Source organism: Ruditapes philippinarum, unplaced genomic scaffold (genome assembly GCF_026571515.1).
Source record: "Ruditapes philippinarum isolate M1 unplaced genomic scaffold, ASM2657151v2 ctg4909_1_1_1_1, whole genome shotgun sequence".
NCBI lineage: Eukaryota > Metazoa > Mollusca > Bivalvia > Venerida > Veneridae > Ruditapes > Ruditapes philippinarum.
The window spans coordinates 5,556-77,644 of NW_026866723.1; the positions used below are offsets into that span (position 1 = coordinate 5,556).

Sequence of the window (72,089 nt, forward strand, 5' to 3'; positions counted from 1 at the left end):
ATACATGTCCTTCTCTTGATAAGTTGGTCATTATTTCTATACATCATTATTATATGTATATTAAGTATTCCAGACTTTAATTATTCTATTTCTGTAGTTTGAAGAATTGGGGAGTGTTATGTCAATAGGACTTGTAAGATGTTTGCCAATAAATTTTTAAAAAAAAACGATGAAAGCTATTTTTATTGTTGTTTTGAGATTTCCATTTTTCTCCCCAGTTTTTTTTATCATTTATTATTCAATTGCTGGATGCACATTTAATTAGTATACAACGAGAGAATTTGATGTTTAACCTGTCACCGAGCTGCGCTCACAAAAATCAATGCACAAATTCGAACAGCCCTGATTTCACTGTCTGTTACTTCATAGTTTCCAAACATAAGAGAATCACTCTGCAATAAAAATGATAAACTATCTTGCGCTGTTCTGTGCACAGATTTACGCTATAAATTTAACGATATAAAACATTTAGATAAAACATTTCTTCGATATTACAGATTGATGTAAGACTGACCTTTCAATCATTGCATGAATCAGAGTATGCAAGGAATGGAAGTATCTTGCAACTGTACGTCGCTCGTTCACTAACATCTTTAAAGGGTTTGCAAAGTATTTGATAAAACGACTCAACTACTAAAGGAGATCCAATATTCTTTGAAAAGCTCTAGTTTCCCCGTTGACAAGCGCAAAGAAATTGGTGCAAACATTAAATACTTATGGCTCTGTTCCCTTTCAAAGTGAGTGATGTGAAAATTATGTCATGGAAAGGTTGGCAAAAATGACGTCAAGGTCCCGTGGAAGTGCTACGCTTCACATGTTTTTAAATGATTTTATTATTGAATAGCTGATCTCTATTTATGGATATTATAGTCCATAGTTGATATATGATTTTTTTATTCCTAAAGAGGAGCAACGTGTGAGAATTGTAAACAAGGTAAAGGCTCTTCTCTCTCGATTAGAAAATAGGATAAACGTTTAAAATAGGTACATTGTAACGTGTCACATAAGCAAATATTCCCTTCTAGTTGATGTTTCATTGTACAATAATGATAATAATGCTTATTATTTACTATGACTGTTTATATATTTCACACTTCCTGTTTCATTTCTATTCATAGACCACTTATCTAACCTTAAACATCCCCCACATTGTTATAACATTTCCTGGTCGCAGCATTACGACGGAACACAAGAGCACATATAACTATTTATCCGGAAATGATACAGGAAAATAAATAATGCATATTGCACGATTGAAACGATTTTTGTATGAACATTTACCCGACAATGTATAAGAGTCATTGTATGGATGTTTGTCATTAAATATTTGCTGAATAAAAACGTTCCAAGTTTTGCATTAACACAGTATTTCAATACAACTCTCAAGATATTTATATCATCTTTTTATATCAAGAGTAAAATCTAATCCTCCCTTCCAACTAGTCTGGAATATTCACCATCCCTCGGCACGAATTTTGTACTTTCAGGTCAGATTGGATGCCTGCAAAATAAAGCAGTTTTATTTTTCAATGCTTTTTGCCGACATTAAAAAGTTTAGCTCAAAAGTAAAATGGCTACAAATGCCTTCTAAATATGATACTTGGTATGTTAGGTCGAACTACTCTGTGACACTTGCTTAGAGGTTTATGAAGCTAAACCCGTTGTCATTTTTGTACGGATAATACATATTTTCAAGCATCTGAAACAGTCAAAGTAAGAACATGATGATACAAAGTGTTTTACTAATGGTTTACTTTATTTTACCAACAGTAGTTCTTATTGACGTAAACTTATTCGTCAAAGATGATGTGTATAAAGATATGATGTGTCCGCTGGCTAATCTAGAATACGGATTACATAAAAAGGCGACAAGGTGCGCAGCCATGTGCCAAAGGTCTACAATCTGCAAAAGCTTCTTCTATAACAAGCAAGATATGCATTGCATAGGTACAGAGGAGATACTATCGGATGTTGTTGACTGTTATAGTTTACCCGGAAATGAATATTATCGAAACATAGGTAAATTGTTTTTTCGTGTTTTTTTATTTCATAATATGATATAATATAATATTTGATACTTTAGAATTTTATATGTTTAGTTTTGTCATTTTCACCAGAAAATATAATGAAAAATTTAACTTTGTATTGCTGAAAGCAGTCCTCATAATACCAAATATTGTGTAACTACGTATAATATACTTTGCAACATATATATTGAACTTCGTATAATTATATGGAATATTAAACTTTAAGAGTTGAATAAAAATGATAATTTGACATATTTTGTTGATAAAATCTTCATTAGATTTCTTCTTATGAACTTAACTGTAATTATAATCATACTTTTAAATTCTGTTACAGTGAAAACAGGTATTTGTACAATTTAGTTTTGGCTCAACTTCAATACATGTGCAGTCTATGAAAAAAGTCTATTCGGACTAGTGTTTACAAAACATGTAGTTGAATTATAAAATTGCATGTTACCTTATGTTACTTTATTATTTCCAGTATTTATTTTTCAAAGACTATGCTACTCATTGCATGGCGTATATAGTACAAGCCCTACGAAGCCCGTGACCTTATCTCGTATGGAGTAGGAGTCATACAAAGATCCTTCCTTTTGTTGACACCAGTACAGGTTTGTCTAATGAAATCGACTCGAGATTGTTGCACATTTTCCTCATAATAAAACTTCAGAAAATAATGTTAGAATTAAATCAATTTCAGGTGTAATGACAAGCACTTCTGCCATTACTACATCGTCTACCGCTTCTACCACTCCATCCTCGACGACCTCTGCAAATACCAATAAAGAGAGTCAATATGGTAATGCTTGCTCTTCTAATAGTGAGTGTACAATTAATTACAGCATATGTCTAGGTGGTGTGTGTACATGTGAAGCTGGCTACAGACATGAAACAGCAACCGGGATGTGTGTTGAAAGTAAGTTTATAGATTTAATTATTTTTGCGTCCTATCTGTGATAATCTCTTATTCAATTTCATAATTCCCTGGGCATTAGGTTTAGTTCTTCCCCTTGTTTTCTCGTTTTACGCTGGGGACCATACACCACTTTTATGGAATTTACGAAAGTATATAATTGGAAAGCGCCATATGAACACATCTCTGGATGTTTCTAAATTAATAATTTCACCATTTACATGATTAAATGTTAAATTATGCTAAACCGGTGTAAGTGGGCGTTAAATCGGACCTAAAAAGACTGTCTTGGCATCGTAGGTACCAAGCTGTTTATATTTTTGATTAAAAGCACAAACAATATCAGAAATTTTCTTCTTTAAAAAGTTTATACAAAATTTCTGTTTATTGTACTGTAAGCGATTTCACATCCTATTGTTCGTTCACGAATGTACAAAAAACATCAGTTTGAATTTCATGCGATATTTTAAATTTTCAGCATGCTCAGAATATGGTACTACATTTATTGAATATGTCGGATTTGGCCTGTATACAGCCGACTTGACATCTGATGGAGCTTTGTCCATCACAATATCGGAGTGTATGGATTTATGTACCACAACAACAGACGTTCTTTGTCTCGGTTTTAATTACGCTTATTCCCGTTGTAAACTGAAATCAGGATCACCACTTACGCATTCAAGTTCTTATGACGCAAATTCGGCCTTTAGTTACTTTTCCAGGAATTGCCTCTGAAAATTAACATGCAGTATTTTTTGTTGAATAGAGTTTTACTAATAATAAAAGACTCAATCCAATGTTGTTGTTTTATGTGTGTGTTTTTTTTCTTCAGTTTTGTTTCGTTGAGATGGTCCTGTGGAATAGGCCAAGCATTGTTATTTTTTCAATTTTCATAAAAACAAGAATAAACTGTCAAGTTGGCAAAAAAATCACAGCTCGGATTGTTACATCTAACGTCACAATTTTTTTCTAGTTATAAACGAGAAACAGACTAGTAATCTTAGGATTGCTATCCGCATGGTTCATACCTCGTCAGGGGGCAGCCGGTGATTCCTTAGCAAGAGACTTTACATTCATTGCTCTGTACTGGTTGCTTCTAGGAACAGATTCGAGAGTGTGTTTATAAGCAAAAATCTTCCTACACAATCAAACTAAGATATGTATAGACAAAGTGATATAGACCTTTTTACGACGCGGTCCGTTGCTATGAAAAATCGACCGGAAGTAGTATTTCCCCGCAAATGCGCAAACTGCGTAGGGCAAAAAATGCATAGTCTAACATAGACATATAGAAGAAGTTCCTAGACAATTCCGAGTAAGTTTAAGGTAAAAGGTAGAAAATTATATAAAATAGCCTTAAACAAATATAGAAAAGATTCCTTTATAGCTTTGTGACTAAGACAGATTGCCAAAAAAGGCATGGAAAAGGAAATTGTTTAAGAATTCCCCGCTTACGGTCACAGACCTGACATTGAGATTTTTTAATTATATCTTTTATTCAAATGGGAGTCAACAAAATTGTTGTTGAAATAGTTCATAAAAAAGATAAAAGAAATTGTATAACATATGAAATCGAGGTTAATTAGCATTCTGAAAATAGTCAGAACAGGCCCGGTGATAATGCATTTTTAGTGTTCAGTTTACCTGATTTTATCCTTTATTTGACTGTGATGCAAAACAGATGATTTTTAAGTCACATAAATATAATTTAAATAGTTAATTGTTTTTAAAAAAATCTTTACGGAAAGTGAAATAACACTCATTTTATCCGGTTCCTCGTAACACATGTGAATATTTTTTAATGCAAGTCACGCTAATTGTCACTTCACAAATCAATAAACATTGATGAGATCGGTTTATACAAAAGTTACTTTAATTACGATTTTCATAATTGTACGTGATTAAATATGTCATGGTTCTAAAACGCCCGGTTGAATGATATTTATACAATATCTAGCTTGAAACAAACAACAATGGTCGCCTGACAATCTGTTTGACACCGCCTGGCAAATCCAAAGGAAGTGTACAATACACATTGTGAAATATTATGTAATACAGGGGTAATAAAATTTAATTTTTAACACCCTGCTGTTTAAATTTAAATTACGAATGAAAAAGTCGTCTAATGATACCTTAAACAGACGTCTTTTGTATATTGGATTATTAGTCCTGCATATTTATTATATCTGTTATAAATATCAATTGACGTTTTAAGTACTTACCGCTTTAAGTCATCCCAAATTTACTGTTTTCTGGTTGATATAACATGGATGGCCTTAAAGTATCATACACTGTTGTCAATTTTATGGAGCATTTGCCCTACGCAGAATGCGCATGCGCGAAAGGCAACATTGGTTGTTATGGAAGAATCGTATTGTAAAAAGGTCTATACCATTTCCCTTACTAGTACATATAGGTTATGCGAGGTAACGCATTCAGTTTAATATATTAAAAAACTATGGAAAGCCATGGCTGTCTGATATTGTTCTTTTTCAATTTATTTCACCATTTGGATAATATATAAGTTCACTTCGACTATATATGAATTGAAAACACCTTCTTATCTAACCGGATTCTGGAAACAAAGTGATCCCTCGGAAGCATTAATCACAACAAAATAACATAAGAATTGCAGACTCGGTTTAATTGAGTCTGTACATAAGGGATAATGAATAAGTGCAACATCCCTCACGCCCCCTAGCACCGGCTTGAGCGGTACTCAATTCTCAACACTTTATAGTGCTGGCATCAATGATCCCGAAGGACCAGAAAATATAACAACACTGAAGTGAAGTACGGGGCAACTTTTTACGGCTGCCACACGGCACTTGACACCTGCTGTTGTGAAGTACAAAATTCTGGAAACAAAGTGATCCCCGGAATCCATTATATTAATCCACAGTCACAATATATGAAACCATACCGTCAGTGTATGAAACCGAGTTAGCAATATATAAGTTGATTTTCTCAATATATGATTCCAATTCTTCAATATATTGTACCAAAGTAGCCATTTATGGAACCAGATGTCCTTATATGAAACCGAATTAATAATATATTAATTCATTTTTCAATATATGAAACCAATGTATGACAATAATATTGTAAAGTGAGTTTTAAGGATCTTTAAGTTATATTGTATTAATATGTAATAATTCCATAATTTATACTTTTAATTAGTTAATGCAAAATATTTTTAATGTTCATAATCCTGTTCATTTATATTGTTTTAGACATATATGATTGATGTAAAGCGCCTTTGAACATTTTAATGAAAAGGGCGCTATATAAATGTGGTATTTATTATTATTATTATTAATGTATCAATTTATGAAACCAAAGTAGAAATATATAAGTTGGTTATTACATTATATGATACCAATTATTCAATATATGGTACCAAAGTAGCCATATATGGAATTTTAAGTTCTGCGCGTTACGTAGTATAGCCGCAGAACGTATGTCTCAACGTTATGTCGCACATAAACTAGTGCGCGGATCACTGATGCGTATATCACGTGATCAGTGATTAGTCATGTGGTTTTAGGCGGCAAAAATGCTCGTGGAAATCAGTTCTACGCTCGGTTTCGATTGTGAAGGACAATTTTGAGCAGCCATGAATAGAGCGGAGATGTCGGGGTTTATTGAGGAGAAAGTTAAAGAGGTTGTAAAAGCAAACAACTAGGAGCTTTTGGGAAGCATAAGTAACATGCTTTCGAAGATAAGTGACAAACCTTCTTCTGCTATTTCAATTTTGAACGTGCCAAAATTTAAACGTAAAAGTAATGAAGAATGCAAAGGTTATTGACAAATTAGCAGTCGCTCAAGCAGCCGTAGAAACACAGGATTAATCGTCTGCTAAAGATTCTATTATTCAAGCATGGGAGTTATTGAAAAGACGGCAAAAACTGGTGTTGCTTGCCGACACTTCAGATTTGGGCTGGAAAACGGTGAACAAATACGAAACCAACCCTATCGCTAGTGACAGCGATGATGAGAGGCGGATTTTCAAGGCTGAGGCACGTGCTAGCAGGAAGGCTAAGGCAGACAAAACAAAAAAGGCGAGAAAAAGCAGCTGGCCGTATAGACGTCCGGAGACTCCAGGATCGTCATCACAGACTCAACAGGGCACAAGACAAAGGCCAGGATTGTGTTTCTTGTGTGGCAAAGCCGGTCACTGGAAAAACGAATGTGGACAGAACAGTTCTTATCAGAACAATAAGTTAAGTATTTGTAATTTTGATATTTTAGAGACTTCACAGTCAGTCTTAGGCACAGATGAGCATGTAGATATGGCATGTTTGGGAAGGATGGAAGTAAGTAAAAATGAATCATGTACGGGTGCTCAAGTAAATAATGGAGAAAACGTATCGGGGTCAAAAGGTAAAGATAATCCTATTTCCCCAGTTGGCAGGTTAAAGCAGAATTTTGGTAAGTGGGAAAATGTGTCTAAAAATGTATTTATTTTGGACGTTGTTAAAAATGGCTACAAATTACCGTTTAGTTATATGCCGCAAAAAGTGTATCTGAAAAACAACAAATCGGCAAGGGAAAACGAATGTTTCGTTAAATCTGAGATAAAGTCTCTTTTAGAAAAAAGTGTGATCTCTGAGGTAACAGAGAGGCCCTATGTTATAAACCCATTAACAGTGGCTTACAATAAAGTGGGTAAACCTAGGTTAGTGTTAGATTGCAGGCATATTAATCCTTGCTTACATAAATTTAAGATAAAATTTGAGGATATTAACACTGCAGAAAATATGTTTGACCTCAATACATTTGTTTACTCTTTCGATTTAAAGAGTGCTTACCATCACATAGATATTTTTTCCGGAACATACTAAATATTTAGGTTTTTGTTATATTGAAAATGGGATTGAAAAATATTATGTATATAACTCATTGCCATTCGGAATATCCACCGCCGGGCATATATTTACAAAAACATTTCGGGTTATCATTAAATATTGGAGATCTTTGGGTCATAAAGTTATCATGTTTTTAGATGATGGAGTAGGTGGTCACACTGAATACGAAAAGGAAAAAATATCTAGTCATTTTTTCCAAAGTTCTTTGCTCGAATTCGGGTTTTTGCTTGCTGATAATAAGTGTTGTTGGTCTCCATCAAGATTAGTGTCTTGGTTGGGTCATACAATTGATTATAACACAAATTGTATGTTTATTGCAGAAGAAAGAATTGCTCGTTCAGAATTGTCATTAAGATCAGTCATTTTTCAATTATCAAGAGATGATTTAGATTTGTTACACGTTAAGTGTTTAGCTGCCGTTGTAGGGCAATAATTTCTCTTCAAAGCGTTGTAGGAAAGATAGTCTGTCGGAGAACCAGGTATCTATACAAGTGTATTATAGCACGTGCAAGTTGGAATACTTCTGTTAAGGTAAGTGAGAAAGCTTTAAATGAGCTGCATTTTTGGCTAGATAATGCACGCATTTTGAATACAAAAGGTACGCACATAAAGAAATGTTTTACATCTAGTTTGAGTATGACAACCGATGCAAGCTCCGTCGGATACGGGGGTTATATATCAAAAGAAAATCGGTCAGTTCTTGAAAATGAGAATGCAAAGGGTTCATATAATATATTCCTACTAACCATGAAAGTGTCGCACCTTTTTGTAATAGATATCTGGAAGAAAATCCAGGCTATAGTTTTGAACGCATTTTAAGGTTCCCACCGGATGTGGATGTGATTGAAATGGTAGCTCCCGGATGTGAGCAAGATTATCAGGGTTGTTTACAGAAAAGTACTCCCGGAAGTGAGTCAAGTGCACTGTTGCTCCCGGAAGCGAGCACCGTATTCAATACGGGTGGTTGTTGTAGGTTAAATGGTTCGAATGTTCACGGTTCTTGGACCGAAATTGAAAAGCAAAAAAGTTCAACTTGGCGTGAACTTGAGGCTATTCATAGTGTGTTGAGAAGAAATTTACAAATTTTGCACAAAAATAACGTAGTATTTTACACAGACAATATGAATGTCACATTTATTTTGAATAAGGGCAGCTTCATTGATTATTTACATGAAATTTGTTTAAAAATACACGATGTTTGCGATTCGAATGCCATATTTTTTTACAGTAATATGGATACCAAGAAGTGGCAATGCAGAAGCTGACTATCTTAGCAGATGTTTTGATAGTGATGACTGGTCTGTAAATAAAGATGTATTTAGATATTTAAATGTAAAATGGGGTCCATTTACTATTGATAGGTTTTCTACACATTACAATAACAATTGTAAAAGGTTTAATTCTAGATGGTGGGTACCATGTACGGAAGCAGTTAATTGTTTAACACAAAATTGGTCTAACGACAACAATTGGTTAGTTCCACCGCCTAGTATGGTTATCCAGTGTATAGATAAGTTAGAAAGGGAAAAATGTAAAGGTACTTTAGTTATTCCTCAGTGGAAATCTTCAGCATTTTGGCCATTATTAAAAGACGATAATGGTAGTTTTAAAATGTTTGTGAAAGATTATTTTGTTTTACCGGTGATAGGTGCGGTAACGAAGGGAAAAGGAAACAACGGAGTTTTTAATAATGAACCTTTCAGTTTCAGGATGATGGCATTGAGATGTGACTCGTCATAAGCGACAGTTTAGTTTGTTAATGTTCTTAGTTTTTATGAATTATTAATTCAGAATTATGCTTTCAGGTTCTGGCTTGAGACAAACACTCAAAAGGAAGTTTCATGATGCCTGTGTAAATATAAACGACGAAAAACGTGTAATAGACAGAATGGCTGTACATATATTAGATTCTAGGGCGGATAGCACAGTCGACAAATATACTTATCAAGTAAAAGCGTTTAGAGATTTCTGTACACAGAAGGAATTTTTGTGCAATGTATCTATCAAATTTAATCGATATTGGTAAATCAGACAGTGTAATTACGGCAGCATTTTACGGCATCAAATGGTATCATAATATAAATGACTTCGCAGATCCGACAGAGAACGTTATAGTTAAATCTATGTTAGAGTGTGCAAAGCGTACAAACTCTAGACCCAGGACAAAGAAGGACATTATAAGTTCTGATCACTTAAAGGAGCTGTGTAACATGTTTTCAGATTCATCAGATGTTATTGTGTACCGGGATTTAACTATGTTTTTATTAAGTTATGCAGGTTTTTTGCGTTTTGATGAGATCAGCAATTTACGCCGTAATGATATAAATATTAAGAGTGAATATTTGTCTTTGTCAATTAAGAAAAGTAAAACTGATATATACAGGGGTGGCATAGAAGTTCTTATTTCTAGAGGTCAAACTTCAGCCTGTCCGGTAACTATGTTACAAAGGTATTTAGACTGCATCAATGAGAAGTTTAATTCTGATTCTTACATTTTTAGCCTGCCTGTAGGTCACGTCAAAAATGTTTTTTGATTCATAAAAATAAAAAGTTGAGCTACACTCGTGCAAAAGAGTGTATTGTTTCTAAGTTAAAGCTTGTTGCACCCGATTTGCATTTAGGAACGCATTCACTGAGTGCAAGCGGTGCTACCACCGCTGCTAATGCAGAAGGTATTTCAGATAGGTGTTTAAAGCGACATGGTCGTTGGAAATCTGATTTGGCCAAAGACGGTTATATATATGATTCTTTAGAGAAAAAACTTTTTGTTACTAAACAGTTCAAATTGTAATTGTATGCTGTATTGTTGAGAATAATTCGAATTTGAATATCCTCCTCTAACATTTGTATATGTTCTATCGTAAGCCTTGCCCATTGCAAAACTGTGCTCGTGTTTTGTGCTAGATAAGGTTAAGACTTTTAAGTTCTACGCGTTACGTAGTATAGCCGCAGAACGTATGTCTCAACGTTATGTCGCACATAAACTAGTGCGCGGATCACTGATGCGTATATCACGTGATCAGTGATTGGTCATGGGGTTTTAGGCGGTAAAAATGCTCGTGGAAATCAGTTCTACGCTCGGTTTCGATTGTGAAGGACAATTTCATTCAAATTCGAATATTGTATTTCAGCTAGTTGTTGCATATGGCTTTGCAGTAAATATTTGTGATAATTCGAAAACATAAGACATAAAACAGATTTTATATAAAAAAATATGTAACAGTCATGCAATCATTTATGTTGGTAAAATATTTGTAACAAGCTATATAGGTATACTGTAACTAACCCTGGTATGATAGGAACAGTTTTCCAGAGTATTTTATCATTCCTTATAATGGGCTCTCTGGTTTTTAACCTGACTTATCATACCTTGGTTCATATAATTTGTAAGGATATTCACAAAACGATAATATACAAGTGAAATTGTTTATCTTTTTATATGTATACGGTTTGTCATATCATAATGTATATTTGTATGTATGAAAACGAAGTTTTACAATAACATGTACTTGTACACACTGCTCAAATAATACCTTGCCCATTGCAAAACTGTGTTTGTATTTTGTGCTAAATAAGGTTAAGACCCAGATGTCCTGATATGAAACCGAATTATCAATATATTAATTCATTTTTACAATATATGAAACCAATTTATCAATGTATGGAACCAAAGTAGCAATATATGAGTTGGTTATTACATTAATATTATACCAATTCTTCAATATATGGTACCAAAATAGCCATATATGGAACTAAATATCTTGATATGAAACCGAATTATCAATATATTAATTCATTTTTACAATGTATGAAACCAATTTATCAATGTATGAACCAAAGTAGCAATATATGACTTGATTATAACTTTATATGATACCAGTTCTTCAATATATGGTACCAAAGTAGCCATATATGGAACCAAATATCCTGATATGAAACCGAATTATCAATGTATTATGTCATTTTTACAATATATGAAACCATTGTATTAATGTATGGAACCAAAGTAGCAGTATATAAGTTGATGTTACATTCTATGATAGCAATTTTCATTATATGGAACCAAAATAGCCTATTTTCAAGTCAACAAGTCATAGGCCGAGGTCACTGGATTCAGTTATTACAATGCATACACTTTTTCATGAAATCAATTATTATTTGACTGGTTATTTTTAAAAACTTTGTGAGTAGATTAACCTTGATGTGTCCTACTGGTCATGCCCATTTTTGATCAAACGTAAAGGTCGAGATGAACTTATTTTTTAAATGTTTTTGTTAATGTACGACTCTGTAGCTTAAATTATGACATATATAACGATAAGTTTTGCCTGCCCAGCCAATTTTAAGTGAATGTGACGTTAAATTCAAATATTTCCTTATTGAGAAAATGTGCAGTATGCAATCAGTGAAGCACGCTGGTCTTTTGACAGTTCAACAAGGAATATTGCAATCGTAACAACTCGGCAATCTCCGTCAAGTTCGGAGATTGACCTCGTATGTAAGTGTAGGAATACACCAAATTGTTATACGGCCCGGCGAAGCACCGATTTTAATTATTAATGTAAACAAAGATGGCGGAGATTTCTATGCGTTGAAAGAAATGAAAAAAGATTTAAATTGAACAAGAAAAAGCGCAAGAGAACATGAGTCCGGTATTAAAAACAGGTCTTTAACATGAATTATTCATCAATTATACAATAGATATAGATCTTTATGAGTATTCATTCGATGCTCGGATGCTCCTCTGTGCACCAGAAAAAAATATAAACATGCATGCACCATCACTAGTTCACAGGCACTAGACACAATTAATTTATCCATATCCATATAAGAAAAAACAACATCAAACTGTAAGAAAATGATCGCACAAACAGTGAAGTATAAGTAACACACTTATTAAGGTGCTTATTAACTGATTAATTAACCAGTGTTTATAATGCTTTATAAAAATGCTTTATACAAATTCTTTCACACTTCTAAATATAAAAACATATTTTAATCAATCAATGTCTTTTTATGGTATTTAATTTTTTGATAATAAAAAAATGAATAAATATAGACTTATAGCTGATAATTCTCTCAGAACTCATATAAAATATTATTTTTATTTAATAATTATTTTCCAAGGGAAAATTCACTATTTTTATGACCAAAAAAAATATCTTCTTTATATCATAAATGTAATTGTGTGCAAGTATGTGTTACGTTACATATGATATTATAACTCATAATGGTATTTATTTTATATATTTATCAAATTTAAAAAGGGTGCCGAAAAGACCAGGGTTTTGAGGCTGAAATGTCCAGGAGATGTAAAGTCCTGAAATCGTCAGAATTTTCATAAAGATTGAGAGGATTTCATGAGAGGAACTTTCATGCTAAGTGGTGCATTTTATAATGTAACTTGATACTATAATAAATGCTTAATATCAACTGTGTAATTTAGTTCAATAATCTTTCATTGTAACTAAAGTACCTACATGTATACAGTAATTATCAGTTCCACTTTAGGATATGAAATTTAAAAATGGGTTGAAGTTAGTACATGTGACCTGTAATGTACAGAAAAGGAAAATTAAAGGAAAAAGTAATATATTCATGTAAAAAAATATATATATCATATAAAAATTACAATTACAAGTTAACCAGATAGCTCAGCTGGTAGAGCATCCTAGACTTTGTATAGACAGGGTTATAGGAAGGCCTCAGGTTCAAGTCCTGATCTGGTTGTTACTTGTATAATATAAATTTAGGCTATTTTCATATATAAGTATTAATTATATCTAAATATTTCAGAATGTTTAATAAATTTATGTACTTCACAAAAAATAAATTCATTTTTTACAGCAGTAAGTGATGAGTTTCCAAATAAGTTTTTCTTTATTTTAAGGGTTGAAAAGGTCTTAATAGCTAAAATAAGATGCCATTGTTCCATTATCGGAATACCCAGCCTATTATCATTGAGTTACAGTAAATGTTGTGGCACCCTATTGTAACTGACACTGAAAATTTCATTGATAGAAATTTTTATATATTTTTTAATTGTTTTTTATTTGATTTCCTTTTAAATATAAACGTTTAGTCTATAGATGGACAAGCCAAAGCCCAAAGGCCATTGACTTCCCCATATAAAATAAAATTCTGTGATCATCAATTCCCTATTACTCACTCCACATTCTTGATATATTTTTTAAGATCTTTAACACTATGAACATGTACTAAAACAATATTATATCTTAAATAAATAAATTAATTAATTAATAAATATTCCAAATATGGTAGTTCACATAGCAAAATTTTACTAGCAATTATTTCTGAAGTTTATTAAAACATTGGTCTAAAGGTAATCTGAAAATTTAACATTTATCTATGTTTATCCTTTAACAGATTTGATTTTATAGCCAATATCCTTGCTCCTACTGAGATTTGAACTCAGAACTCCTCTTAGTTTGCATGAGTTATCAATAAATCACAGGTGTTTTACCAATTAAACTATAGGAGACATAGTATCAGCCACAATCTTTATAGAAAACTAATAATGTTTCTGCAAATTTACAAACAAAATAATTTAATTATTAGCATAATAAAATAGATATAATTAAAGTATTTTTGGCTGGTATTTGTTTACTACCTTACTTATGTGCAGTGATTATTTTCCTATATTTTACAGCCAAAAAAACAGACATTTCCCCCCTCAAAAATGATATTTTTCAACTGAAATGCCCTGTGCACATTCTTCACCACAGCAGATAACTTATATGATTGATAAAATTAAATGACTGAAAGGCATTAAGTTGTTGTTATAGATAGCTTATGCTATGTACCACTTATGTTAAATTGAATTAATAATTTAATTAAATGTGTAGGTAAATTCCATTCATAGTTGTTGGAATTTGATTTCAGAATCCCTTTTTCTGATTTAACTTGCAAAATATCTATTTTTCTCTTCAGAAAGCCACAGGTTGTTTTGAAAATAAAACTAAACAAAAAAAACTCTGATGTGATATCAACAAATTGACATTGAGATGATTCATAATTATTAAATGAGTACTTAACTGTGAGAAAAAAGGGAAGATTATGTTAACTGTCAATATGACCATTTTTTGTTGCTTTTCATTATCCTTACATGATGAATACAGTGAAATTGTGAAAAAGATATCCAAATTGTGAATTTTTTTCTAAAAATGAAAATTTTGATATACCCAAATGACCCTTTTTCAGATATTTCACAAAGAATTTACGACTCTTGAGGGAATGTTTCATCCGTTACACTTATAATAGCCGTATGTTTACCTCGAATTTTGTATCGGATATGAGCAATAACTATTAGACATAAGACTTGACTGACATAAACTATAAGAAGCCTGTAACGTCTGATATATTATACTAGGTCCCTGGCCTGTTCAATTTGTGAAAAAAGGTGATAATGCTAACTACCTATAATAGTTGGGTAACGATAATAGTTAAGTAAAAAGAAGTTTTTAAGCAGTATGTGTAAACTAATATTCACCGCCTTTCCTTGTTGATCTTGTTTATCATGTTTTATAACCAGTTTACAAATTTTGATAAGATCAAAAGACACTGTCTGTGATAAAAAAAGTGCCAGTGTGCATGGTTTTGGGAAATAAAATTTAAAAACAACTTAATTATCTAAGTGTCGGGTTTATCTATGTGTGTCGGGGTTATCTCCTAAACCAGTACTGGTTGGGGACCACCAAAACCGGACAACCATCAAACCCGGACGGCCCAGAAAATGCTTAATTTAGTATTTTCTTTGTTCAGTGATTGTCAGTCACTTTTTAATCAACAATAAATGCATGTTTCTTCTAAAATCAAGTAAATAAATTTATTTTAACCTCCATAAATGGTAAAATTTAATATCTATTTAAAGAATGTTGACGTTAAAATTTGAGGGTCAAGAAAGCAATGTCTGGCCTCATATACCAGCTATAATCATTTGCAGAGTAAACAATAGAATATCCAAAACTTTAGCATTTGTTGCTGATATATTGTGTAATATAAATCCGTGGTATCATGTTAAAAATAAAAACACCCAAGCTTTTAGTTTTATCTGAATTAAATCATGTTATGTACATATCTGTCCGGACACATGGTACTGTAGTGTAGACAATTTAGGTAATTTTAATACCATCCTTGTCGAGCCTCAGATATAAGTGTCAATACATTCGGACATAACCTCCAGAAATTATACCTAAAGAATCCAGCTTATGCCAATAGTTGCGGCAAACCAATTTAATCCCCTGCTTATAGACTGGAAACTGCTCTGTCAAAATTTCATCAAAAAATATATATGCTTTCTGCCGATAACGTTAAATACGTCTCGGTTCGGCATCATGCATACGTAAATCAACCATTTTGAATATAGTCCGTCAATATGGCGCATCCCGTATTATTTCCGAGGCGAATTCTTGAAGTCGCCTGGGAATATTGGCGCGAAACTGTAATACCGGTGCAAGGATAGAATACAGCCTTTAAAAAAGTCCCGTCAATATAATGACATTTTGGTTCCATATATTGCTACTTTGGTATCATATATTGAAGAACTGGTATCATATAATGTGAAAATCAACTTATATATTGCTACTTCGGTTACATACATTGATAAACTGGTTTCATATATTGTAAAATTGATTTAATATATTGATAATTCGGTTTCATATCAAGATATTTAGTTCCATATATGGCTATTTTGGTACCATATATTGAAGAATTGGTATCATATTAATGTAATAACCAACTCATATATTGCTTATATATAAATTCGGTTTCATATATGGGCATCTGGTTCCATACATGACTTACTTGGATCCATATATTGAAGATCTGGTATCATATAATGTGATAATCAACTTATACAATGATACTTCGGCTCCATACATTGATAAAATGGTTTTATACATAGTAAAAATGAATTAATATATTGATAATTCGGTTTCATATAAGGACATCTGGTTCCATACATTGCTACTTTGGTACCATATTTTGATGACCTGGTATCATATTATGTGATAATCAACTTGCATATTGATACTTTGGTTCAATGCATGGATGAAATGGTTTCATATATTGTAAAAGTGAATTAATACATTGATAATTTGGTTTCATATAAGGACACCTGGTTCCATACATTGCTACTTTGGTTCCATATTTTGAATAATTGGTATCATATATTGTAATAATCTACTAATATATTGATACTTCGGCTCCATACATTGATAAAATGGTTTCATATATTGTAAAAATGAATTAATATACATTGATAATTCGGTATCATATAAGGATATCTGGTTCAATACATGGCTACTTTGGTACAATATATTGAAGAATTGGAATCATATATTGAGAAAATCAACTTATATATTGCTAACTTGGTTTCATACACTGACGGTATGGTTTCATATATTGTAACTGTGGATTAATATAATAGATTCCGGTTAAATAAGGTGTTTTCAAGTCATATATAGTCGGAGTGAAATTATATATTATCCAAATGGTTAAATAAATTGAAAAAAGAACAATATCACACAGCCATGGCTTTCCATTAAACACGCATAGACCGAAGAGCAAAATAAAGTAAACAGGTTTATTTTTATTTTGTAATAAAAGGAGGAATATATCCTCATTTCGGAATCCCTTTACACTAAAAGATAGATATATAGGTTGTCTACATTTAACGGTACACAAGTAAAGAGCTTTTTGATGGTGCTTATGAAACGTTGCTGCGAAGATATGAGGAAAATATATGAATAATTCATTCTAAATTGTCTTGTCTTATAGTCAATTATTTGACTACTTAAATGTCATGGTTTGTTTTCTCCTTAAGTGCAAGATATAGAGAGACAAAAAGAAGAAGGAAGTTATGCGCCTATATTCAACAACGTAAACATTCTTTATTGGTATTAATAAGAAAGTATTTGTCTATTCGTCAACGTTTTTCAAGCGGTATTTAGCTTCTCCAAAGATTAAATATGTTTTTAGGTTAGCTTTTCAAAAGATTAAATATGTTGTTCTTAGATAAATCGTTTCATATAGTTGTCAAACAAAAAGAATTAAGGTGGAATATGAAACCTGTCGTCGATAAAATACATAAACAATAAAGAAATTTCTCCGGTTCACTCTCCATGATTATGTTAATTAGTAAAGGGAATCACTGACGTTTTGTTTGCCGATCTTTTATCTTTAGAAACGAAAGTCATTGTATACCTCTCTGTTTTGAAGAATGCTTAACAGTGATATGATGCACTTTTCCAAGATACAATTGAGCCACGTCACGACAAAACCAACATAATGGGTTTGCGACCAGCATGGATCCAGATAAGCCTGCGCATCCGCGCAGTTTGATCAGGATCCATGCTGTTCGCTATCAGTTTCTCTACTTGTAAAAGGGTTTGTAAGCGAACAGCATGGAACCTGATCAGACTGCGCGGATGCGCATGCTGGTCTGGATCCATTCTGGTCGCAAACCCATTATGTTGGTTTTGTCATGACGCGGCTCATTTAGTTTGATACAACCCAAAACTGTTTTCCCAACAATTGTCGCTTTAAAGGTCTTTGTGCACCAAAATATGCACAAGACGCATTTTAAATTTTATACATTGACATTGTCATTAAAATCAGTGAAGAAACAAAAAAAGAAATGTTTTCATTTAAAAAAAAACATTGAAATTCGGTATAAAAAACATTGAAATTAGGTATAAACAGTTTTTGCCATGCCCTTTTCTCCTTGAGTTTTGTGTTTTAATTTTTTTAATAGTATTTTTATTTCATTTCTTCAAATATTGCCTATTATTACCCCTCACTTTTTTCGTAATGCTAATTTCCCATAGGCCTCTGGGAGTTACTGTTTTACTGTTTTTTACTGTTAATGCAAGTGTACCACGTGACTAAGAATTTTGTACTGTTACATAGGTAACAGTATTTTTTAAGAGGTCACGTGGTCTATTTCCTAAATAAAATGAAATAAAATGGCCGCCATTTTTTTCTCGATTCATTCTTATTTTCAGCGTTAAACCCCGATAGGACATCAATTTCTCCTCTGGAGTCCCTATGACACTCATAAAATTTAGTTGTTTGCACCCTAGTGTGCTTTTCGCGTATAAAATATCTTTTTGCTGAATAGTCAAAAAGTGAACATCCGTTTTCAACGGAAGTAAATGCAATGTAAATAATTATGTTTCAAACTGGAACATGCAGACGATTTAAGCATGCAACAAAGGATTATTTAACAAATTTAATCAGTGAAACGTTACAGATATGGTGAACATAGGATATCATCGTTATTTTGTCAAAAACCATGCTAAGAATATTCTGGAAACAGAAGGATCAGATTTCACAGATCATAATCATGTAAATGGGTTAGTGTTTTGTTTCTTAAATAAAACCTAGCTTATTGTATGTTTATGATTTGTAGATATCATCACTTGCTTAAAGAATAAAAGAAAAAGAAAAGTTCTCAAGTAGGCCTACAGTAAAGTACACTTAAAACTTAAAAGGTAAGGACAGTTTAGTTATTGTTACTCTTGGTTTATTTTTGTTACAGTTAGATTTAGTTGACAATTTCAGATCATCTCAGTATTTTTGTTCGGGGTAATAAAATAAATAACACATGGGTTTGTGAGTAACAGTAAAAATATCATCCCTTGTAAAATACTGTTACCCTCGGCTACGCCTCGGGTAACAGTATTTTCCTCGGGATGATATTTTTACTGTTACCCACAAACCCATGTGTTATTTATATACTGCATACATGTTATAAATTTAAAATACTGTTTTGTAAAATAGTAACATTTTACTTTTGCAGCAAAGTGGAATTTGATGATGGTGTCTTCCTCATTAAGAAGTTATGACTTATTCTAAGCATTCTGGAAATAATTTCTTAAATAAATTATATTTAGTTAAGCTTAATCAAAAAAGAATTATATGACTGGTGAAATATCTAAACTCTTATATTAGAGTATAAATATACATAGGACAATTCAATGTGGAAGATGATGTGGTATAATATAGTGATTTTATAAACAATACATTATACTTTGTTGAACAAGGTCATAGTTATGAAATCATACTTTCTGGTTGATATTATTTATCAAAAGAGATCAAATAATTCAATTATTGATACAGAAACAACTGCGAGTGTAAGACACGCCTTGGTTTGCACCCTGTGACAAACGGATAGATTCTCATTACCGCGCGCCGTTGTTGCACTTTTTTCTAATAAGCGTGACTCAGGGGGCAATGTTAAAACAGCTTAATACAAAATGACGACCCCGGTTGTTTTATTACCAAAAACATTATTGCCATACAAGTGGAAAGCATGACTCAAGGGATAATTTCTGTATACAAAATACATTTAACAAAAGTTTAGACCGAGAATAACGCTATTGCTCCTTTTTGTCATGCAATAACATCTGAAGAAGCTCTTGCGCTTTAAATGCGACCTGGTGCTTCTGCAGATAAAGTGCTTCTGCAGATAAAGTGTTTTGCAGATATAATGTACTTGGAAAATGTGTATAAACTCTCTACACTACATCAAAAACAAAATCTTTGTAAATTATCAAAATTTATTAACACAATTTGTCCCAACAATGTGTTAATAAATGACAATTTGTGATTTTAATTATTTTCTACTGTTAAAATATGTACATTTTTGTATTATTTAATGTAATTTTGCTAGCTATCTGCTACTGTAATAGCTTATTCAGTAAACTACAGCGAAAAACGATTTTCACGTTTTCACGAAACAAAAGTTGTTTTACGTCACGCCAATTAAGCCTCTTTTCTTCTATTATGTGGACTTTGTCTTTAGTGTTTTGAGATATTTTATTCGAATATCTAAACGATTCACTAAAGTATATGACCAAATATGTTTTGAGATGTCCCCTGAAAGAAAATATACTACATCACACATTTCACATCTAAACATTTGTCTGTGAATATGTTTATCAAATATATCTCCGTCGAAAGACAATTTCTTCTAGCTATTTACCGCATGGGTTACATCTTTACGGGTTTTGTGTTTGTTTTTGCGATTAAGATACGGTCTTGTAATTTTATCTATCACATTTACCCGGTTTTAGCACTTGTGTGTATTTTCATATGTACTTTAACATAACTTTTATCAGCGAACGATTTACCACAAATTTCACAGTGATGCTCCTTTTCACCAGTATGTATTTTCATATGTCTTTTGAGATGTATCTTTTGAACAAATGACTTTTCACAGATTTCACAATGATACTTTCTCTCACCAGTGTGTATTTTCATATGATTATGAAGATTAAATTTTCGAAGAAATGACTTATCACATATTCCACATGCATAGTTTTTCTCACCAGTATGAATTTTCATATGTGCCTTTAAGTTACATTTTAAAGAAAATGACTTATCACACATTTCACATGCATATATCTCACCAGTGTGTATTGTCATATGATTTTTAAGAGCACTTTTAGTCCAAATGAGTTATTACTTATTTTACATGTTTGCGTTCTCACCAGAGTGCATAATCATATGTTTTGTGAGGATTTGCTTCAGCGAAAATGATTTTTCACATATGTCGCACTTATAGTCTTTTTCACCAGTGTGTGTTAACATGTGATAATTCAGATGATGACTACGAGAAAATGATTTTTCGCATATTTCGCATTTAAATCTCTTTTCTCTGTGATGAACTGTTAAAATATGTGTTTTTAGATTAAATTTAGATGCAAATAACTTATTGCAAAGTTCACATCTATAATCCATGTTTTCAGAACAGTTTGTCATGTTTTACATTTTACATTTAACTACTTATTTCCCTTCAATATTTTTTTCTAAATTCTATTCATACCCGAAGTATTCAGTTATGATTTGAACAGACAAGAATAGAGGAAATTAGCGAGTAAGTGAACATGATTATTTACATACAATTTACTCCGAATTGTAGCAATAATGCGTTAATAGACTTACTCCGGAATTAGAAATTTTTGGGTTTTCCTTAGCTAATCCGTAGGTGTACAACAAACTTTTACAGTTATAGCATCGAAAATGAGCGAAACAGGTTGACTTATCTTTTGTGATATTAAGTGCAACGTGAAGCTATAACGGTTAAAGTTAAGTTTGTAAATACATGTTTGCATGATCTGAGAGATAAAATAAATTGCATTGAAATGGATAACGTCTATTGATATCGCGTAGATGTAAAAAGAAGAACTTAGAATATGTCGCCAACAGGGGGATAAAATACATCGATAATATAAACATCTTAACGAATGGTAACTATATTGTCTTTACAATAGAACGTTTTACAGTCTACGGTAAAAGATCTGACTGTACATTACAATAAACAGAACATAACTCATATTTCGTGGGGCGTCCTTGGCCGAGTGGTTAAGGTCGTTGGCTTTAAACCACTTGTCCCTCACCGCTGTGGGTTCAAATCCCTATAAATAAATCAATAAGGGAACTAGATGATTCTGTAAAGTGTGTCGGATCTGCGATTATTTGGTGCCTGTTATATGATGACAATAGATGAATAATTGTTATATTGCAAAATACTATTTATTAATGGCTATATAACCTGTCATGAATCTTTATTACCTATAATATATTATCATATGAAAAACTGAATCTTCTATATAAATTGACAAAAGCAGGGTATACAGTTTATATAAACATTACGATAATGCAATCAAAATTAAATTTATTAACATAACAAAAGAGCAGTATTATAAAACATGATATGCAGCTTTTTTGTTGATGTTCTTTTGAGTTAAACGGTGTACACAATTTGTGAACCATTTGTTCAAAGTAATTTAATGCACCTCCTTCTATATCTCAAGTTCTCAACACTTGACACGAGCATTTTTTTTATCATTCCATCAATACATTTAAACAGTCGATAATAAAGCTGATTAGACTTTAGCAATGCCAGTATGCACATCCGTTTAGTTTGACCAGGCAATGGTAGCTCCATTTTTTGTATTATCAAATTCCCCTACAGTTTAAAAGAACTGTTATAAAAGATTAGTAAGTTTAGGATTATTATGTTGTGTGACTTGCTTGTCATTGTAAAATGTATCAGCTTGGTGGGGCGTCCGTTGCCTAATGGTTAAGGCTATTTACTTCAAACCACTTGCCTCTCATCGCTGAAGGTTCGAGTCGCGCTAGCGTCTTCGGATTTGTTCATGTGAGAAAGTTATCAAGCTAGCTTACGGAACGTCGGTGGTTCTACTCAGGAGTCGTATTTCGCCTGAAATAATGCACATGGTGTCACCTGGAACTTTTTCCACAAGTAAAGTTTGAAAGTTGTCATATGACCTATACTACCTATATAAACCAAGCAAATTCTGCCAAATGTACTCGTAGAAGAACATCTCAAATTTTGTTTAAAGCATAAATGTGGTATGTAGATATATACTTGTTTTCCCAATAGATAGCCACATGCGAACACAACAGTAAGTGGTAACACATGGTAAAATTAATTTAAAAGTACTATGTTTTGGCATGTTTTGTCTTTACAGAAACAATTTTACAATTAGAAAAACAAAACATTTTTTGTCCAATATTATTAATATTACTGTTAATGAGCCACAGACTTTGACTAAAAAAATGGTTGATAACTTGTTACATGCCTAAAACTTTAGTACACTATCCCAATGTTTATATCTCAGTTCAGCTTCTTCTGAGATGCCATCAATTGCATTTTTCCTTCTAAACTTCGTTTTTCATATATCGTATCCCACTCAGAAGGCCAAGTGGGATAAAAAAAGAAATCTAATGCATTCCAATAAGATGCAGACATCGTAAAAACATATGACAAATTTAAAAAAAAAACTTTTTCTGCTCTTGGATTTTTATATATTGAATTTTTATATATTTGACTGTTTGTGACTTAATGTTTTTAAAACCTATTCTACATCATTTAAAAACAAGTTAACAAGCTACAAACAAGTTATTGTCAAATTTACCATATATTTGTATCAAGGTATTATCTTTTAAGACGAAATCTGTGGCTGTTTAAGTGGTCATTGCATAGCCATAATAATGTTATCCAACTTTTTAAATTACTTCTACTTATATAATTGTTTTGAAAGATTAAGTAGAGATACTTTTGCTATTTAAATCATTATATGTTTGAAGTTACCTAACTCCATGCGTGACACTATTGTTTTCGCGTGTTGCTTATTATCTGGTTAAAACGCTCATTTATCTATCATGCAACTATAAAAATCACATTTATACGCTGCACATTTTAGATGGACTTTTACAAGAACATTTGGTATTAGAATCCTTTGTTTGGTAGTTTTAATGAAGAAAGAATATTTTCATTTTATTTTGTTACCAGTTTATTTATGTCTCGTTTTAACTAAGATTGTATTTTTAAATTTGACAAATCGTCGCCTTAGTACAATAACGGAATAAGTCTTTCTCAATTTAATAGCAGTTAATCAGTTATTGCACTAAGGTGACGAAATGTTCTAGCAAAACTTAAAACGTATGTGTTAGTACCGATATTTGAGGAATTGTCTTTGCATAAGATATGCTAGATCTGATCATATTTTGTTATATCTATATAAAAAAAGAAACACAAATTTAATTGTTAAATTTATGATAAATTTTGCATAATAGAGAGCAACACTTTCTATATTTTTTGCAGATTATAGTTTCTAATTGTGTGTGCACAAATGATCTGGATCATAATAAAGAGAACATTATTATCAGAGACTTTGTCTTTGATTCAAACTAACAGATATCTGTTTTCATTAAAAAAAACGGCGACTTAAAATAATCTTCAGTGGACGCCGTAATAGCGAAATTGCACTGAACAAAGCCTAAAGACGCATTTAATGTAGTGTTACACTGTGAGGGGGCAATGAAAAAGTCATTCTTGTCTTTACTGTTTACAGTTCTTACTTGTTAAAAAGAAGACACAAGTTGTGAGCGATTTAGCAAATGAGGTTAATGAAGACACAAGTAAGCTATATGCTATATGTTGAGATCAAAACAAATACTGTAAATACTGTTGAAAAATGCTTGAAATCTTGTTTGACGATTTATGCCTTCAATTTATTCAAAACTAGCATTGTTGTATATTTATATTTATATATGACTTATTAAATGAACATCGCTCTTACATTTTGTTTTTTGAAAGAGCAAATAAAAACATTATAAGTGGATACATCTCATTAAGGAACAGTGTGGCGCATAAGTATACTAACTCTTTACTTCATTCCTTTATGTTATTGCCCTTTGTTTCTTTTTTGTCATATATTGTTTGGTCCATAACTTAAAAATTTTTAGAGATATTAATTTGAAACTTAATTGGATAGACCACAGTAAGAAGGAGTGCACTGTAATGTCAAGTCTCCACATCACATTTTTCGAGTTAACTTTATATTTGTTGGGCAAGGATTTGGAAGTCTGAGATTTCTTCTTAACAATATATCAACGACTACAACATTTATTGCTTGCCGCCATACAATCACATAGTAACATAGTAACTCTTTCTTATTGTGACACTTTTTAAAAATCTTAAACTATGTAGTAATATTCAGTCATGTACGTCCGATGAAAATGCGGCGCAACGCAATGTCATTGAATACTGTGTTCATTTGAAAATGACTCCTACTCAAACTTTACATGAACTGCAAGCTACTGATAAGTACAAGTCTGTGTCAAAGTCTCTTGTCTTTAAATGGCACAAACGATTTGTTGATGGATGGACAGAAGAACAGAGGGGAAATGCAGGGAGACCCAGAGAATTTGACGATCGGCTGATTCAGTCAGTTACGGACGCCATTAAGGAAGATCGGAGACTGACTATCCGGGAAGTTGCATTGATAAGCGGATGTAGTAAATCAACCGTGCATCGCATACTACACGAAAACCTGAACATGTCAAGAGTATGTGCTGGATGGGTACCGCGTTTGCTAAGCAATGAAGAAAAAGAAACGCGTGTACGACTGTCAACCGAATTTCTGCGGCGACATGAAATCGATCAACAATTTCTTAGCAAAATTGTAAGCGTCGATGAAACATGGCTCCATTACTATGACCCGGAAGATAAAAGACAATCAAGTGTGTGGAAAACAGCTGCTTCTCCGCCACCGAAAAAGGCAAAAGTTACAAAATCCATGGGAAAACACATGTTTATCGTGTTTATTGATAGGAAAGGGGTACTTCTCTGCCATGCAGTCCCACTTGGCCAGACCGTGAATTCTGCATACTACTCAAAGGTAGGTCTAAAGTTAAATTCTTTGTAATTATTATGGTAATAAATAATAATAATACATGATTTGATTTCTCCGTTATAAATCAGAATAATATCCTAAAGTTGTAATCACATTTTCAATATGAATTAATCTAACTAAAGTCTATTTTTTAATTTGTGTATTTATCAGGTAATCAGACGTGATCTCTTAAATGCGATAAGAAAGAAGCGTCCAGCGTTTAATTGACAACATGGAGAACATTATATCATCAAGATAATGCACCTTGCCATAGATCTCAGGAGACACAGCTTGAACTTTTGAATCTGATAGGGTTTTCAGAGACTTCCTCATTGCCGCCATACAGTCCGGATTTAGCGCCCTTAGACTTTGCAGTGTTCCTTATTTAAAATCACAATTACCCGAGGTTCAAAGGTTCGAAAAACTTTCAGCGAACTCCGCCAGGAAAACTCTACGAGTGTTGAGTACATTGAAAGCAGGACTATTTTGAAAACGTTTATAATAAATGGGTCGCCCGACACCGGAAGTGCATCGAGAAACACGGAGAATACTTTGAAAAACATTAAAAAATACTTATGACGTCATGACGTTCATGACGGCGTGCTCCGGGTATGTATAGGTATCATTTTTTAAATTTCGATAACTTGGTCAACTTTGGAGGTATTTTGTTTATATTTCGCATAGACATGCATAGAAGGTGTATTGACTTTTCTTTAGCTGGATTATTCTATAGTGTTATAAATGATTGAGTAACAGACTTTGTCTACGATATTTTGGGACAACCCTCGTAAGTGATTAATATTATCATATAAATAAAATCATTTAAACCTCTGACAAATTCAAATATCAAATTTGGAAAAGCGACATTTATAATGATTATTACCAAACACTTGTCGATAAGAAATAAGAAAATGTCTTAAACAGTAGACACAAAGTGTCCACATTGGTCAATGTAGAACGAGATTGATCCACAGATGTACCAATATTATTCACAATTCCGTGAAAAATAACTCATATCAGATCTCTCTAAAAAGCCACTAGCGTGTGTTAATGGGGTCCCATATTCCAGTATACATTTGTTGGAAGATCCCCCAAGGTTGAACCCGAGACAAGTTAGTTCGCCCGAGCATGCATCTTTACAAAACGTGACATCTTTGTTGTCGTATTCATTGATTTTGGTATGCGCAATTAGTCCCATCCCACGGTACTCGATGTATGTACTTCCATACTTCAAGCAATCTACAAAACATTGAAATGGATATTTCTAGTGAGCAATATTCGTTAGAACTGCAATGTAAAAGAGTTTCATATCAATAAGTGAAACTTTGTCTTTATATGCCGCGTAGCAATCCTTACATGTAGCGTTTGTTATACATCGTTTTTGTATACACAAAAAGGTCCATGATAAGCAAAATTAGATCGTTCTATAATTCTATTTATTTAGTTTAACAGTAGAGAAATATGACTAACATTAAACTCACAAGCAAGTGCTAGTCATGTATACTTGATATGCTTGTTTTCAGACAAATGTGTAATATAATCAAACACTCAACTGCAAGTGTCTCTGGTTCGTTCTTCGTGTGAGGCATAATTTCTCGGACAACTCGGAGTCTAATTATCATTTGTCTCTCACCGCTGTTTTTTTTTTTTTTTACTGTTTCTCAAAGAAAGTTGGCAAGGCGGATCGTGTGCCGCGATATCACCAAAAATGGTTTTAAATCGGCGTTAATTCGAGGCAAACAATCAGAAAACCGCTAAACTGGTGTATCATAAATGTAGTTTACAGGTGCATAAGTGACGTATGTCACACAACACACTAGCCAATGATTGACTTGACTATTTCTTAAGCTAATTGTCCGACGTGTATGCATTACCTGCTATACACGGACCAAAACTACACGTTATGTGTCTAGAACTAGACTGGTAATGCTTACACGAGCCAAAACTACACTAGTACATGCGTATCCATACAAACGTATGTAAACTTTTCCGCGATACACGGACCAGGACTAGACTGTATCAAAGATAAACAAGAGCTGTCGGTAGGACAGCAACGCTCGACTATTCTAGTGCTTGATAGTAAAAAATAATGCTTGATAGAGTTACCTACTCCTGTTTACAGGTTGGTGACATGATGGTGAACAAGTATGCAAAGTTTCAAAACCATATGTCAATGGACTTTGAAAATATTTGAGGTATTACAAAAAACTTTAACGTAAATTCTAAGTCGAAAAAGGGGCATAATTCTGTCAAAATGCTTGATACAGTTACCTCCTCCTGTCTACAGGTTGGTGTCATGATGGTGAACAAGTGTGCAAAGTTTCAAAGCCATATGTCAATGGACTTTGAAAATATTTGAACTATTACAAAAACTTTAACGTAAATTCTAAGTCGAAAAAGGGGCATAATTCTGTCAAAATGCTTGATACAGTTACTTCCTCCTGTCTACAGTGGGGGTCATGATGGTGAACAAGTGTGCAAAGTTTCAAAGCCATATGTCAATGGACTTTGAAAATATTTGAACTATTACAAAAACTTTAACGTAAATTCTAAGTCGAAAAAGGGGCATAATTCTGTCAAAATGCTTGATACAGTTACCTCCTCCTGTCTACAGGTGGGGGTCATGATGGTGAACAAGTGTGCAAAGTTTCAAAGCCATATGTCAATGGACTTTGAAAATATTAGAGGTATTACAAAAACTTTAACATAAATTTTAAGTTGAAAAAGGGGCATAATTCTGTCAAAATGCTTGATAGAGTTACCTCCTCCTGTCTACAGGTTGGAGTCATGATGGTGAACAAGTGTGCAAAGTTTCAAAGCCATATGTCAATGGACTTTGAAAATATTTGAACTATTACAAAAACTTTAACATAAATTCTAAGTTGAAAAAGGGGCATAATTCTGTCAAAATGCTTGATAGAGTTACCTCCTCCTGTCTACAGGTTGGAGTCATGATGGTGAACAAGTGTGCAAAGTTTCAAAGCCATATGTCAATGGACTTTGAAAATATTTGAACTATTACAAAAACTTTAACATAAATTCTAAGTTGAAAAAGGGGCATAATTCTGTCAAAATGCTTGATAGAGTTACCTCCTCCTGTCTACAGGTTGGGGTCAAGTGTGCAAAGTTTCAAAGCCATATGTCAATGGACTTTGAAAATATTTGAACTATTACAAAAACTTTAACATAAGTGGTTACGCCGACGCCGACGCTCGGGTGACTACAATAGCTCTACTTATTCTTATCGAATAGTCGAGCTAAAAAAGCCTGCATGGTTTTTGCTAATTTGCTACACACAAGCAAGAACTAGGCTTGTACGTAGGTACCCGTGATACACGAGTTAAATCTAGGCTAGTATATACTAACCCGTGACGTTCAGGCTTGCATGAAGGTACATGTGATGCACGAGTCAGTTCTAGGTTGGTATATACTAACCCGTGACGTTCAGGCTTGCATGTAGATACATGTGATACACGAGTCAGTTCTAGGCTAGTATATACTAACCCGTGACGTTCAGGCTTGCATGTAGGTACCCGTGATACATGAGTCAGTTCTAGGCTAATATATACTAATCCGTGACGTTCAGGCTTGCATGTAGGTAGCCGTAATACATGAGTCAGTTCTAGGCTGATATATACTAACCCCTGACGTTCAGGCTTGTATAAAGGTACATGTGATACACTAGCCAGTCAGTACTATATAGATATAAACTTACACATAATACACATGTCAGTACTAGAGTGGTATCGGTAACCTGCAACACATGAACAAAAGCCGTCCAGACATTTGCTGTTTACCATAGTGCAGTCAGATTCAGAGGCACAGACTTTACCATACTGGCTTGAAATTGTAGTTGTTGCTGTAGTTGTCGTCAGCGCCGCTGTTGTTGTCGCTGCTTTTGTTGTTGTAGCTGTTGTTGTTGTTGAAGTAGTGGATGTTGTACTGGTAACCTCTATAATATACAAAGAATAAGATGAGGAAAGTTTTTGTTTAATATCTCATAAAATATATCTTCGAATATTATAAATTTAACTCGTTTCTCTTCATTATAATGACTGATTCCTTTTCTTAATATCGACTTTCACCTATCTCTAGCGCCGCGTGACATCAATATATTTTAACTTATATGCACGTGTAGCCTTTGTTACTTGATATATTTCCATGGTTAATTTTTTACTTTGGATTTTCTTAAAAAACTTATTTAATACTCATGATTCTATGTAAGTGTTGATTCTTTAAAATTAATGTGCAATGTATGAATGTTTAAAATATAATCAATGGCACTTAAAATAGTTATTGAATTCTTTGAATACAATGTCACAATATCACAAAGATTGTAATAGTGATATAGATATATATGTACTTTCAGTAACAATGATGATGATGCTGCTGATGATGATAACGATGAAAGTTATAATAATAATAATAATAATAAAATAATAATAATAATAATAATAAAGAAATAATAATAATAATAATAATAATAATAATAATAAAAATAATAATGATAATAATAATAATAATAATAATAAATAATAATAATAATAATAATAATAATAATAATAATAATAATAATAATAATAATAATAATAATAATAATAATAATAATAATAATAATAATAATAGTAATAATAATAATAATAATAATAATAATAATAATAATAATAATAAGAAGAAGAAGAAGAAGAAGAAGAAGAAGGATAAGAATAATAAAAAATAATAATAATAATAATAATAAAAATAAAAATAATAATGATAATAATAGTAATATTGATAATGACGATGATGAAGACGACATGAATGATGATAGTGATGAAGAGGAATCCGACAATGATGGTATTGATAATTATAGTGATGATCACAATGTTAACAACATTAATATACGAATAAAAAATAATGATAAACTACCTGTGTTTTGATAATAATTAGTGCCAGCCATAATTTGACATCCGTCAGTATTGAAGATCATTTCTTCAGCTCCTTTGCAGATTTTATCCTGCTTATGATAAAAGAAACCTTTGCATGTCGTGGAACTGCTACACAGTGAGGCGCATCTTGTTCCTGTCTTTTGCAATCCAAAGTCCAGAACAGCAACAGGACAAAACATATTAGACAACTCATTCCTTTTACTGAACACATTATCGTCGAGAGGGAAAACACCATGAACAACAACACTCAAAATTATAAAAATATTTTTCATCGTTCTTTGAATTCAAGTTACTTGTAAAGGAAATTTATTATTGATGAAAATATGCCTGGTAAAGTTTCCAAATTTAATTTTGTTCGAACGGATGTCACGAAATCTTAAATTACACAAACAGCTTTAAACGTCTGTTACATAGTTAAATACTGTATCACAAAAATCCTTTTGGGCTTATCTTTGTCACTGATTATACGACACTCTCTTATAATGTTTTGTAGAATTTATTATCGGATTTATCTACCGTGACCCAACTTTCAAAAGAGGCTCTTTCCAATTGGATACTTTAAAAAACAAAATAAACATAGAAAATACTTTGATTCATTTTGAGACGTGAAGCTTTTAAAATTTTGTACAAATAGCCAAATGTTCGTGTTCCAATGTCACCGTTTTATTAGTGAAATCAGACATGTGAATATTATTTGTAATCTGTTCGAAAGGTAAACAAGTATTCGTTTGAATCTTAAAATAGAACAAAAGTCTATTCAATACTACGAAAACGGAGAGCGAAGCAAAACTGAACAATCCATCCATAGAAACTACTCTATCATCGATCATTATTTAACTTTTATTATTGCTTTAAAAGAAACCGATTTGCTAGTTAGCAAGAATTTTTTAATGTTTTTAAGAGACTCAACAAAATTCCTTGATATAGAGGGAAACCGTTGAGCATTATATATATGGTGTATCTTGCTAATTCATCGTATTGTATTTGTGAATATCCCGTATGCATATGATACTGTTCACAAGTAAGTTTGTAAGGAAAGAAAACGAACATATTTATAAGACATTTTATACTTTAAGATGTTGTAATTAAATCCGAGTTGACAGACAAAACTGGTACATTTGTACATGGTGCGGAGAATATAATTGTGACAATATATCATTCATGTGAATCAATTGATTATATACATGTATGTAGATGAACCGAAAGCCACGCTGCTGAGAAAGTATCGTTTCTTAAATTAGGTTTTGTTTTTCGAATGCCGACCAGTAAAATCTTTTACGTGCAGGGAAAAACCTGCATACTTTTAGCTATCACTAGTCTGTAATGTTTCAAATTCCGAACAGGGAACAGGTATTGAGTCACTACCAGCAGTGATTGTATAGTGAAAATGATTCCTTGCAACATAAATTAACGGTGGCGGTCGTTTTAATAGTGGAGGTTTACTGAACATTCAATACCAGTATAACATTTGATTTTAGCTGGTTAGCTGGTTGGACTGCATTAAATAGCAATTTAAAACCAAATCTGATTGCTCACACTGTATCAGATATTATTTGTGTTCTTGAAATATATTTTAAAAACATTCAGAACATATACAGTGGAGGTATAAATTGTATGCGAAACAATAATTAAGTTGAGTAATTTTCTATTGCATATATGACCATACAATATTTATAAATAAGCATTTATCCACAATATTCAAACGTGCTGTACACAAAGGGTTTTTGCAAAATTATCAGGAACTTCTTTAAATGGCTATGAGTTTGAATTAAAAGTTTGTCAATTTGTTGACGTTACACAATTTTTTGTGAGAATGAGTATTCAGTTCCAGAAATATTAAATACTTTAAAGAATATGAAAATTCCTCTGGGGCCAAAATGAATAAGGATAAAACAACAGGCATCTTTATTGGAAAATCAAAAGAAAGAACTCCGAAGATATTTAATAGGCGAGAAATCATGTTAAAACTTTAGAAATTTGACACGGCTATAATAATAGATACGAACGAAATCTGGAAAAAAAGATAAACAAAATTAAAAAAAATTGTCTTCAAGTATGGAAAGCTCGGGGTCTGACTTTTAAAGGGAAAATTCTTGTTCTGAAAACATATGTAGTTTCTATTATTAATTTTGAAATTGAAACGCGCGGTATACCGACAAAATACATAAAAGAAATCGAAAAGAATATGAGCGATTTTCTTTGGGACAATAAGCGATCGTTAGTTTCCAAAAGCACAATTCTCCTAGACCTGAAAGACGGAGGTCTTAACTTTTGTAATATTTCAAATATTCAAGCCAGTCTGGATGTTAAAACAACATACAAAATTATACACTCTGACATACAGAACTGGAACGCAATAGGAAAATATTTTTACAAAAAAATGATACTTATTGGTAAGACAGAATTGATTATTTTCTAAGTAAATGTTCTTCATAAGAAAATTTACCTTTCAAATTGAACATAAGTACGTTGAAAATTGAAGTCGGTTTAAAGCGAAGTTAAAGCCAAAGTCTCTATCAGATGTAAAAGATATATTTCTTTTTTGTTACTCTGAAATTCGTTTTCGCAAGAAAACATTATACTTAAATTCATTTATTAAAAGTAATATATTGTTATTAAAAGATGTTTGGGACTTTGAAAATAATTATTTTATTAGCATAGACACTCTTTTAAGGAAAGTAAATTGTACGCGAAATTGGATTGCCGGATGGCATATTCTCAAATCAAGCATTCCTAAAATGTATATAACTGCTTTAAAAGAACATCATTATGAAACAGTGTCGAATTACACTCACTTAGACGATATTGTTTTAAAGAGCAAGTCGCAAACAAAAATGTTGCCTGAAAATATTAAAATAAAACAAATATCTCATACATGGAATCAAAAGACTGGTTAATTGAAAAGTGAAAGTAATGGGAAACCCTACTTAATATGGAGTTACCATAGAGTAAAATATGGTGGCACGTTTATGATTCTTTTTCTTCATGCAAAGCTGTACAATTTCAGTGGAAATTTTAACAACGTTATTTATACAGAACACAAGCTGTCTCTCGTGAATTTATTTGACGGTAAACGTTGTATATGTAAATCTCACAGAGAAACATTGTTTCATCTCTTCTGGGAATGTGATTTTTCAAAGAATGTTTGGACATATGTAATTCAAAAACTTAAGTCCACTAAAATCTTGGAAAATGATTTTTCAAATTTCCAATTTACTGTACTTTTTGGATCTTTTGAACACGCAATTAATAATAAATTGATCAATACTGTTATATTCGAAACCAAATGGGCGATTTGGAAATATCGTAACAATTGTAAGCATAATTATTCATATCAACCAATACCTATTTTGTTAAGAAATTTGTCCAATAATATAAAATTCCAATTTGAATATAAGTGTAGAAAAAAAGACGATTCTGTGACAGAAATTTTTAAAATATTTGTAATTTGTATGAATATTACCTTTAATGTATGGTCGCAACTCAATTGAAATTATAGATTTAATTCATAAAGAGTTAACTCGCTTTTCAACCTTGTCACTTTTCGGACAAGTAAATGATACCTTTGCGAATTCTTATATTTTTCACATTATCTGTACTGCTTCTTATTTTGTAAGAAATCGAATATATACTTGTATTATTGTAAGGCTGATAGGAGGATGCTCCTCGACCCCTATCATGCCAATGACGGGGAAAATAAATGGGGTTACCCCTTAACTGGGCGCCCGAAACTGAAAAAAATATATCGGGGACTTTTCCTGTAAATGGTTAAATATTTAGCTATTATACTTTTTTTATTTCATAGCGTGCAGATGACGTATGAGTAAATACAGGTTGAAAGAGAAATGGTAAGTCGCTGTACTATTTAACAATTGTGTGTAAAACGACAGCGACTCGATCATGGTATACAGCATCGATAACATACAACGACACATCCTATATAATTATTCAAGCTTACTTTTGAATACAGATTAAGATTAATGTGTTGGTCATTTGTTCCAATGCTGTATTGGGGAGGAATGACTCAATAAGCGTACATGTCGTTTCCTTTGACTAAGAAGCATACTAAGCATTTCTGTACACCCAGTACACTTAAAAACATATATCTTATCAGTTTAGTAATTACGATAAAATAGAAAACAGAATCCCTAAAGAAAGACCAACAAGATAAAATTGAAAATGCTTCATTGAGCCTCTTCATGGACCGTACTGGAAAGTGCAAGTTACCGTCCACGCCCCCTAAACAGAATCCAACATTTAAACACGAAAAAATTGGGAAATTTTGAATTTAGAAACGCCCGCAGATGTGTTCATACGGCGGTTATCATGTGACACTTCCGTGCCATTCCATGAAAAGCGGCGTATGGTTCCCAAGTAAAAGAATGTGTTGCCCTTAACGGGAAAACAATGGGCGGAACTAAATAAAATGAAATTTTGAAAGGAGATCTGAGGTTATGAAGTCTGCATATCACAGACAACACGTCAGCAGGCAGCATATCCTAAGGGTGATTATACAATATTCAACTAGGTGTACTGGAAGGAACATTTTCGATTATTACCCCTCACTTTTCGTAATGTTAATTTCCCATAGGGAGTTATTCTTAGTGTTACTGCAAGTGTACCACGTGACTAAGAATTTTGTACTGTTACATAGGTAACAGTATTTTTAACCGTTTAAAATCTGGTCACGTGGTCTATTTTCTAAATAAAATGAAATAAAATGGCCGCCATTTTTCTCTCCATTCATTTTTTTTCGACGATAGGGCCTAGGGCATCAGTAAATTAACTTTGACTCTCATAAAATTTAGTTCTTTGCACCCAAGAGTTCTTTTCGCGTATAAAATATCTTTTTGTTGAATAGTCAAAAAGTAAACATCCGATTTCAACGCAAGTATTTGTAATGTGAATAATTTCGTGTCAAACTGGAAAATGCAGACGATTAAAGCATGCAAGAAAGGATTATTTAACAACTTTAACCAGTGAAACGTTACATAATTATAACATTAGTAAACAGACATCCGTAGGATATCATCGTTATTCTGTAAATGAACTTTGTCAAAAACCATGCAAAGAATATTCTGGATACGGAAGGATCAGATTTCACAGATCATAACCTTATAAATGGGTTAGTGTTTTGTTTTCCAAATAAAACACAGCTTATTGTATGTTTATGACTGGTAGATGTCATCACTTGCTTAAAGAATAAAAGAAAAACAGCTTCTCAAGTAGGCCTACAGTAGACTTAAAACTTGCAAGGTAAGGACAGTTTAGTTATTGCTACTCTTGGTTTATTTTTGTAACCGTTAGATTAAGTTGACAATTCCAGATCATCACAGTATTTGTTCGGGGTAATAAAATAAATAGCACATGGGTCTGTGTGTAACAGCAAAAATATCATCCCTCGTAAAATCACTGTTACCCTCGGCTACGCATCGGGTAACAGTATTTTCCTCGGGATGATATTTTTACTGTTACCCACAAATCCATGTTATTATTGTTATTATTATTGATGCCAGCACTATTTACTGTTGAGAATTGAGTACTGTTCATGCCGGTGCTAGGGGACGTGAGGGTTGTTGCATTTATTCATGATCCCTCATGTACAGACTCAATCAAACCGAGTCTGCGATTCTCGTGTAATTTTGTTGCGATTAATGCTTCCGAGGGATCACTTTGTTTCCAGATTTTTATACAAAGGGCAGGATGGAACTTAAGTGTTAATACAAAAGACGTACAACATGTTGTAAAACAAATATGTTACACTCTCGTGTCTGAATTTGTAAGTGAAATTCCAAAAGAATTCCTTTGATAGATCAAAAATAGGCACAGGGACGCTGTTTATAATCAAAATTAGTCCGAGTCGGTTCAGTTTCGTGTGTTATGTACAGCAGTATTAAATAAGGATCTTCTTCACCGTTTGGGGAAAGAAAGGACATTTTTCAATGTATTTCTTTTGATGTATTAACCTAGTAAAACAAAACAACACTGGCTGACACATATTTTATTGCTTGTCACCATACTTATACACAGTAACTATTTCTTAATGCGGCACACATGCATATGTAGTTATGTTTAATCGTGTTTACAAGTGATCATTTTATTAACAAAGATATTAAAACATCTGTCGAATTCAATTTTTCGAATATGCTAAAGTCACTTCTATAGTGATACATGTAATTACAAAACAAGTTACCAAGTATTAGCTATGTCTTACATTCAATACAAAATAAAATGTTCACATATGGTTACGGTTGAATGTGTATGATCCACAACACTTGATATATCATTCACAATTCCTTGAAAAATAACTAAAGTCAGTTTTCGCATTAAAAGCACTAGGGTGTGTTAATGGTGTTCCATATTCCAAAACACATCTATTGGTCGGGTATCCGAAGTTGAATCCCCGACAAGTCGGTTCGGCCGCGCATGCATCTTGACAAAACGTGAGACTTTTGTTCTCATCTGCTTGTATAATGGTATTCGCAGTCAATCTCATCACACGATACTCGATATATGTGCTACCATAGTTCCCACAATCTAAAATACATGATAAAAGTATATTATATTTTGTTTGGTTGGCTTTTACATCGCACCAATACTTTAACAGGTAATCTGGCGACTCTTCAGCTTCTCAGGAAGAGGAAGACAACAGACGCCCCTTCGTGCACTATTTCATGCACGAGCGGGAACTTGAGAAGTACAACCGATGATCAGTAAGGTAATTAGATAATTGCAGGATATGAAGCTCCAGCAGTGAGGGACAGGTGGTTTGATACATGTTTATTTATTTTAAGCAGATATACATGTATAATTGTAGAGTGTACGTAAATAATTAATATGTTTCCATTTTTAAAAGCAACATAATCTCGCAATTTTTCTGTTTAAGAAATTAATTCAACAAATAATTAAGAAATAAATAGAAAAATAAAAAGTTTTAATGAATTGCAATTCAAAAATTGAAATAAAACATGGACACTCATAATTTGCAGGTTGTATACATTGTTAGACAAGGCAGTTTCCTTTGTTTCCGACCATGTGTCCATCGTTGTCGTTTATCTTTACGTGTGTCTACTATAGTTCTGTCTCACTGTCCGAAATCATTATTGCTTGTTATTACAGTAAATAAGTGCCTTATTCTATTTCAACATAACTTGAAAAAGAAACGTCTATCGCTGTAGACCTTACCTGACATACAATCAAAGACAGGTGTACTAGTATTTAATTTAATAAAATAACACAAACCAATGCTACAGTGATATATTCAAATTAAATAAGGTACTTTATTTCACATCCGCTAGATACATAATCAAATGATACAGTGGTGTATTTGAAAATCTGGTTATAATTTTATTAGCATGACATACGTGTGAGACCATATCCAGTTCTACACTGTTGTACCCAGGGCAATTCTACACTGTTGTATTTAAATGTATTTACAAGTAAAATGGTTCCCTGCGGGGAACATTTATAAAGATTTAAAGATATTTCATTTAACTATTTTCAACATGGTTTGGGGAAAAAAATTAACGTTTGTATCAGGAATATAGTTGACAATAATCGATCAATAGAAGAAGGTCTTTGGTCTTGGTCGAAAATAAAACAATATTTCTGTTTAAGAAAATGATTTAATACCATTGTATGAATAATTCCGTGCAAAAAATAATAAAATAAAATAAAGTAAACACACAAGTTTACGCAGAAAATATCTCTATCTATTATGGCAGATGCCACAAACGAATGTTTTAATTCTGTGGATTTTCACTATAAACAATTTATTGTCTGTAAAATTCCCTAGCATTGTGTACACCGGTCATTTGAGAGACCGATGTGTATACAATGATTCCCTAGAGGTAAATCCGTAACGTACCGGGAAACGGTATTTAGCTAGGTTTTCGAATAGGTCAATTAACCAATCATGTACGGTTTACAGATCACATGCTCCTCCTTGTACCGAAAACAGGTCACGTGCTCCTCCATGCCTCAAAAATTAAACGCGTACCAATACCCTGCGGGCTCCGGCCCGCAGGGAATAACAGTTTAAGAGTTATAGTTGTCCGGTTAAATGTGGTATAACATAGTTTAGCATTAACATTTTGTGCTCACTGACTTTGATTTAAAGATATGATTGAAGGACAGTAAGAATCACCACTCGAGGACTTTTCATTGTATTGAACATATTGATCACATAGTATTGCGTAATACATTTTGTTTATGGAGAGAAGACACGGTGAATGTCCATTAAATTATGGAAAGGGCTTTGTTGACTTCAAATCATTTTTGAAAGAAGACCTTTTTTATGTCAGAGAAGCAATAAGAGAAAAGAACTCAGAATATTCGGAGAAAAATTTACTAAAATTCAAGAGGGTGCCAGTACACGTAGGTATGTAGTATATGCTTTTTTAGCGCACAAAAAGCACCTTTCTCTGTCGAGTATGGACCCCGAACATGTCACCATTCATGTCATTAAAAAGTTCATTTTAAGCCATAAGTGGTGGTAATTTATGCAATTTACTCGGAATATTAGCCAAACATATGAATTTTAAGCGAAAATAAGGTCACAGTGCGGCAGTCAATGAGAACCTAAATGTACAGTAAACTGAGACAATAATAAAAGGAGGTAGCCCTTAAAAGGGACTTTGGTGCCAATCAAAACCGTCTATCTTTGGTAGGGGCTCACGCTCTCTAGCACACATCCTCGTTGCCTCTGCCTATATCGTAGGGTCACTGCTCTTGGCATTAGTCAGGACACAGGCAAGTGGACCGCAGTACAAATTATCATCTTTTTTGCGCCATTCAAAGTCATCAAATTTTCTGCCAATGCCTTCTCAGCCACGATCACGCTCCAAGGGGAAATGATAAGGGTGCCAGTTAACGATTACCTGTTGTCTTTAAAAACCAGGAAATAAACGACAGTTCGATTTCAATTGTTTTTTAAAGTCATTAAGCGAGTGCAGTATTTAGTGAGGCCGGAAGAACAATTAAGATCGCCTCAGTCATTTGTGCAAAAAAATAGGAGAAATAAATTCATAATGTTATCAGGCAAATTAGCAGAATTGGGAACGTCGCAACACATAAGTCCGACAAACCGGCAAATTATAGCAAAGATGATTGTAAAAAAGCAGAGACTAGGACATTGTGAAAGAAGAGAATTTGTGGTCACTTTTGGAAACTCCAATGCTTTTCGTGCGCAGGTTTAGGTAATGTCAGGGCAGAATGTCACAGTCTAAACAATCTTCACAGTCTCAAAGGAAGAGATATCACCCCGTTCCTGGCGACAGCAAAACGTCCCCAAGTATTATCACTTACAAGTCCCTTACTGGAATCAAGGGTGACAATCGAGGAACGTCAGTAAATCAACAGCCGTAACACTGATGAAAGACAATCTATTGATATAGATGAGTATTCTTCAGCTCATGGTATAGTATTGTTTGTAATATTTAAGTATATGAAGTTGAAACTGATGTTTCATGGTCACATTAAAGATATTCTGAATTTCAAAATAGTGTTTCTAAAGATGATTATTCTGGTGTTAATACGGATGTTAAGGGAATGTTGCGATTACATTCTGATTATTTGTGTAATCTTTAAAGGCATCAAATTTTATTCTTAATGTAGTAAAAACGGTACGTCATACCCTTTAATAATAATGCTGAAGGATATTTCATAAGAAAATGATAATTCTGCAACAGATCATTCAGACGTAGTTGCATGCCAGCCTGTGTTAGACTAGTATATTTATAATAATGACTTCCTATAACAAACTAATCAGAGCTAGCCCATTATTTTTATGACAAATGACAGTCACATGAGCAAGTTTTAGACTTGTATCTGGTATATGTACTAACCTGTGACCTTTAGGCTTGTATACAAGTACCTGTGATACTCAAAACACAAGCAGGTACTATATTGAAATAAACTTACCGGCAACACACAAGCCAGTACTAGACTGGTATCTGTAACCTGCAACACATGAGCAAAGACCATCAAGACATTTGCTGTATGCCATTGTACAGTCGGATTCAGAGGCACATATGTTACCGTACTGGCCTGAAATTGTTGCTGCTGTAGTTATCGACGTCGTCGTTGTAGTTGGGGTAGTGGATGTGGTAGTAGTTACCGCTATAACATACAAAATTTAATATGAAAACATTTAAATTTTGACATTAGAGATTTATAACTTTTAATTTTTAATTCAATTGACTTTCAACATTATTTGGGCGTCCGTGACTGAGAGATAAGAGTTGTTGACTTCAAACCACTTTCCCCTTACCACTGTAGGTTCGAATACCTCCAGCTAGCCTACGGAATGTCGATGGTTCTACTCAGGTTCGTGTTTGAAATGATACACTAATGGACACCTAAGGTCGTCCTATAGCTATATAGCTGGAATGTTGCTATGTGATTTTAACATTGTTCGTACGACGTAAACCCCAAATCCCCAACAATATACATATTTCTTGTTTAAGATATGTTCTTATTTTATTGACGACTTTAAACCAACCATCATCGACGAGCGGCATCACATATTTCAGAACAAATAAACACGTTGTAGTCTTCATGACGTGATATAAACAAAGCGTTCATAGTTCATATATTTTCTCTAGATTTTCTTGTATTGTACTTTTGTGTCGCCTTTTTTCTGCATATATAAATATATAAACTGTTAAAATAAAGTCAAGTGAAATCGTGATTAATTCTTTGAAATCGCCGACATAACACCTCATAATATTAATAATAATCATAAAATTACATACACTTTCAATAACAATGATAATTATGAGGATGATGATGATGATGATGATGGTATTAATAATAATAATGTAATTAATACTACTAATAATCATTATGATAGGTGCGACGCCGCCGACAACGATAATAATGTTGATGAAGATGACGATGATGGTTATAACAATTATGAGGATGATCGCAATAATAATGATGATGATGTTAACAAAATTACTTTGCGAATAAAAAATTCTAATAAACTACCTGTGTTTTGATAAAAACTTGTGCCAGCCATTATTTGACATCCGTCGCTATTGAAGATCATGTCTTGAGCTCCTTTGCAGATTTTATCCTGCTTATGATAAAAGAAACCTTTGCATGTCGTGGAACTGCTACACAGTGCGGCGCATCTTGTTCCTGTCTTTTGCAATCCAAAGTCCAGATCAGCAATAGGACAAAACATATTAGACAACTCATCCCTTTTACTGAAAACATTGTCGTCGAGAAGGAATACACCAGGGAAAACAACACTCAAAATTATAGAAGTATTTATCATCGTTCTTTGAATTTCAGTGACTTGTACAATAAAACTTATTATTGATGAAAATATGCCTGATGTTTCCAAACTTAATTTTGTTGAAAGGAAGGGCAGGAACTCTTAAATTCTAAAATCAACTTTTAACGTTCTTCTTGGTTTATCTTTGTCACTATGTCTTTATGACATGACAGTTTTAAAAACTTGCACAAACAAAAGCATTCAAACTAAAGGTCTCTGTCACAATTTTATTTCAATGCTGTGATTTCTATGTGTTATTGTTTGGAACTGTTGGAGCAGTAAACAAAATAGTCGCTTTTTAAATGGAAAAAAATCAATACGGAAACGATAGAAAACGAAGACAAAAATGTCTAACATGAAACGGAAGGTGACATAAGAAAGACCGTCATTCCGAAGTAGCTTCTAGATAATCGATCATTTGACATTTATAGTGCTCCAAAAGAAATGAAAATGTTTTTGCTGGAAAGGCACTGTGATGCCGCATATAGCTCCCAACGAATATAGATATACATTACTACAATTGCAACGAATATAGCTCCTAACAAAGTGTAGCTGTATACGTCATGTTTTTTGCATATGTTTGTGTTTTTCATACATATATATCAAACAGGTTTTTCTCAAACATTGTACATATATCATCACCATCATCGTATTCATTATCATTCATTACCTACCAACTTATCATTATCAACATCATCATCATCATCATGAGTTCAAAGTGATCATCCAAGTCATCATCATCATCATCATCATCAGTAAGTATGTTTCAACATCACTTAAGTACATCATCTTATTCAGCAGAACAAATCAGTGCATCTATATCATTATCATCATGTGTACATTATTATCACCATCATCGTCATTAGCATCATCATTATAACCATCGTCATCATTATTACCATCGTCATCATCATCATCATCATAATAATAATAATAATAATGAGTAGTCATATAGTCATTGTCATCATTACTATCATAAGGACATCATATCAGCGCAATATCATCATCATTATCATCAACAACAGTACATCACAACAACAACTGAACATTATCTTCATCATCAACATCGTCAGCATCATCAATAACCTCATCACTATTATCATCATCATGATTATCGGAACGATCATCATTATAATCATCATCGGATTACCATCATCATTAATACATCATAACTATTATCATCATCAACGGTCATCACCAAGATCAATTCGAAATATCAGAAAACTCTTATTCATAATAAAAAAAATGATGATTGAACAGATCAAATTATATGTATTTTTGACTGATGCTTGTTTGATGTAATTTGAATTTATGATTTGATAATTATAATGATGATATAAGCGATAATTAGTATCTTGCAAAAAGAGGTGATAATGACTTCGTGATGATTATGATGGTGTTGATACATCTGATGATAAAGTTGATAAGACAAGTGATTATACAGACAATTTTAACAATTAACTAATATGTGAGGATGATTGTTCATGATGATGATAATGAAAAAGTTGATAATAATACTGGTTTTGATGGAGATGATGATGATTTTGACGTAGCTGGACGTAATAATGATAACGGAGGTGATGAGAATTTGAATTTTGATTGATGGTAGACATGATGATGATAATTTTGATAGATTTGAAAAATTGCGATTTTTACTCCACCAGTAAAGCTGGAAAGTCGCCATATGATCTCTACTGTGTTGGTGCGACGTAAAAACCTAAGAAAAAATGGATGATTTAGAGAAGGCGATGGCAATAATAAATATGATTTAAATGACAATGCTGATGATTTTTTATGATGATGGGCGTGATTATGAGTTTAATTGTGACACGTTGTTTCTCACTTATATAAAAGTTAAAAATGCTACGATTATTTGATAAATTAATAAAACTATAAAAAAATAAAATAAAAAAGAACTATTTGTTTAACATCCGGTGAAAGAAAACGTTTGTCTTTAATGTCTGATATGTATGTGTGTATTGTATTTCAATTAATCTAAATTTGTTTTGTTAATTGTTTGTATTTTCCGTGTCTTATTATTGTTTATGATTGTATGTCATTACAGGAGCGTATTTTCCATGTAACTATAACAAATTCTGTCAAACCAACCCAGTGCTTTTGTTTTCACTAACCATTAAGTAGGCCGGCAACAGTTATTCTTAACTAATCTTAAGCGCCATGCGATACAAGACATCATAACTTTGTTTGACAACGGGGTATTTAAATTTTAGGTAATGCTCAACGATTGGTTAATGATTGATGGAAAAATATATTTGTCAAAAATTGATTTCAACCTTCAAATTGACGTCAGTAAATCTTCAGTTTTCTGGAAAAAATAAAGCCTCATATATTACACAGGATTCTTCATATTTGTTCATCTTTATCCCTATTATTGCTATAGAATTTGTTCAACTTAAAATTCATGCAATTCAATTCAAAAGTTGATTGCATAATGTATATAAATACAATGCCTATAGAAAAATACCACGCCTATTCTCCGGTGAGTTGACATAATTGTTAAAAGGTTTCTTTCTATTTAAACTATTTTATAAATACCGGTAGAAGAAATACTAATTGATTTTTGTTTTGAAATAAAGTTGTTTTAAAAAGTTAGACAAATAACAGATTCCATACTTCCGGTGTAAGTCACCGTTGCATCATTTGTTTAAAGCCGCTGTTTTTTAAAACGGAAAAACATAGGTCGGTTAAATTTTGAAATAGAGGCGTTCAAATATAGAAGAGGAAACGTTTAATGGGGAACCGGATGTATTATAACAGGCTGTGTCTGGGAAAAAATCTACAATGTACTTAGTCATCGATAATAAAACGTTTATAAAAACACATATTGATAAAGCGTCTTATATTTGAAGATTTCCTAAATATAGGTGAAAAAAATGATGTTTGATTTTTCCTTCACTAGAGTGCATTGTTTTGTATAAAATTCACTTTTTATTTGCTGTATACCTTATAATCATTGTTAACTGTCATTACTTTTACTTCTTCACAAATTCGGAAAACTATTGCCGATTATTTTGATAAAAATGAAATGAAAGTTTTCATGAAAAGTACAAAATGTAGGTCAATATTTAAAGAAATTCTTCAAATAATTAAAACCAAATACAGGCGACGTGTATATGTCGACGTACAGTGTCCAAAATGGTCTATGATTTGTTTTTCCAATATTTATTTTCCCAAATCACATTACTTTTCTTGTTTTCTAATTAACTTTACTTTTTAATTAAACCTTATGTGACGTTACGGGTAAACACTAATTACATTCATTATTTAACTCCTTAACAAATGTAACCAATGACCTTTCAGTGTTTACACCACGTGATGTTAAAACTAGAAATGTGTCATCATGCCACGGATGCCCCCGCATGCAGCCAAAATTTCAAATGTTATAATATTTAGTTCCAAATTTGTTTGCAAAAAAATTTTTTTTTTCATTCTATGTTCAAATTCCTTAAAACTTTTCAATGTTAACACAAACCATTTTTATACAATGTTCAAGGCACTGAAATTATTCAGTCTTAACCTTTTTAAAGTAGCATGTTGCATATTTGTAGCCAAAATAATGGCTTTATACATTTCCACAAAAGTTAAAGTGCTGAAACTAAAAGTTCAAAATTTTTCCAACATTCAGGAAAGATAAGTTTGTCCAAAATCATTTGGCAACGACCAAATTCCAACTTAAACTGCTTATTCCTAAGATGTATCTATATCATTTTCAAAGTGAAAGGGACATAACTCTGCCAAAAAATCATCGAACCATGACCAAATTCCAACTTGCCCTGCGCATTCCTTTGACATATCTATATGTCAATTTTGAGTTGAATATGTAACACTGTTGGGTTGATAATGAACAGAAACTGTAAATTTCCTATCATTTTCAAAGTGAAAGGGGCATTACTCTGCCAAAAATCATTGAACCATGACCAAATTCGAACTTGGCCTGCGCATTCCAAAAATATATCCATATGTCAAATTTGAGTTGAATGTATAATACTGTTGGGGAGATAATAAACTGAAACTGAAAATTTCATATCATTTTTAAAGTGAAAGGGGCATTACTCTGCCAAAAATCATCGAACCATGACCAAATTTGAACTTGACCTGCGCATTTCTTTGACATATCCATATGTCAAATTTGAGTTGAATATGTAACACTGTTGGGGAGATAATAAACGGAAACTTGAAAATTTCATATTATTTTCAAAGTAAAAGGGGCATAACTCTGCCAAAAATCATCGAACCATGACCAAATTCAAACTTGACCTGTATTTTTTGATGACATATCCATATGTCAAGTTTGAGTTGAATGTGTTGTACCATTGGGGAGATAATGAACGAAAACTGAAAATTTCATATTATTTTCAAAGTGAAAGGGACACAATTCTGCCAAAAATCATCAAACCATGACCAAATTTGAACTTGACCTGCTCATTTCTTTAAAATATGCATACGTCAAATTTGAGTTGAATATGTAACACTGTTGGGGAGATAATGAACAGAAACTGAAAATTTCATATTATTTTCAAAGTAAAAGGGGCATAACTCTGCCAAAAATCATCGAACCATGACCAAATTCAAACTTGACCTGTATTTTTTGATGACATATCCATATGTCAAGTTTGAGTTGAATGTGTTGTACCATTGGGGAGATAATGAACGGAAACTGAAGATTTCATATTATTTTCAAAGTGAAAGGGGCATAACTCTGCCAAAAATCATCAAACCATGACCAAATTTGAACTTGACCTGCGCATTTCTTTGACGTATCCATCTGTAAAGTTTGAGTTGAATGTGTTGTACAATTGGGGATTTAATGAACGGAAACTGAAATTTTCATATTATTTTCAAAGTAAAAGGGGCATAACTCTGCCAAAAATCATCAAACCATGACCAAATTTGAACTTGGCCTGTATTTTCTCATGACATATCCATATGTCAAGTTTGAGTTGAATGTGTTGTACCGTTGGGGAGATAATGAACGGAAACTGAAAATTTCATATTATTTTCAAAGTAAAAGGGGCATAACTCTGCCAAAAATCATCGAACCATGACCAATTTCGAACTTGACCTGTATTTTCTCATGACATATCTAGTTCAATATGTGCAACGGTTATTAAGATAATGAACGGAAACTGATGATGACGGAAGGACGGAATGACGGAACAGGGTAACACTATATGCCCTTGCCATTATATGGCGGGGGCATAAAGAAAATTATTAGTGGTTTATATTTTATCAGTTTAGAGTCGTTTTTCATTTCCAGAGTTCAAGCATCTATATGAAATACAAATCTTACCACATATAACTTAATTTTCTTTTTCAGAATCCAAGCTATTTGTATCAAATGCATAATTATCATACTCAATATATAACCAAGTTGTGCCTGAAATAATGCACGGAAGGGCATCTGAGGTCTTCCTCTACCAGTAAAGCTGGAACGTCGCGATATGACCTATACCAGTGTCGATGTGACGTAAAACCCAAAACAAACAAACAAACAATATAACCAAGTTTCCACCCAAAATTTATTTATTCTCAGAATATTTAGTAATTATCTTCCGAATATCGCTCTGTTTAAGTGCCCTATCTGATCTTTGTTTGAAATTAAAATGTTATGTTTTAGGCTTTTGAACCTCAGTGCTCCACTGAGGTAAAAATAAATCAATATTAAATTCTTTACTTAATTGAAGTTAAAAGTTTGTCAAAATAACAAAATCTAATGAGGTCATTTTACATTGTGGAGAAAAATATTGATTCTATTGGATTCGTACCAAGCTGCTAAATATTGATAAATTGATAATAAATTGATTTCTGAGTCATTAAAATTAAAACATATTGATAAACAATATGAAGCCATTAAGCAGGAAAATTCACGTCTATCTGAAGAGGTCTTAGACATTCAGTCTAGGTCCATGAGAGATAATCTTATGTTTTATAATTTTGACGAGTTAAACACAGTGGAGGAGAGGAAAAGTGAAAACTGTCTCAATAAAATTTTAGAATTTTGTGAAAAAGATCTTGGGATAGTAGGGGCCGGAGAAACCATTAAAATTAATCGGGCACATCGCATCGGTAGATATGTCAGCTCTAAGACCCGTCCGATTGTGGTCAACTTTAGCCACACCCCTGATAAAGTGAATGTTAAGCAAAAAGTGTTCGAGAAGCGTGATGACATTGCTATCAGGGTCTCGGACCAATATCCGAAAGAAATTCAGGAGCGGCGGAAAAAATTAATTCCAGAACTTGTTAAATCCAAAAATCTTAATAAAACAGCAGTCTTGGTCTATGACAAGCTATACATCGACGGACGCTTGTTTGTATCATCTTCAGATTAGGACAGCGATGAGAAGCAGTTAAGCTTTTTATTATGGAACGTTCAGGGGATTAAGAATAAACTAGACGATCCAGATTTTTTGAATTTCGTTAAATCATATGATATACTATTGTTGACTGAAACATGGAACTCCAAAACAGCAAACATTGATATTGATGGATATTACTCTTTTGTTTGTGCGAGACCAAAAACAAACCGTAGAGCGAAGCGTTTTAGTGGAGGAGTTATAATATACTATAAGGAAGAGTATCGAAATAAAATTGATCTAATAAGCTTAAATTCAAACGGTATTGTTTGGTTTAAATTAAAGAAAGAACATTTTGGGACATTTAATGACCTTTATTTTTGCACATGCTATATACCCCCTGAAGAATCTAATGTATATAAAAATGTTAGTTCTAACTTATATCAATTCGATTTTTTCGAACAATTAAATACTGACATAAGGCACTATAGTTTTCTTGGTGACGTATTTTTGACAGGTGACCTCAATTCAAGGACGGGTCAAAAACCCGACTTCGTGCAAGATATTAATCTTGACCGTTATATCGATTTACCCGTGAATAACCAGTCCGTAATTGATATTCCTGCACGCATTTTTCAAGATAATCGTGTAAATGGATTTGGTAATCGTCTGCTATCCCTTTGTAAAGAAAATGACATTATTATTGCAAATGGTCGCCTTGAGAGAGGTGAATTTACCTGTCATAATTTGAGTAGCAAAAAAAATGCAGCTAGTGTTGTAGATTATCTCATAACGAGTTACACTAATTTTCCTTGTATATCGAGTATGAATGTGCATAGTTTAACTGAATTTTCCGATCACTGCCCAGTATCTTTTTCTATGAATATTGAAAATAACTTTTTCTATATGACTGATATTTTTACGTATGATAAAATTGTATGGGAAAATACAGACCCAGAACAGTTGCAAACTTTATTAGAGGAAAATAGATATACCTTTGATGAATTGTCACATAAACTGAACACAGGTGAAATTGATTTAAATGTATGTATAAATGAATTTTCAAAGACAGTATATGATATATCATTTAGGTTGAATGGTCGAACCTACACAAGTCAAAAAAGAAAACATATTAAAAAGAAGAAAGCCCCATGGTTTAATGATCAGTGTAAAAGTGCTAAGGCTATTTTTCAACGCAATAAGAGAATTTTTTATTTTGATTAAACTGAAATAAACAAAGTTAATTTTCTTAAAAGTAGGAGTGAATATTCAATTATTAAACGGGCTGTTAAACGTTCATATTATATTAAAGAGAGGTCCAAATTAAATGATATGAGTAAGAAAAGTCCAAGGAAATTTTGGAAGTACATAAATAAGTTTAAAAATAGTAAAAAATCTAAATCATCAGATGTGAGTACAAATGATTTCGTAGAACATTTTAAGAATATTTCTAATACAATGCAAAATGACTTTTCATTTGACGATGTACATGAAGTGAGGTATGAGGAGGTAAACATTGATGAGCTTGATCGTCCTTTTGATATTGAAGAGGTTACAAAAACAATTGCATCTATGAATAGGGGCAAAAGTTGCGATTATGACAGGAATGTAGCTGATTTTTTCATCGATTCTAATAGTTTTATCTCCCCATACCTTGTTTCTATTTTTAATAAAATTTATGATTCTGGTTTATACCCAGAAGCTTGGTGTAAGGGTATAATTGTACCAATTCACAAAAAAGGCGATGTAACAAATCCTTCTAATTACCGAGGTATTACCCTTGTGAATGTTATAGGTAAAATATTTTCTTTATTGCTTAGAAATAGATTGAATAAATGGTGTGAGCAAAATCATGTATTAAATGAAACACAATTTGGTTTTAGAGATAGTCATTCTACCGCTGACTGTATATTTTTACTTCATTCCATCATTCAAAAAGTGTTGACTAATAAATCGAAATTGTATTGTGCATTCATTGACTATGAAAAAGCGTTCGACACAGTTGTTAGAGATGCCTTATGGGTAAAGCTTTTAAAACAAGGTGTCAGCTGTAAAATGGTTAATATTGTTAAGTCTATATATGCAAATGTTAAATCTTGTGTACAAGTGTCTGCTATGAATTTTTCAGAGTTTTTTGACGTGTCTATAGGTTTAAAACAAGGGGAACCACTCTCGCCATTATTATTTATTCTTTTCGTTAATGACATTAATGAAAATATTGATTTTAACCTATTAACTGAAAATGACCTAAATCAGTTAAATATGTATATGCTTCTTTTTGCTGATGATATTGCTTTATTCACAACTAACCCTGAATCTTTGCAAGCTCAGTTAGATGTTGTTAATAACTATTCTATTAAATGGGGCCTTAAAATAAATGTTAATAAAACAAAGATATGTATTTTTGAGAAAAGAAGACAAGTAAATAATTTTGTGTGGAAAATTAATGATGAAGAAATTGAGGTAGTAGATAATTTTACTTATCTTGGTGTAAATTTTACTTATACAGGAAACATGAAAAAGTCTGTTAAAGCATTGTCAGATCAAGCTCTTAAAGCATATAATTCACTTTTGTCTCTTTTTGATAAAGTAAATTTTGATATAAAAATGAAGCTTGCACTTTTTGATTCTTTGGTTGTACCAATTATTCTCTATAGCTCTGAAGTATGGGGTATTTATGAATTTCCTGAAGTAGATAAAATACATATAAAATTTTGTAAACTTGTTTTGGGTGTTAAACAACAAACTCCTAATTTAGCTGTTCTTGGTGAACTGGGTAGGTACCCACTTTCTGTTATTTGTAAAGAAAGAGCTATTAAATATTGGTTAAAAATAATGAAAAATCAGGATTCACCTATGTATAGATTATATTTAGATCATAGCAATGGAAATAATGTGAATTGCTGGGCGTATAAGATTAAACAACTGATTGACAATTTAGGCTACAGTAATCTTCTAGTGAATTTTAGGCAAAATGTAAATTATTTTCCTGCTATGAAACAACGTATTAGAGATCAGTTTATACAATCTTGGAATGAGACAACATTGAATATGTCTAAATTAGATTACTATAGAAAGTATAAAATATGTTTTGGTTATGAAAGATATCTGAGCATTATAAGAAATGATAAATTACGAAAATGTTTAACATGTTTCAGAATGTGTTCTCACAAGCTAGAAATTGAATTCGGAAGATTTAGTGGTTCACAAAGAGACGAGCGAATCTGTAAAATGTGTAATACAAAAATGATTGAATCAGAATATCACTTTTTATTAACTTGTCCTGCATATGTTGATTTGAGAGCTAAATATTTGGGTAATTGTTCATGGCCCAATGTACAGAAATTTGTTAATATCGTGTCTTGAGGTAGAAAATGTAAGCTGTATAAAACTGCAAAATACATATATGAGGCTTTTCAGTTAAGGAACATATGTCTAGAAACAGAAGCTGCTTCTCAAACTTTGAACATGTACATGTTTGCTTATATGTTTATATGCTTATCCTGTAAACTATGTATGTTATATGTCTTGGCCATATTCGTCAAATGTATTTGTTAAATTGGCCTACGGTATGTTAAATATGCCGATTTGCCAAATAAAAACTGAAACTGAAACTGAAACTGCTAAACATGTACCAGTCGTGTAATGTTAGTTTGATAGGTGTTAACAATTCAGATATTGTACTCAACAATGTACAATAACCTCATTACGTAACACGTGCAATATAACGGCATTTTCGTTCTATGTTAAGGGCCCAGTTACACAGACAGTCGGTCCCCAATCGGTCATTTAATTTTAAATTTACTCGCTGTTATGATCGGTTGTCATGCGTGATTTTATTTCAGGTTTTCTGTGTAAACGGCCATCGGTGATAGAAAGCAAACTCAAACGGGAATGAGTCGATGATGAGATGCTGAAATACTTTTGGTTTTTATTGTTTGTAAATGGGAGCTAAATCGGGCGTAACGCTGATTAATCGGTGTTTGATAGCTAGTCATCAGTGGTTAAACACTTTCCGTCAGATATGGTCGGTGATTCATATTTGGTTATCTTTGTCCGATCGGTGATATCGGTGATTAAAAGCTTGCATATCTCGTGATATAGGTTGCCGTCGGTAATTTTTAAAATATTTTCACCGATCGAGAATTTTAAACGTGTTTAAAAATCCCAATCGGTAATTTTTCACCGATGAAACTTATCTTTCCCCAATAGCAGTTGATAGGTGGAAAATGGGTGACCAATAGGTGATATCGGTGATCAATAAGTTGTCATCGGTTCACTCCATAATTTGGCTAAAAAAACTACCGATCAATCACCGATGGCTCTGTGTAACTGGGGTGTTAAGTTGTAAATCGTCTGCTTGTTTAATTTAAATTTAGCTATGTGAGAGAAATAAACATTTAAACTTTCATGCAATTCATCTAGGACAATTGTTATAGATGCTTTCAAACTATCACAACCCTTTTCGCATGATAAACAATCATGGATATTATTAATAATGGTCAAACAACGTTTTGGCTCTGGCGAGCTTTTAAACATTTCATGAACTTGTTTTGAAATTCATAATTGTAGCAAAAGGCAAAACATGTAAGATTCTATATATCAAAGGCCGTTTTCGTCAGATGGTTGGGTGTATTCCGTTTCTGCACGACTTTCTCGTGATAATTGTTTCATGTTGCGGTAACCAGTTTAGAAAAAGGTAATGACCTGTTGTTTGGGGTTTTTTTTAAACATTTTTGTATATTCAGAAAAAATACAAATTAGGTTTTTCATTTTCCATATATAGCAATGCTGTATTCTACATTTAACATGAATAAAGGGGCGTTCGTAAACGAGTGGGACCTATTGCCTCACTCGGCTGTTGGTAAATATGAAGAATATTTGAAATAAATATCTGGCATTAACTGGCATTAACTGTCTTATGCTTCTGCTTTTTTTCTTCTTCTTCTTCTTCTTCTTCTTCTTCTTCTTCTTCTTCTTCTTCTTCTTTAAAACAGCATTTATGTGATGAAGGCCGGGAAAATCATCATCAAACAATAAATGTCTAAGAGGAGTTAGGATATATGACTTTTAGATGAATCATTTAAAGACGTCCATGACAGCATGCGAGGTGCTGAGACGTGACATTCTGATTCAAGGCTTGGTAATATCAATGTCATATAAGTTGATGTATGATACTAATCTCAATATAACCATCACGTTTTCAAGGGAAGTTAACACTGAAAAACTTGGCTAAAAGTTCGAGGCAGTTGTCTGCACTTTCACTATCTATTTCTTGTTTATATTATATTTAAGATGAACTCTTCTTTGAAATCATTGGAAGTAGTTTATTAAACCATTGACTACCAGAAACTTACACTACTTTATTAGCTATGTGGAACATTTTAAAACTGAAGAATACACCTTTAAATCCCGCCGTGTATCTAATTAAAGTTACTGCCCTGTTTAGCTCGAAAAACTCGTGCGTGTGCTTAAATATGTACATGTTAATATTATGAGGCCCATATAATGTAGATTATTTTTCAACTTTAAGTCATCTATGTTCACCTTCTTTTATTATTTAAATTTGATATTCCAAACAAAATTCATTTTTAATTTTAACATTGATTAAGCAATAACGTCAACATCAAATCTTTTTCTTAATTCATTTTAGGTTCGTACATAACAACACGCTTAATATTTACGAGTTTAGCAATGGTATACAACACGCTAGACATTTAAGAGTTTAGCAGTGATATACAATTCGCTAAACATCTACGAGTTTAACAGTGGTATACAACATGCTAGTTATCTACAAGTTTAGCAGTGGTATACAACACGCTAGACATTAACGAGTTTAGCAGTGGTATACAATTCGTTTAACATTTACGAGTTAAGCAGTGGTCGAATTAATCCTTGAAGTATTAAAACATGCATTTTGTCTGTCCTGTTAATCAGATAATTGATTGGTTCGTGCTGCATTATTCACCGAAGCCTTCCGCATTTATAAAGACAACAATACCGATTTTGCGAAACATTGAAAACGATATCATGAACATGGAGATATTTATGTAAATAGATAATGATTACTTACATGTCATTAGCTGTTTTTTAATGAAGATAACATTTCATACAGTTGACGACTTAAATCATCTATCTTTTGAAACTGTATTCAATTATCCATTTAGAATACAAAGTTTTTATAGTCACTTAAACAACATTTTGTTAAATATCGGGCATTTAATTTCTAAAGAAAAAAATGTATTTATACCTAACAGTAACAATACAACATAACCCCGCCAAGATGCGTTTCTAGTTTTTGTTTTGTTGTTGTTGTTGTTGTTGTTGTTTTCTCTCTCAGAGACTGTGTTAAATCTGTTTTATAAAATCTTGAATATATTTACTTCATTATATACCCGACAGAAGGGCCTCAAACAATACTGCTGTGTACTATACGTGCTATATAAAGCAAGGTTTTGGACACGTTAAATTTGTAGGCTTTTAGACCAGACAGGAACATCATTGGACATCATATATTCACAATGAAGACCCTCATCGTGATCTTGTTGCTGAGTTTTGTGTGCCTAGGTGAGTAAATTTGTATTTTTAATAGTTCAGAGACCTGCCGCTGTTATTTGTGCATTATTTTATGAGCCGCGTCACGACAAAACCAACGTAATGCATCCGCGCAGTCTGATCAGGATCCATGCTGTCCGCTATCAGTTTCTCTAGTTGTACTAAAGTTTGTAAGCGAACAGCATGGATCCTGATCAGAGTGCGCGGATGCGGAGGCTGGTCTGGATCCATGCGTAGAGTTGATTTTGACGTGACGCGGCTCATATTCATCTGTTCATCTGTTCATTGCTTAGCTGGTTTAAGTTTTATCATTAGTATTGGTAGAATATATTGAGAAGAAAAAAACAACAAATAAATTGTAAATAAACTAGAAGAAGAATTTGGCTTCAAAAACTTTTTGAGATCATGTCCTGCGTGTTATCATAGTTATTCAACATCACCGGGAATACTTGCGCAATAACTTAATTAACTTATGCTCGCTCAAATTGTAGAAAACATTTTGCGATATATGAAATTATTCTAAATTTAATCGAACATGAAGACACATGAGTCTAAGTCCTATTACTTTTTGAACTATCATCGAACGGTTTAATTGAATTTGCAAAGCCTTGGGAAAAAATTCGGGGGAGCATATAGTCGGCGCCTTGTCCCTCTGTCCTGTCCGTCCGTCCGTCCGTTGTCTTGTCCGGAGCATAACTTGAAAACCCTTGGCGATAATTTGTTGAAGCTCATACAGTGGTAGAGAGCATTGAGGGGGAATGCAGTCAAAGAATCATAACTCTTTTTTGCCCGGTTTTTGAATTATCTTCCCTTATAAAAAAATCTTGTCCGGGGTATAATTCTAAAATTATTAGAGATATCAACATGAAACTTTGTAGGGGAATAGATCTCAATGGGTAGATGTGCAGTGCATAAGAGCAATAACTCTTTTTGTCCTAATTTTGGAGTTATTGCCCTTTGTTTATTTTAACACTTTGAATTTTGTCCGGAACATAACTCGGATAGATCTCATTGAGTAGAGGTGCAGTGCAAAAGAACCATAACTCTTTTAAGCCTCATTTTTGAATTATCTCCCCTTTTAGAAAAATCTTGTCCAGGACATAGCTGTAAAACTATAAGAGAAATCAACATGAAACTTTGTAGGTAGATATATCTCAATGGCTAGATGTGCAGTGATCAAGAATCATAACTTTGCCTTGCCTAATTCTGGAGTTATTGCCCTTTATTTATTTTTACTTTTTGAAGTTGTCTGGGACATAACTCGGAAATCATAAGAGATATCATCAAGAAACTTTGTAGGTTGATAGATCACATTGATTAAAAGTGCAGTGCAAAGAACAGTAACGTAACTCTGCCTTGCCTAATTTTGGAATTATTGCACTTTGAACATTTTCCAGGGACATTACTCTGAAACTACAAGAGGTGTACTTTTCTGTGTCCAAAACCTATTCAGGGAGCATCACCCGGCTCAAACCGGGCTCTTGGTTGAACATGAAAACATGTTTTCCACTATTTTGACAACGTTAAAAGAACTCCCTAAAAGATCAATAATGTGGGGAAATTCTAGCGTAAGTAAAATAATTCTTTAAAAACGTAATAAGATTCGGATTAAAAACGTAATAAGATTCGGATTAACCTTATTTACGTGTTAGATGGTAGACCTTGTCATACTTATTAGCTCGACTATTCGCAGAATAGACTTTACACACTTGTTCTCTGTTATTATCTTAGATTATTGGCACAAGTCCCATAACTCTGATTTGCATTTTTACATAATTATGCCCTTTTTCTACTTAGAAATTTTTGGTTAAGTTTTTGCGTGTAAGCTGGTATCTCGATAACTACTTAAGGGAATGGATCCATAACTCTGATTTACTTTTTTGCATAATTATGCCCCTTTTTCTACTTAGAAATTCTATGTAAATTTTTGCTTGTAAGCTGGCATCTCCATAACTACTAAAAGGTTTGTGCCATTTCGGACAATTTTATGTATTCATACAAGTAAGCATTATTTTACTCAATGAAACACCCTAGTGACAACTTTTCGAATAGTCGAGCGTTACAGTCCTCCGATAGTTCTTGTTTTTAAGGCTAAAACTTTCGAAAACAGAATGGTTTTTAAGCGAACAGCATGGATCCTGATCAGACTGCGCGAATGCGCAGGCTGGTCTGGATTCATGCTGATCACAAACACACTATGTTGGTTTTGTCGTGACGCGGCTCATATATATATATATAAATCAAAACGTTTACATATTATTCCAGTACACTGTAGAGGTCCGCGGCTCCCCAACATGATTACGTCAAATTTGAGGAGTTCAAAGGTCAACAACAAACGGATGATCAATGAGACAAATATTCCACCATCACGTGGTCCAATGGAAGATGATCTTTACGAGATACAACATGCTTTTATGTTTCCTGGAAGTAACTACCTTATAGACTTACTTAAAGATTACGTATCCTATATGATGGAAAATGACATGGACTCTGTTGACATGAAAGGTACGAACTTGTATTTGGTGTTTGATATAAAGCAAAACAGATATAGTAACAATCCAGCTTTTGTGTTAAACGAATACCTAATAAGTTACCAGGTCTCTATGCATTAAAATGAATAAAATGCTTAAGGTGTATGCTATTTACTACATGAAAACCTAAATATGTAATTCCATTTTTGAACATAACGGCAATACAATGTTGATGAAATTAATTTGTTCCGACAGAACGTTCAAAAATAAGGATTTTTTAATCCTCAATATGTATGTACTTTTATTCTGATTTGGGTAAACCTTCAGTAAGTACTGGCTGAACAGTACACGAACAGTACACACCATGATCAGACTGTCCGGATGTGCCGATTGATCTTGTTCTGTAATACACGCATGGAAAATATTAGTTGCCGCCATAGATTTATAGTTAAAGCGTATTTAAAAATCACGATTTTTCCAGATTTTTTCCAGTTTCCAGAATGCGACATAAAGGACTTAATGAGTGAATGGCGTAAAGTGTACGTGTTTTAAAGATACCCAGGTTGGGCCCTTTTTACGCTACAAGGGAAAGTTTTATGAAACCCCAAATTTTAAACGGGAAGGGAAAGAGATGTCCAGCAAAAGTGGGCGATTTTTCCCCAAATTTTTAAAATTTAAATTCTCTATTTTTAAAGCAAAAATTATCATCGCCGTTTTAAATCCCTCATCGGACCATTTAATTATTTTTCTTAAGCTATAAACCCCTTTTAAATCGGAACGACGTATAAGATGCACGTTTTTCACGTTTCATACTAGATTTCTAAGTTTCATCGGATCTATTTATAACATATACAATATTGTTTTTTTAGGACTTCATTACATTATATTAAGAAGTATTTATCTTGCAATAGAACAAAAACCAATATTATTAAGATTTCTGAATTCGCCAACTTAAACAAAAGACAAGATTTGCGTTTTTATTTAAAACTTATGTACAAGGTACACTATTTCATAAGTTTTTTTGTTTGGTTTTGGGGAGAAACTGTTATACTAAGGATGAAGTTCGTATGATAACAAGAACCTAAAACTCACTTTTAAAGATGAAAACTACCATTTTTGAGGAGTGTTTATGTAGTATATACAAATGTTTTCCGACGAACTCCGTCACAGTTATCATAAGAACTCTTAATAACATCGTGTGATGTTATATCAGGTACTCTCATGTGTTTAGGATCTATTTAAAATCTGTTATGTCAAAAAAGAGTACATGTCATTTATCACTATTGTAGAAGCCTTGATGAATATACGAGAACATTACACGAACAATGAGGATAGCTCTTGGTACAAGATGTTCATGGACATCTTGCCGCAACTCGACTCTCAACTACAACCATATGTACAAGACATTGCAAACCAAGGCGTTGATGAGCTGCACGGATATCTGTTCGACCAATCAATAGAACTGCTCTTTACATTCGGATTACGTGGTAAGCATTGCATTAAAAATTTACCCTGCTGAAGGAGAAAGTGGTTTGTCTTTGCCACCAGTATACAGTACATCCGTGCAGTCTGACCAGGCTCTGATGGCTAGCCAACTTCAAATTTTCACCTTGTTATTCACTAAAACTGATAATGGACTGTTACAAAATGGAAATTGGAAAAGTCCATTTATGAAAATTCAGCAGGTTAAGGACCAGCAGGCTTGACATTGTTTATTGCAAATAAGTTTGTTATTTACAAGAGCCCGTTTTTTGGACTTCAGGGAATGTCTCTCTGAAATATAATTTTTCAGTTTAAGGACTTTAAAACATTTACAATATGCGCGAGAATGTTAAATTCGCAAACAATATACGAGTATTTCAAATTCATAATTCCTTTCTTTGAATTTAATTGTCTAGTTTTCTTCAGTACATGTTTCAGGCAATATACCTTCATTCAGATTCTTTCCCTTTCAGACGTTGCTTTTACATCACACAGACTGTATGATAACCTCAGAGGGTACTTTGATATGGAAGATATGTACCCACAAGACAGGGAGAATATGCTAAAGGAATCCGTGCGAATGTCTTTGTGGGATATCTGGTGTCCGGTTTCGTATGAAATTATTGAGAACCACAGGAAAATAGTCATGATGTTTAAAAATGAGTAAGTATACAGTTTGAAAGTGGTCTATATTTATCTCATGAAATTGAAAAAATTATCCATTTTCAAATAACCTTATCATTTTTATTTATCAAAATAAAGATTTAGCCCAAATTATATAGAAATGGTAAAAATAGATGTTGTAAGAGGTTGAAAAACACCACAGGGATTGTGATATTACTCAGTGGTTCTGGTATTGTCATATCATTAGCATTGTTGGTTGACAAAATAACTGTCCTTGCCTTCATAAAAACGGATACAAATATGAAAATAGCTTTCAAGATGCTAAATAAAGTTTTTATAATGTCGCGCCACTATTTTCAGCATTACCTCGACATAAAATTAATGAAAATGATTATCGTATACACATACTGGTATTATTATTTATTGTTTTTCTATGCTCTTGGACTTTAAACATAATACCTAAACGTACGTACTCATTTCTATTATAGTATGATCATTTCATATACAATATGAATTTGTATATGTCACATATATTGTTATTAACCTTTTGCAACTTATAAGCTGTCTATTTTTAGGTTCGAGATGACCGAGCAAATGCACATTTGTCCTAAAGTAGCAGATTTCCTATATAGATATATCGACAATAACTTACCTTGGCATAATGCCACTTTTGAGAATACACAAGGTTTTTGGATGCTATGTGATCTAGTAGGGGACATAGTAAAAGAAACTGTTGAAGGCTACAAGGACTACGAAAATTTTCTGTCTACCATGAACATCGGGGACTTAGAAAGTGTGCTACAAAAATACTTGAGTAAGTTTGTTTCAGTGTTTGGCCGCTTTAATAGTGCTATTTTAATTTTCCTTTTACTTTATTTAAATGATAATTAGGTTACTTTAGTCCAACATGTAACATAATTACTATATAATACAATTTTAGATATGATGCTACTTGCATACAAAATTCGATTGTCAGGCAGATAATTCTTTTTATGGAAAAAACAAGTACAATATTAGCAGTTAACATATCATATTGACCCGAGAATCTGAATGTGTTACACATAATGATGACTGTCGCATGCAAAAATCGTGTTCCCAACTCAAAGTTCAAGGTCACACTTGTAGATATAATAATGATGAGTTTTATAAAAGTACACTGATCCATGTCCGGTCAACAGTTCTGTCATTCTCGGATGGATAAAGAAATTAAAACGCATTTATGTATTCGACATAATGACGATGTGTCGCGCGCATGAATCGTGTCCTTACCTTCAAGGTCAAGGTCACACTTGTAGACAGTTGTAGTCCAGTCATAACTAAAATTCCTTTATGAAAAAGTACATTGTTGGTTGTCTGCTCAACAGATGATATTCCCGGGCGGATTTGAAAGTATTTGGCACAAATGTATAAGACATGTGTCGAGCACAGTGGTTGGGTTTTCAGTTTAATAGACTGTATTCCCTTCTCTAACTACATCCTATACGGTTATTGTCTACCTCGCATGCGAGTTGTCGCCAGTTATACCTTAACCGAATGTCATTGCACTTTTAATGCATATCACAACTGTCTTGTAAATTATTATACTTTTAGCTGATGAAGACTGGAAAGTATTTACAGAGGCTCTTAGAAGATTGGGTTTTTTCGATACAAATGTAGTAAGGTAAGCAATTGTAAAACTTGCATATTGGTTCTCATCCGATAATTGCAGATTTTTGTCATGTTTCTTGTCTGCCAAGCTGACAGCGATAGTATTTCCTTGCTATATGAGAATTGTCATGTTTAATTGATAATAAAGCATTTTAGTGAGAGTGTTGCAATCATTTCCGAACTAGGCCATTGTCATAAATATTTAAAAAATGTAAATTAGATATTTCGACAACGTGTTTCAACTGAAACAATTCAGAATTATAATATCATCTGAGTATACTTAAGTGCTTTTTTATAAAAAAGAAAAGATTAACGTATTTACTTATATCATTGTCGACTATTTTTCAGATCTTTAGGTCGTATTTCGTCGAAGTGGCTTAAGAGAAAATGATATTAAACTATATTTATTATATCGTTGAATATTTGGTGTAATGGGATGATAGAATAAAATATTCGATAAAGCTACTAAAACCATTTGTTGTTTGTTTTGTCTTGTTTAAGCGATTGCTTTTGTATACAGAAGCGATAATGATTTATCAACGCCTCTAGACTCTGAATACTCCTGTAATTTCCTAGACTTTGGCAACTCGGTTTTTATAATAACCAGTATCTACTACCTCTAGACCTAACGTATACTCCCGACTTAAGTTTACAATGTCGTAATGCCCAAGTGTCTGATAATTTCTTAATCCAATAAGATGTATACAACAAAGAACTTATGAATAGCCTCTTCTTCAAACCAATCGACAAAGAATATGAAATATGTAATCTGGATTCATTTACAACACCATTGTCTGGTTTCCAGCTTATAAACTAGTGGTTTGAAATAGACAATTTTGATTTTTTAAAAACGTTGGTTGATTTGCATCATTTACAGTAAAATAATTCATTTGAGATTATTGGAGAAAATAATTAAAATTTGATTTCTGTACGTTATTTAAAATGTGCTGAACAAACACATCTTTAAATAAGTTTTGTCGGCGTAGATAACGTAATTATCGAGGATTCAGTAGTTAAAAGAAAAGAATTCGTTTCGGAAAAATTTAAGAATGCCATCAAGCAGTCATTTCTGTACATATTAAATAATGAATTCCTCAAAGATTCTCTATGCCGAGATAAATAGTCAGTTCATTAACATATCACTTGCTTAAGTGTTGTCTAATTTAAACCAATTTGGCTTCTGTGCTACTCTTAAAGTTATTCAAATAGAAAAATTATTTCCATGTTCTTACTACAGCTCCTTCTAAAAATATTTATTGTCGGTAAATCTTCCTAACACAGGATCCCTGTTTCTTTTTCTTGTCGGAAACACTCATGCGATGTCTTAAGCGAAAAACGGAAATTCACTACAAATAAAGTAAATACATGTTTATGAGATATTTAAGCACAAATTTGCAGTTTATATGTAAAGTTACAAATTATTTCTTACCGGTACCAACGTTCAGTATACGCGTTGCACCCGATTTTTATCTCGCAGTACTCGTATTTTTAATGAAATCGCTCACCTAACCAATGATAAAGAACAAGTAATACTGTAAGCAAGTAAACTTTAAGCTATCAACAAAAGATATAAAATCTGAATATTAAACCTGATGTTATTAAGTTTTAAAGTAAGTTTACGGACGACGTATGGCGGGACGAAAAGCGATAATTTAAGCTCACCTTGTCACTTTGTGACAGGTGAGCTAAAAACATCGGCTCGATGAATAGAAAGAATAGACTCGTCAAAGAAAAGGACGCTATTTTATTGTCTATTACAATGAAAAGTTTCATAAAATATACACGAATCTACTGGTCTGTGCATGCACGTGAAAATCGCGGTCAGCTGGTTTCAAAACATTTAAAAATCGAGACAGTACAAATTTGTTTTATCGGCAATATAATCGTTCGTCTTAATATTTGTAGCTCAAAAAGGCATTTTGATTTTTTTAATTACACTATATCTTAACTTAAACACAGGGGGAAGTTTCTTTTTTTGTTCAGTCTTACAGAAATTTAAATATTGCATTCAACTCGGTTACATAGTATGTGCTCTTCAAATAGACAATATAACCTTTCTTATCATGTGCCTGGCATGGTTTCAATACACTGGTTTGAAATAAATGCAATACAATTTTCACACCATTTGTATGTATAGCAGTATCTGAAATCCCCAAATATTATTTGAGCCGCGTCATGACAAAACCAACATAATGGGTTTTCGACCAGCATGGTCCGCATCCGCGCAGTCTGATCAGGATCCATGCTGGTCATCAGTTTCTCTGCTTGTTATAGGGGTTGTAAGCGAACAGCATAGACTGCGCGGACATCTAACCAGTCATCGTGTATGTGACAGTGTTTCATTTTGAGAGGCCGAAGATGGACTACCCTAGTATAATTGTGTCTTGATAAACAGAAGTTTTTGTTTTCATTTAATGATAGTAAAGGATATTCTATTTTAAGTTATAGAGGTAGATAAGATGTTTCACATCCGGTTTGATATACGATCTAATTGATAACTGTAAAATTGGCTAATGATTGCAGCAACAGCTCAATCGATAGAGCGCTCATACTTTAAAGGTACATTATGTCTCAGAAATCTGTATTTTTGATTCTTCCGAAATGTCAAACATTTATTTAAAATGTTTTTTAATAATGGATTGAGAGCATGTTAAATATTTAATAACTGAAGAAAGTAGCGCTGAACGTGCAATAATGTGTCACAAAGGGAGCAAAATGTACACAAAGTAGTATTTTCACTCTCATACAAAATACTAATTCACTATAGTTCTATCAATTGCGAACAGAGTAAAAGAAGCAAATGATAGTTCATCTACATGGTAAAGAAGTTATTTGTTTTTTGAAACTGTAACAAGATACCAAAGATTTTGAGAAATAAAATGATAGTGTATGTGAGGTAGAATGGGCCTTTAATGTACGAGACTGAAGGGCTTAAAATAAAGTTCTGATTTTATTTCAATAATTTTCATTCATAAGAAACAAAATAGTCAAATGCAGAGATTTAAATTTATTTTTTCTATGCTTTTTAATCGAAGTATTCTTTTTTCATAGATTTAGGATAATTTTAAAACAAGTCAAAGAGACAAAAATGCAAAATTTTAAAGTCTGCGGTATCATTTTTTTACGCTGTGGGGCAGTACGTTATTTTGTAATAAATTTTGTTTGAAACCCAGAACTATCTCAGACTTAGACTTAGGATTTTCAACGAAACGCAACTTTACGTTCTGTTTATCGGGCTGAGATTATAGTGGAAATGTTACATTTGATAAAATTGTACTGCGTGTACAAAAATAAACTTCAACGACATAACCGACGAAATCGTTTGTAGCCGTTGTTTAATAACACAAAGAACATGATGTGACTAGTAGTGCCCACTTGGCTCAAGCGAGCGGAATGGTTAATGGCTACCGTGTCATGAAAACTTGTACTCATTCTCGCTTAAGTACGACATTCCTTGTCTTCAATATTCTGTTTCATTTGGTTGAAATATATAAGCCCGAACATTCCTGTAAAATTAATTAGCAAATGAAACTGTATCTAAGATTTAATTTAAGTGCATGTTTAAAGGAACTCCACTGAGGTTTAAACATTTAATATATTTCATAAATTAGCTTGGGCACTTTAAACAGAAATATATGAATTGATAGCTTAGAAATATACTTTGCAATAAATTGAAAATCATATTTTTATATTTTTTAGTTCCATTTAAGTGAAAAGCGTTTAAACGATTTTCATTTTGGGTCATTATTTACAATTTGAATAATTATTCTGGAAAAACGAAGTGAGTAAAGCCCGTCCGCTTTTTGTCCTGGAAACTGGGTTTGTATGTCATTTTGAAACTTTTAAATAAATAACTATATAATCATAATGCAATTGACAAAAGCAAGATGTTAAATATTTGTATTTAATTTGTGATAATTAAAAAAAACAAGATAGATCTATGACGTAAAATACCTGGTATGATGTCCCTATAACGTCCTGTTACAGTTCTAGACAGCTTTGTTGTCTATTTACATATAGTAATAATCATTAGAACAAGTTCGTTATATAAACATCAAACGGTTTAATTTCAATATCACACCCGACTAATTACAAACAACATACAATAAGAATATTTACATATACGTTATTATATTGGCTACACCAGCTTCCATTATTAAATGTTAATCAAATCGATACGGAAATGAATAGAATGGCAATGCAATTACTGATATATTAGCATTCTATAAGAATAAAGCTAATCATGTAAACTATCTCAAATTAGCACCTTATTAATGATTTTTAACGCCCTTCAACGCCCTTCTTTTACAAGCCATTCTCTCTCAAATACCATTTTATTGGTTTCTTTTAAGTAAAATTGATTTAGAACGGCTATAATTATTTGTATTTCATCAGCAACCTGTATAACTACGGAGATGAACCCCATATGGATCATCGGTAAAAGTATATGTGAATTTCCGCTTACATTTTATATAGATGTGCACTTTAACACAAAATTTGAAATGAGAAAATAGGCCAATCAAAGGGTATGTTTTCAACTTTTAAGTATTTATTGCAAAAATCAAAATGTATTCTACCCTCCTGACTTTCCTCTATATTTACCTATTTTTATGCAGTCTTAGTCGAAATTGGTTCTAGTGTGTCCCAAACATGCACTCCGTACGAAGAAAATGTCACTTAACGGACTTAAAATACAGTTTACAGAAGTCTTACCACCGAACGATGCTAAACATTCAAAGAAATCTTTTTTGAAACAATTATCAAGATTTGGCTCAAGATTAAGAAATCGCTGGTACATTGTATGTGCTAAAGAGATCCATAGGTGATATAGAACAGCATCTGTAAAACTACGAATGACTTCCAGATAAACATTAAATAGCCAATCTTTAAGGAACAATTAAGGTTTCGTAGTCTTGCTGAAAGTTCATTTGTTAAATAAATGTGTTTTTATAATTAAATACACGTACATGTATCACTATTACATCATTAGGCTAACTATCTGATGCTAGCACTAGCAAGACTGAAATTAACAAGTCTATAGACTCTCGATATCGAGTAATCAGCACAAAACCAAATGAATACACGTAATGGTATAAATGAAGAATCATAAACTTAAATTAATAATTTTGACAGCAACTTGTTATTGTTACATAGTCATAAGTGTTTTCAACGTATTGATAAGATATACATATTATAGTGACATGGGTGAGCTGCATAGAAGTAACGTGTTCTGCTAGACGATATTCCGTTTCCGCTTTCGTTTGATTTTTGTGAATAGTCTTACGTTTTTTTCAAAACAAAAAAGTACTCCTTGCAAAAGGCAAGACGTGAAGTGGTTGCACACTTGGTTCAGGCGAGCAAAATGGTTGCAAACTTGACAAAATGACTACCGAGTTATGAATATTTATAACTCTCGCACATATGTTCTTCATGTAAGCGGGTTTGAATGTAATTTTGATTTTTTTTTAATATGCCCATTCATTATGGCAATGTTTATAACATACTCGGTTGTCAAACTGGTCATGTAATATTTTGAGATTTGTCGAATGACTTTTTTTGGTCGGTTGTTCTATTCATCTATTCTCACCTTTAAGTTTTTTAGTTCATCAAACATGACAAGATATGTTTTTATCAATATTTTTACCGTTTGAATTATTATGTTCCAAAGATAGTTTCAATACACTAAAATATCTTGTTGAAGCGTATTTTGGTTTCAACCTTGTACTTCAAAATTTTTTGGTTGAAATCTTATATTAAATCAAATATAGATCTGCAAAAAGATTCAACGAAAATCATATTTATTAGTCACAAGTATTTTCTTGACAATTTCATACAAATGTGTTATTGTTCTTGCTTTTACAAATGTTTTATATGGTGTATTTAGTTGTCAGTTGTCATTTATTGGTACGACCAATCAATGTCTCGCCTTTTGTAACCAACCTGCGTTATAAATATTAATGACTCGCCATTTTGTCAAGTTTGCAAATATGTCGCTCGCTTAAACTAAGTTTGCAGCCACTTCACGTCCTGCCGCATGCTTGGCGACAACGATCCATGGAAAATACTAATATTGTACTAAGGTGTGGAAAAATTGTAGGTACAAATGTAGACTTAATGTTACACGTGACAAGGGCGTTTTTCACTTCCTCAAACTTCACTTTAACTCTGCATAAGTGATGATAATGAACATAGACTTCCCGCCATAGATATGATCAATACCTTTAGTATGCTGAATTTTCTTTATCTCTTTCTTTATGGATGATGTTATTTAAGTTCCACTTGTGAAAATCTGTCTATTTTGGATATTAGTTTTAATTTCAGAATGATAAAGAAAAGAACAACAAAAAGATTGCTTTATGGAAGTGATCTGTATTAATGTTGATGATTTTTATTGCACCTATGGATCTTTAAAGCACATATGGAGCCGATATGGAATTTCCACCAGCGATTCCTTCCTTTGTAGGCAGATCTTAACAAATGTTTCAATTGTAGGGTAAAATACTAGTAGTCTAGAATCGTTGTCATTATTGGAAATAGAAGTTATCATCTTCACATTGAAACGGCCATCTACATGATATGTGCCTGTTATAATGATGGTGGGCAAGCGTAAAATACCGCCAAAGACAATCTTTGTACATGTCTTTGTCAAAACTTTGAAGCCAGTTAAATCAATTTATAATCCATTCAATAAATTCATATTAAATTGTTATAATACCATGTCTAATTTAAAGGCTTTGTAACATTTTTTTAAGTGTATATACTTTATATAAGTTTTTCTTTGGTTGGGTTTTATGTCGCACTAACACATTAAGGATCATATGACGACTTCCCACAGCTCCTCTATAGATGGAGAAAGCCCTCAGGTTCCCCATTTTATTCAAGTACGAGAACCACCAAAGTTATGTTAACTAGCTTGAGAGCTTTCGCACATGAAATCATCCAAAGTTCCTGCTTCAGCGGTGAGTGACAAGTGCTGTACAAAAACATGTAAATACATGTATATATAGCATACATATACGACTGCAACAAAGTCATCTGGAAATATGCTTTTTTGTGTTTCATTTATTTGCACAAACAAATTTACATTACATTAAAATCAACGCGATATCGTAAAAATTGAAATTTTCTGAATTAAATGACGCTAACTAGAATTATAAATAGACGCAACTTATACCCTACATTGGAAAGTTCTTTGATTATTGGCATAATTATATTATTTACAACTTAACAAAAGATCGAGGCATTTAATTGGTAATAACTACATACGTATGTACGCATGACGTCATAGAGTGATCACGAGGTTTGGAAGTGTCAAGTGCCGCAAGAAGGACACTGTTTTAACATTTATAACTTTTGAAATACATATTTAATATTTTAACCATTTTAACTATACGCTGTGCTCAACGCATGCAACAGGTTGTTTTCTAAGGTCAAATTAAACTTATCTATTAATATCTTTTTAAAAGGATCAGGAGTTTATTTCATGAAAAATAAAGAAAATGGTTTATTTTATTGCAATAAAAGTGTTGCTATTTTTCACTATAGTTCAACCAACTGTCGGTATATCAAAACTGATGAATTTCAAAAAGGACCATGCATTAAATGATAAGCTATGTCCATTTGCTAGTTTGGAATTTGGACTTTTGAAGAAATTAACAATGTGTGCCGCCAAATGTAGTGCTACAGAAAACTGCACGAGCTTCTTTTATAATAAGCAGACGACAACATGCAAAGGTGTACCGGGGATGATCACTTCAGCCGTTGGATGTGAAGATGTCATAAAAACAGTGTACTACAAAAACGAAGGTAGATCTTTTTCAGCTTACTAATTAAGATAATGATTATCCAGTAAGGCAGTATTTCACATGCATGAAATGTAAGGAAACGAAAGGATAAAAATGTATATAATAAACAGAAAATTCAAGTTTTATCCATAAATACAGGATATATTTTCATCTACAACTCGATGAAAATAAGTCCTGTATTTACATATAAAAATATCCTCTATATATTATTTTTTGTAAACTTTTATAAACATAATTTATTTTACACCAAACCTAACTTGAGGCTCATTAATTTTCGGAGGTTTTCGTTTCCGTAAATTATTATGATTTACCACATATTTATTTTGTTAGCTGCCGACCTCATTTTCGAGTTACCTGCCCTTGAACAACTTTTTTTTGTTATTTTGTATAACTTATACATTGTTCTGGCATATCTTATCTTTACTATTAATTATAATTATTTTTATTATTTTTTGTTTGTCAAAATACATAATTTGATGGAATTTCATATTTTTGTCCTCCTTTTGTTTGTTCATTTAGAAAAAGAGACTTAATTTCTTTTATAAATGTCTTTTTTTTAAAAGAAATAATAGAAAAATCAAGAACAAGAAGAAAAAACTTCTCATGATCAATTCTCGAAATGTTGCACAAACACTCCAAAGTTTCCAAACATGAAAAAAAGATGTCTTGCTAACCTTTATTGAAAATTGTATCATAGTTTGGGGACCTTTCTGTTGAAAATGTGACCGAGTTAAATCGTATACATATAGTTTAAATACTTATCTATCTTAATATAATCAGTGTAAGATTTTCTCCTATCCCCAGTTGCTTTAATTTACATTAAATACATAACAAGATATGAAGATTAAAGTATTAATTGTATATTAAATGTACTACATTTCGAGGTATTCTTATAGGGCTTAATTACAAAAAAAATATGATAATAGACATACACTCTGAGGCACTTGTATCATAGTTTCGGGAGTTTTTTTTGTTGAAAATTGTCAGAGATAAATCGTAACCATGCACAGTGTGTTAAATGGAGTGCAGGTATAATTTACCCGCACTCCAGAGCATGCCTACTTGATTGGTTCAGTTTTGCTGGGACGGCAGAGAAAATGAAAGCGACAGAAATATCATATTTAGATGCTCGTTCATCCGGGGTTTCATATTGTGACAACAGGGAACGTGTTTTTATGTTTGACTATGATACAGAAGAGAAAAAACATCAAAACACTCGGCAATCTGATTAATACTCGGGAGGCTACTCGTGTTTTGATGCTCTTTCTATTACTTATCTGCCCCTGAAATAAGCAAAGGCAGTTAACTCGAAAACGAGGTCTCGGTCACCCCATTTACCGCAAAAGCGGCAAGGGGTCTATATGTTACCTTAGCATACGCCTACATTGCTGATTGCACCCCATAATGTTTTCTCTTTACTTAGATTATGGAGGTTATGGTACAAAGTGCAACGTTTCTGAATGTATGATGACAAACAGCATGTGTCTGGAAGGCGTGTGTTCTTGCCAGCCTGGCTTTAAGTATAACCGGACAACAGGTTTCTGTGTGACAAGTAATATAATTTATTTTGTTGTTAGTTAAAAGTATCGTCTGAAATAAGCAATGAATTCAGTCCTATAACTTAATCAGAGAGCTTATACGGTACATGTAGTTAAGATGTAGTATCAAGATTTTGTTTGAAGATGTCGATGTTCATTATATATTATATATGTAACAATATCCATACATCTACAAGACTGAAAATTAGTGAAATAAGGGAAGGCATATTTTCTATATTTTGAGGCTTAGAATACGGGTATGAAATCTTATATTTAAGGTTAAGTTTAGGTAAAATTTGAATTCATTATAAGCATACATAAGGAAACAACAGCGTATTTCTGACCTAGTGCATATTTATATAATTGGAAAGTGAAATATTATAATAAAAATAAACTTATATCTATACCTGCATAATCGACTCAGAGTAATTGTATTTGTTATACTATTATTAAAATTATAAACAATCGTTAATTCTATTTATTAGATGGTAGCAGTACATTGTAGTTGCAGTGACGGAACATTTAATTACTTTATTGTCACAGTCGTTTCTTTTTCAGACTGTACACTCTATGGCGTCACGTATATAGAATATCGTGATAGGATATTTAGCGAAGTCGCATTAGCCTCTTATTCCGATCTTTCTCTAGAAATGTGCAAAGCAATTTGTTCAGAAACAAGTGCATGTAGAAGCATTGGTCATAAGCCGGTGACAGGATTGTGTAGACTAAGACCAAGCACACCTATTGAATATCCAGCATCGTTCATTATTAACCAAGGAGCAAACTATTACACCCGAAACTGTGGATAGAATGAAACAGAGAAAAGGCTTTCTTTTCAGGAAGAAAATAAAAACATATAAAGTGTGTAACATGCATTTGAATATCGCGACAAGACGACGAGTCTCTGCTTATTTATGTTTCATTTGACTTTCAAAACAAGTGCAAATTCCGGACAAACAAAGGACCAAACAAATGTCAAATTTATGGTTTATATTTTGAAAAGAAAAAAGTACATTTAAAGACACTTGAATTCAATCTCTGTTGTTAAGATAGCATTTTGTTTGTACCCAAAGTATAAATAAAAATAATTTGATTTTTATTATGAATGCTGCTCATTTCTGTATACGGAGATTATAGTATATGTGATAGATAAACCAGTGTATATATCACACAGTGGAAACATTCTTTCAGGTATTCGGCGTCACACTAGACTATACATGTATTTCTACCATGTTTTTTTAAATAAAATTCTAGAATTACTTAAGTATTATATCTTTTTTTAAATATGATGTTTTCAATTACTCATTGTATATTTGAACATAGTTTCCTTCTGTTGAAAATTCCGTAAGATCGATAAATAATTCACACGAATAATTTATAGTCCCTGGTTGTTACCAAGCCACGGA

The 72,089-nt window shown here is 32.6% G+C and overlaps 7 protein-coding genes across 7 annotated transcripts; 5 read left to right on the forward strand and 2 right to left on the reverse strand.

The window, feature by feature from the left end:
• The first annotated feature begins 2,731 nt into the window (after positions 1 to 2,731).
• Positions 2,732 to 3,726, forward strand: LOC132733503 (uncharacterized). Its single transcript, XM_060720154.1, has 2 exons — positions 2,732 to 2,943; positions 3,419 to 3,726. Exons 1-2 carry the CDS (start codon positions 2,733 to 2,735, stop codon positions 3,673 to 3,675), a joined length of 468 nt encoding a protein of 155 aa, XP_060576137.1. The 5' UTR covers position 2,732; the 3' UTR covers positions 3,676 to 3,726.
• Positions 3,727 to 25,426: 21,700 nt separating this feature from the next.
• Positions 25,427 to 26,266, forward strand: LOC132733499 (histone-lysine N-methyltransferase SETMAR-like). Its single transcript, XM_060720150.1, has 2 exons — positions 25,427 to 26,044; positions 26,210 to 26,266. The coding sequence occupies exons 1-2, from the start codon at positions 25,427 to 25,429 to the stop codon at positions 26,264 to 26,266; spliced, it is 675 nt and encodes a 224-aa protein (XP_060576133.1).
• Positions 26,267 to 26,831: 565 nt separating this feature from the next.
• LOC132733498 (uncharacterized) lies at positions 26,832 to 31,578 on the reverse strand. Its single transcript, XM_060720149.1, has 3 exons — positions 30,947 to 31,578; positions 29,754 to 29,990; positions 26,832 to 27,277 (listed from the first exon to the last, which is right to left on the reverse strand). Exons 1-3 carry the CDS (start codon positions 31,236 to 31,238, stop codon positions 27,024 to 27,026), a joined length of 783 nt encoding a protein of 260 aa, XP_060576132.1. The 5' UTR covers positions 31,239 to 31,578; the 3' UTR covers positions 26,832 to 27,023.
• A 5,671-nt stretch (positions 31,579 to 37,249) lies between these two features.
• On the reverse strand, positions 37,250 to 42,203 carry LOC132733500 (uncharacterized). The gene is made up of 3 exons (XM_060720151.1): positions 41,956 to 42,203; positions 40,888 to 41,085; positions 37,250 to 37,503 (listed from the first exon to the last, which is right to left on the reverse strand). The coding sequence occupies exons 1-3, from the start codon at positions 42,152 to 42,154 to the stop codon at positions 37,250 to 37,252; spliced, it is 651 nt and encodes a 216-aa protein (XP_060576134.1). The 5' UTR covers positions 42,155 to 42,203.
• A 12,775-nt stretch (positions 42,204 to 54,978) lies between these two features.
• Positions 54,979 to 58,139, forward strand: LOC132733501 (uncharacterized). The gene is made up of 3 exons (XM_060720152.1): positions 54,979 to 55,128; positions 57,382 to 57,621; positions 58,069 to 58,139. Exons 1-3 carry the CDS (start codon positions 55,083 to 55,085, stop codon positions 58,137 to 58,139), a joined length of 357 nt encoding a protein of 118 aa, XP_060576135.1. The 5' UTR covers positions 54,979 to 55,082.
• A 733-nt stretch (positions 58,140 to 58,872) lies between these two features.
• LOC132733502 (uncharacterized) lies at positions 58,873 to 61,811 on the forward strand. The gene is made up of 5 exons (XM_060720153.1): positions 58,873 to 59,074; positions 59,543 to 59,732; positions 60,269 to 60,507; positions 61,284 to 61,353; positions 61,689 to 61,811. Exons 1-5 carry the CDS (start codon positions 58,885 to 58,887, stop codon positions 61,729 to 61,731), a joined length of 732 nt encoding a protein of 243 aa, XP_060576136.1. The 5' UTR covers positions 58,873 to 58,884; the 3' UTR covers positions 61,732 to 61,811.
• A 6,628-nt stretch (positions 61,812 to 68,439) lies between these two features.
• LOC132733504 (uncharacterized) lies at positions 68,440 to 71,899 on the forward strand. The gene is made up of 3 exons (XM_060720155.1): positions 68,440 to 69,146; positions 70,569 to 70,697; positions 71,242 to 71,899. Exons 1-3 carry the CDS (start codon positions 68,840 to 68,842, stop codon positions 71,490 to 71,492), a joined length of 687 nt encoding a protein of 228 aa, XP_060576138.1. The 5' UTR covers positions 68,440 to 68,839; the 3' UTR covers positions 71,493 to 71,899.
• Positions 71,900 to 72,089: the final 190 nt, after the last annotated feature.

Bases quoted from the DNA above. Each gene is read 5' to 3' on its own strand.
- LOC132733502 (XM_060720153.1), top strand. From the start codon at position 58,885: ATGAATATACGAGAACATTACACGAACAATGAGGATAGCTCTTGGTAC. The intron at 59,733-60,268 runs GTAAGTATACAG...GTCTATTTTTAG, and splicing joins GTCATGATGTTTAAAAATGA to GTTCGAGATGACCGAGCAAA. The intron at 60,508-61,283 runs GTAAGTTTGTTT...TTATACTTTTAG, and splicing joins TGTGCTACAAAAATACTTGA to CTGATGAAGACTGGAAAGTA.
- LOC132733500 (XM_060720151.1), bottom strand. From the start codon at position 42,154: ATGTTTTGTCCTATTGCTGATCTGGACTTTGGATTGCAAAAGACAGGA. The intron at 41,086-41,955 runs GTAGTTTATTAG...TGTATGTTATAG, and splicing joins AAGTTTTTATCAAAACACAG to CGGTAACTACTACCACATCC. The intron at 37,504-40,887 runs GTAAGTTTATTT...CATGTATTTTAG, and splicing joins TACTGGCTTGTGTGTTGCCG to ATTGTGGGAACTATGGTAGC.
- LOC132733504 (XM_060720155.1), top strand. From the start codon at position 68,840: ATGGTTTATTTTATTGCAATAAAAGTGTTGCTATTTTTCACTATAGTT. The intron at 69,147-70,568 runs GTAGATCTTTTT...CTCTTTACTTAG, and splicing joins AGTGTACTACAAAAACGAAG to ATTATGGAGGTTATGGTACA. The intron at 70,698-71,241 runs GTAATATAATTT...TTTCTTTTTCAG, and splicing joins AACAGGTTTCTGTGTGACAA to ACTGTACACTCTATGGCGTC.
- LOC132733499 (XM_060720150.1), top strand. From the start codon at position 25,427: ATGACTCCTACTCAAACTTTACATGAACTGCAAGCTACTGATAAGTAC. The intron at 26,045-26,209 runs GTAGGTCTAAAG...TGTATTTATCAG, and splicing joins ATTCTGCATACTACTCAAAG to GTAATCAGACGTGATCTCTT.
- LOC132733503 (XM_060720154.1), top strand. From the start codon at position 2,733: ATGACAAGCACTTCTGCCATTACTACATCGTCTACCGCTTCTACCACT. The intron at 2,944-3,418 runs GTAAGTTTATAG...TTAAATTTTCAG, and splicing joins AACCGGGATGTGTGTTGAAA to CATGCTCAGAATATGGTACT.
- LOC132733498 (XM_060720149.1), bottom strand. From the start codon at position 31,238: ATGAAAAATATTTTTATAATTTTGAGTGTTGTTGTTCATGGTGTTTTC. The intron at 29,991-30,946 runs GTAGTTTATCAT...TGTATATTATAG, and splicing joins TAATTATTATCAAAACACAG to AGGTTACCAGTACAACATCC. The intron at 27,278-29,753 runs GTAAGTTTATAT...AATGTTTTGTAG, and splicing joins TACTGACATGTGTATTATGT to ATTGCTTGAAGTATGGAAGT.
- LOC132733501 (XM_060720152.1), top strand. From the start codon at position 55,083: ATGAAGACCCTCATCGTGATCTTGTTGCTGAGTTTTGTGTGCCTAG. The intron at 55,129-57,381 runs GTGAGTAAATTT...ATATTATTCCAG, and splicing joins GCTGAGTTTTGTGTGCCTAG to TACACTGTAGAGGTCCGCGG. The intron at 57,622-58,068 runs GTACGAACTTGT...CGATTTTTCCAG, and splicing joins GGACTCTGTTGACATGAAAG to ATTTTTTCCAGTTTCCAGAA.